We start from the raw sequence: 72089 nt of genomic DNA, 5'->3' as shown, positions 1-72089 counted from the left end.
TTGTTATAATTTCATTTCTTGCTGCTGGATTTGACTAAATATATTTCTTACCATCTTTTAATACACTATCATCTTTTGATAGAGTCAATATCTGAATTTGGTTTACACAATCTAATTGAACCCACTTTCTTGGCCCATCGACAAACAAACTTCTTTTGCATTCTAATTGAACCCCTTTAGAATAAGGCTGCGTAAACTTTTGAGGCACTTAACAAACTTTCTTGGCCCATTGACAAACAAACTTCTTTTGCATTGTATTATAATTTCATTTCTTTAGAATAAGGCTGCGTAAACTTTTGAGGCACTTAACAAACTTTCTTGGCCCCTTGACAAACAAACTTCTTTTGCATTGTATTATAATTTCATTTCTTGCTGCTGGATTACACTAAATATTCTAATGACCGGATTAGACTAAATATTCCAATGACTGGAGCTCAGTGTGGAACTTGTTAATAGAACAACACATAAATATAAGATGGCCTTAAAAAAATTTAATAAATTCAATTTGATGTAAACAAACACAGCTTTAAACATGGTATTAAACTAAGCTTTATAAACATAAATGTAGTTTTTAAGTTAATAAGTAAATAAGTCCCAGCACACATATAAAGCTTCCAACTAACTATAAATCTCTATTTAATTTAGTAAATGCTTGTATCTTTTGACATGTCACCAGCTTGATGCCAACAAAAAGAGCTTTTAGCAGAGCAATAAAATAAGTTTTGCAGACAAAACATCCTTATACAGAGATAAGAGACCAATTTCACTACTCTACAATACTGGTATCACCGACTTAAACAGTTAAAGTGAAATTTTTACTGGCATTGCTTCTGAAGCCGAAACAACACCAACACAATATCAGAATAACAGTACGATTCATCCACGCTGTTTTGTCATCAATAATCCTTTTCTTGCCCAAGATCTTTACTGCCACTCGTCTTCCACCAGACAGAATTCCCTTTAAAAGGATAAATTATCAGAGATCTTAACTGGCTTTTCCGCTATTTAAAAGTTCAACTTTCATTGCTTAGACCTTAACTGCTATTTGCTTTCTACCAAATAGAATTCATTTTTCTAATCAAATATTTATACGTAATCAGCTTTAATTGACAGTTTAAATTCAAAGGGAACTTGCACCGCAAACAAACCCGAAAGCCCCTGTTCCTAGACTTTCACTGAACCCTCTAGTTGCCCTGCACAATTCGTCGAATTATACTCAATTTGAGATGGTTGGATCTCCTTCACCAACATTTGTAATTCTAGATGGGGTAGAAATTTTGGCCGCCGTCTGAATATAGTTGGAATTACTTTTCTAACAAATTTACTCATCTGGGAAGAGCTAACTACTGGTATTTCCAGTTGTTTGTACTCATTTATCTTGTCCCTGAGAAGAAGCAGTGTCTGAGTCTGATCCATGGAGCTCTGTTTTAACATTCTGCTCTGTGTTGAAAGGATTGGTATTCTTCCATCGTTCCAAGGGAGATGTTCTCCTCGTTTCGACCTAGGTATGCCAAATCAGCAGATCAATTATTTCGCTACTTGCGATTCAATCAATTTAAAAAATTTATAAATGTCGAAAGATAAATTTCCAACAAACATCTAAACCTGAAAGATAGAATTTCCAAACCTGTAATATATTGCTCTTGGATGGAGGTAAGTGTCTTCATCATCAGAAGCTGCACGTGACCCTGAAGATCCGCTTTGAAAGAATTTACTTTTCCGCGAATATAGACAAGTTCATCTCGGATCTTTTTGGTCAAAAGGAACTTTCTTTTCATTTACTGTATGAGGCATTTTAGGAAGTCAACGCAGCAGAACAATGCTCTGTATCTTTTGAGCAGATAAATTTATCAGTGAATGTATGGAAACAAATTCCTTGTTGATGACTTACTTGGATAATTTATTTGATGAGATAAAGGAACGACAGAAAATCGCACCAGAAAGTATCATTTGAACAGGTTCATGCATATCGTCCAAAACCTCTTTGTAGAATTTAACAATGAGATCTTTCATTAGCTTCAAATATATATTCCTAGCTTAAGCATATCTTTGAGAAGGTCGATGAATTCCCTGTCATTTGAAGAAATGTTGTCTAATCTTTCTAAAACATTGGCTATCGCTAAAAGCCCCACTGCATTCCCCAATCCTTTCAACACGTCAACCGCCATTGAATGTGCTTCGGTAGAAAGCCGGGACTTGAAAATTTTCTAAATCAAATCACCCAAAAAAGGCCACCATTACAACACGAAAGAAAATTACGATTTTTAAAGTCTTGATTGTCAAAAATCAAAATACATCAAGGTCCCGAAAACATTTTTGCCCCCTCTGAAATGCCTTAAAACAATTTAGAAAAATCTGCCATTGTCCATTTTTGTGCAGTCCAAACCCTATAGGGAGCCGTATAAATCTAAAATCCATTACAAACTAAAGAGCAGAAAGTAAAAGAAGAATAAAGCATATGTGATGTACCTGGTTAGTGACAGCAGACAAACCATTCTCAATGTAACGTATAAGAAGATTCAGGGAAAACCTAGAAAGGCCAATGGTAGAAGAAGATTTGCGACTACCAGCACTCAAAATTTTGTTATTGGGAGTGAAAATGAATTGAGTGGTAAGGAGAGTTCGGCGCTGCTCAGTCATTTTCACTCTCCTCAGAAGAATTCTCTTATTCCCCCACATTTTCCCCAGAAGCTTCCTTCTCTTCTCCGACATTCTCCTCACCTTTCTCTCCATGCCTGCAACCCTGTTGCGCAAACTTTCAGACACATGCGAAGCTTCCTCTTCTCTCTCTTCCCCTCCATCCCCACAACAAGATTATTCTTGCATTACTTCCCTACCCATTTTCTCACTACCAGCCTCCTCTTCCCTATTTCCCCAAATTTCCCTAGACAACATAAACGGTCTCTTCATGTGCATTCTTTGAAAAAAAAAAAAAAAAAAACTTTATTTTTTATCTTATTGCAAGCCCCACAAAACTTGGTCTTCAACCCCTTTAACTTCTTATACGGACCATCCAAATCCTTCCTAAGTATCTCATTAAAACACCCCATATTTTTGGGTAAACTCCTCAACTTATTTTTTTTAGCAGTCCAAATTAGGCCGCGCTTAAGACATCGCATTGCAAAAGAGGCTTGTGGCGTCGTGGAAAAAAGATAAGTTTACTAAAAAATATGGGGGTTTTTTATGAGATTGTTAGAAAGGATTTGGATGGTTCGTATAGTAATGAGCAACTGTATAAGAAGTTAATGAGGGTTGAAGACCAAGTTTTTTGGGGTCTGCGATAAGATCAAGAATAAAGTTTGTTTTGTTGGTTTTAAGAATGTGTTTATGTTGTCTAAGGAAATTTGGGGAAATATGGAAGAGGGGGCTGATAGTGAGAAAATTGGTAAAGAAGGTAATGCAAAAATGGAGAAGAATAATCTTGTTGTAGGGGATGGAGGGGAAGAGAGAGAAGAGGTGCAAACGAAAAAAAATGGAGATGTGGGGAGGAAGACTTTTCAGCTCTTAGAAAGCGCTTGCTTGATTCGGACCTCTAAAGACGAGGTTGCATTGACAGAAGCTTTTAAAACTAACTTCATTTGTCTTCTGAAGTGGGCTATTACTAACTTCTCAAGTCAACGGCTTTTTAAACTAAAGGGTGATAAAATCTTTGTTATAGGAGACAATGTCAATTTCTTGACCTTCAAATCTTTTCAAACTTTAACTACGATAGACTCAACTGGACTCCACTGGCTCTCAGCCTCTCACAACCATTTCTCGTTCTTTCTCACATCTACAAACCTTGGCTCTAATACCAGATCTAGGAATGAAGGAGAGCATAAAAAATAAGACAAAGTCAAAGTTTTCATTAATCAAAATATACAGTACAACGACTTCCTGAGCTGCAGCTCATATGCTAAATACTATGTCATTCAGACTTACATTCTCGAACAGCTCTGAGGAGCTGAACTCTTTCAGGGAGAGTGTTTGGCAAAATACAAAGTCATGCATTATAGAAAACTAACTTTTGAGGCGAACAGGAACAAGCATTAAAAATGTATCTCAAACGACCCCTACCGAATCCAAGTAAATTCTACGGATGGTACAATGTACAGGTTGGAGCAATTAAGATGACAACCTCTCAAATCTTGAGCAAGATCTGTTTGAGCGCCTTGTTAGCCAATAGGCTATTATATGGAAGAAACACCCACCTGAGGCCGATTTTTTATTTCGGATCGATTTCAGGAAAGTTTTTCCAGGATTGATATCCTGTCTTGTCTGACGCATTTGTCAGCTCTTTTGTGAGATGTATATTGAAAATGTCAGGTGATGTGCTATGATTTCTGTAGATTTCGTAATTTTTGATGTGCTATGACTTAAAATCTGTATGTAGAGATAATGAAAACCGTACATGTTGATCTACCCCATGGCTCGTCTAGCAGTCCATTTAATGTGAAGAGAAATGCTCGTCACCGCCTGCAAACCCACGACCTCCACAACCTAATTAAACTTGGCGTTAAGGATGTTTAATTTTGCAGTGTTTCGCAACTACCAACATGTGCTCGACACTTGCCCTGCTTCAACTATAGGTTAGCTTCAATGTTTATTGAAATCGTTGTTAGAGCTGAATTTACCCCAAACGTCGTTTGCTTGAGCTTTGTTCAAAAAGATGAGAAAATTTGGCCGCTGTTTAATCCCTGCCATATTTTTAACAGAAAATGTTTGTTTTGGATAGGTGGATCTAAAACTATCAGAATATATTCCCTCTCTGGAGATTTTCTCTGTTGCCAAAAGAGAGAGATTTGTGATGAACGGGACATGAAAATTATAGTTTATTCGTCTACAGAGATAGAAATAGCGATTTCACAGACATATTTTTGAATTTTTTTGGTGAATATTAGCTATTTGTTGAAAACGGCGTTCACTACAACGGCTCAAATTTTTCATCCCGTCATTGTACAAATTGTTTGGAATTTTCTATATTTATAGGTAATCTGGTTTGGGTTGAAGTTCAAGTAGCATTTGTCTTCATTTCATGGTGTTTACTCCCAACTCTGCTTTAGATTAGACCTATTGTGATGATTGCTGAAATGTAACTCTCAACTTGAGCCGCATGACTTTTTCCAAAAAGGAGCCAGTCTGACCTTCCGGTTTTCCGTCCTTTAGGGTAAATCCTAAAACAGTCCTCAACAAGAGCCACTTTGTTTATGTTTAAATTTAGAGGGCTTAGACTGTGATACAAATCACTTACCACATCACCTCATCAAAATTACAGGAAACAAATCAGTGTAATAAATTTCACTAACAAAAAAATTAATGTACTCCAAATTTTACTTGAAAACCCTTTTTCAGCTTTAACCATTAGCCCTTCATATATCTTTCAACAAAACTTCACGTGTAACAGATCATAAACAGAAAATTATATTGCAGTGCCATCAGAAAACAGAAAACTCTTGCATTTCTCATAACTACACTTAAAAATGAATAGGTTTGCAGGTCATGGAGTTTCCTCTTTGTCTCAGCACATCAGTTGCATCAACCTAAATTCTCTGTGCTTAAAGATCTGCTTCAGCCAATTCCTGCTCATTTTTAGCTACTAATTTCTTCACCTGCAACCCACCATCAACATTACCAAAGAAAACAAACTGTAAATGAGACATAATTTGAAAGAAAAAAAATTGGTGATCCAAACCTGTACAAGGAAGAAAGATTTAATGTATTGTAAGGTTTCACTGATGTGGTGGTTGCATCTTACATGCCCTTCTTCAATTTACTTCCCACAGAAGTATTTCCTTTCCTGTGCTTATGTTTTACCCTTCCATCTTTTAGGCTGTCAAATATTGTTAAAATTCTGTTCGCAAATCATTGTGATACGTGTAGCCCAGATTGCCTTCCAGCATAGCACCAATTTAATGGTAACGTGTCAACGAAATATATATATTATAATTTAATAATACATCTGCAAAGCCCTCTAAATAAATTGTGATTTGTTAGCCAACTTTAAATAGCTTCCGTTTCCGTTTTCGTTTTCGAATTTATCGTTGCCTTCCAATTTCCGTTGACTCGACCATTTTAAACGATAATATTTGCGCTCATGTTTTTAATACAAGTGCCGAGTTATTATCCTATAAAGAGGGATTGTAGTGTTGTAAAGGGTATGGTGTAATGAGTTTCTTTCTCCAATCAACACGATACTTAAAATGAGGTGGGATATATTTGTTTTTAATTTTTAATTTTTATTTATTTTTTTACATTAAAGAGTTTTATTTTTAATATTATTAACAATTTAAATTTTAAAAAATAAAATTGAAAAAATTATTTTTAAAATTTTAATAATTATAAATAATATTGTTAATAGTTAATATTATGAAAAATATTATTTTAAAAAATAAAAATTTTAATAAATAATGATTTATATTTAATAAAAAATAATTTTAAAAAATAGTAAAAGGGGAAGGGTACCAGTAGTGGATATAGCTAATTTCGCGCACATAGAACTCTCAAATCGTATGTCGGATTTTAATTTTTTTGCTTTTTGGTTGTCTTTGTATATGACTTAACTACTTATAACTAAGGATCCGACTTCTAGGTAGTGACGATGCATGTTGTGGAAATCGTTATGTGTCGAAAAGTCAAAAAGTGGTCATTTCAAAGTGTCTACCCATACATGAACTCCTTTGCACCAATAGTAGATAACTCATAATTTCCAGTAGTAGTGGACAAATGCCCCAGTAGTTTTGCACAAATGTTCAGTAGTGGTGCACAAATGGGCCAGTAGTGGTGCACAAATGAGCTAATAAAGGGCAAAAAATTTGAAAAATTATCCACTATTGGTACATATGATATTCACTACTGGTGCACTATTGGTACATTTTTTGGGTTCCTTTACAATCTACTACCGGGGGTGGGTTGAGTTGACAAAAAGGTGTCCACTAATGGAACTGTGTCCAATACTGGTACCCTTCCCCAAATAAATATTTTATGCTTTGATTTATCTCTTTCAAAATATGTAGCAAAAGGGAAATTAAAAAATATCATTTTTAAATACACATGACATGAACAAAATGGATAGAAATTGTGGTAAAGATGAACAATAAAATTTTATGTATGATAAAAACTAAGGGATGTATCTTTAATGTGTGTTTATGATTTCTTTCTAAGGTTTTTGTTTTATGATTTGCCTTAGTATTTAGATTTTATTTTATTTTATTTATCTTTATTATGTTTTAATTTTATTTTATTTTACTTAAAATCAAAATTAATAAGGATTAAAATTAAGATTGGAGGTAATTAATTAGAATTAAAATTAAGATTAAAGGTAAAAATTATCAAAAATTATTTTTAATATTTTTAAAATAATTATAATCTAAATTATATTTAGGATTGAGTTTATTATTATAATTATAGAGCTTAAGTTACAATTATAATTATCAATTTTAAAATTAAATTGTGATTGTAATTATAATTACTTAGAATATATTTAATTAATTTAAGTAAGACTTAATTTTAATATAATTTATTTTAATTATATAATTATTCAATTTTAAGATTGAAACATATATAAAATATAATATATAATTTATAAATTATTATTTGAAAATTAATAATAATTATTAAATAAATATAAATATTTCAATCATATATATAGAACTCTAATTGTAATAATATTTACTTATTATATTCTATAATAGTGTGTGAGTGTGTTATTCTGATATTATGTATTATATATTTATTTGTTTATATAATTTTAATTGCATTTATATTTATGATATTATTTTAAGAGAGATAAGGAAAATAGAAAATAAGGATAGATAGATAAAAATAGAATCAAAAGAAAGAGATGGATATAAAGAGGGATAGAGGTAAAAAGGGACAAAAATTTGAACGAGGTAGGTAGAGAGATAGATAACCACGTCCACTTCAATTTGAAAAATAATCTACTTTAATTCAACCAATGATTTTCTATAAGACCTAGCTTTCTAGATCTACTTCCCTCTAAATCTACATTTACTGCAATCTAATTTTTTAAATATATATTGGATCTTTTTAATTCTAGAATTTTGCAATCTAACCTAAGCTTTCTAAAAAAACTTTGATTTTTAACCTCGATTCTTAATCCTAACATATTTTATGTTTATCTAATTTGTACAAAGTTACTAACTCATGTTAGAGCTCTCTATCTTTATTTCTCCCTTTTCCTCTCTTCTTTCATCTCTCCATATATATATATATGAAAAAGGGCAAATAGTAGGGGGGGCTAAAGTTTACTTTCATTTTTGTTCGTTTATTCGTTCCACCTCCGATCGATAAAGTGCATTGAGGCACTCGAGGGGCTCCAAACCAATCTTCTCAGGGTGGGTGGATAATCTTGGGAAGGCAGGATCCCCGTGGGAAGAGCGGAAATAAACCCTGGTTTCGACCAACCCAATCGATAAATAACTCTCCACCATCCAACTCTAAATACTAATAGAATGAAGCGTCGTTTCAATGCAGGGTGGGGAGGACTCGATAGTTTACCTAGGAATTGCCAGTGATATTATTAACGGATTATGATGTGGGTGCATAGCGGCACATAACAATGGCAATGAGAAGTCATATATATATATATATATATATATATATATATATATATATATATATATATATATATATATATATATATATATATATATATATATATATATATATATATATATATATATATCTTTCACACCTCCTCTATCTTTCCCAAATTATATCTATCGGGTAAGTGCACCAAGATGGTGAACACAAAAAGGGTATAAGTGGCCACTTTTTTTTTTGTTCTAAAAACAGGTAAACCTAAACTTCAAAGAGATATTTGAAGGTCATGCACGCAAAACTAAGAGTTGAGAAAAGAACATGAATTGTATTACTTTGAATCTAGTTTCTAAACTACTAATTTTTTTAAAAATTGGATAAGATTAAGAGGGTCAAACCTCTCACACATGAAAAAGTGTTCCTGATTTTTTTAGAAAAACATAACATAGTTGTTTTCGTGCGTTGCACAAAATATATAGTTAGATTTAGTATTTTGCAAAACCCTTTGGTAGGATGATAGGTAAGAGTGAGATCTAGAAGTTGTGTATTTTTTTGTAATTTTTTGTCAAGTATTTTTTTTTATGATTTTTTGAAGTGACCGCATCCTAAAAATTTGGTACCTACTCGTACGCTGGGCATAACTTGCATCAAAATAATAAAAAATGCAAACTTTTTTTTAAAGTGTATAGAATATAGTGTAGAACAATAATATGTAATTTATTTTGAATTTGGTCAAATATATCAAAAGTTATTAAAAAAATGGTAGACGTATGTCTGTGAGGACTGTCAAGGCATTGATAAAGAAAATTAAACTTTACTATGCTAATGTTGTCCAAAAATAGAAAAATTTATATGGTCAGAAAACTGAGAAGATGTGTGAGATTATGGTGGTAATTTTAGAGATGCCCACTTGATCATTTGTAAACCTGATGATGACAAAGTCGAGAAATCATGTTGGACGATGAAAAAATGTGTAAAGGGACAAAAATGGGGGGGGGAATGGGCTTGCAAGCCTTAGGATTGTTTTCCAACCCTCTTACCAAGCCAAAACCCGCACGGGTTTTGAAAAACAAAAATTACTATTTGTAGTTCTACATAATCTGTACGGGTTATGTAGAACTAAAACCATTATTTTGTGTTTCACAAAACCCGTACGGGTTATGAAGACATAATAATGTATGCTTGTAAACTTAGCATTTACTACACATATGTATAGACATACATATATAATATGTGTTTATGTATGTATATATGTGCATATCTATAGTTATATATATTTATATAGATATATGTATATATGTTTGTATACATGCATGTCTCTCTTCTTTTCCTCTCTCTCTTGTCTTCCTTCCCCCATCACTGTCTATGTCTATTTTGAGCCCTAATTATCCTCCTTGAGTTATATCTCATTTCTCCCCCCCTCGCACTTCTCTCTCTGTCGATTCTCTCACCCTTTTCTCCTTCTCGTTCTCTCTCTACCTCATGTCTCTCACCCTCTCCTCCTTCTCCTCCTCTCTCTCCCTATACCATTCTCTCTCTCTCACACACATTATCCTATCCTATTCTCACCCTCTCCCCCTTCTCTCTTACTCTCCCCTCCCTCTCCCTCTCCCCCCTCTCCCTCCCCCTCTCGTTATCTTATCCTATTCTCTCTCTCCCCCTCCCCCTCTCTTGACCCTACTCTCTCTCTCTCTCTCTCTCTCTCTCTCTCTCTCTCTCTCTCTCTCTCTCTCTCTCTCTCTCACACACACACACACACACACACACACACACACAATCTCCTCTCCCTCTCCCCCTCTCTCTCCCTCCCCTCTCCTTATCCTATTCTCTCCCTCTCTTCCTATCTCTTATTCTCTCTCTTACCTACTCTCTCTCTCTCTAATCTCCCTCTCTCCCTCTCCCCCTCTCCTTTACCCAATCTCCCTCCCTCCCCCTCTCCTTGTCCCCCCTTCTCTCTCTATCTCTAACTCTCTCTCCATCCCCCTCTCCTTATCCTATGCTATTCCTCTCTTCCTATCTCCTATTCTCTCTCTCTCTCTCTCTCTCTCTCTCTCTCTCTCTCTCTCTCTCTCTCTCTCTCTCTCTCTCTCTCTCTCTCTCTCTCTCTCTCTCTCTCTCTCTCTCTCTCCCCACTTCCTATTTGGTTCCTAGTTCTACATAACCCGTATGAGTTATGTAAAACTAAGGCCAAAACTTCTAGTTCTACATAACTTGTACGGGTTATGGAAAAATCTTAAATATTTTAGTCCCAACGGCTTAAAAAACAGCATTGCAAGCTATTTGAAGGCCCCACTGATTTTACAAATGATTTTCTGGGACAGTAAAAGCCAAGTTTTAATATTTTTTTGTCCCTTTTGCTTTGAAATGATTGATTTGTCTCGTATATTGGATTTTTTTTTAAGTTATTTTATCATTGTTACTTTATATTATAACAAAATGATGATCATTTGTTGTTTTTTTTCTTTGATCATGATTGATTTATCTTGTATTTTGGTTCTTTTTGAGGTTATTTTATTATTGTTACTTTAGATTATAACAAAATGATGATCATTTGTTGTTGTTTTTCTATTTGATTGTGGATTGTCATCATGATGTTCTGTGTAGAACAATGGGAAAGAACAAGAGAGGAATGAATGAACAAAGAGAGGCAGCAAAGGAAAGACATAGGGAGCATATGAGGAGATTACGTGAAGGTACATCATCTAATGCACCTAATTAAAGTGATGAACATTCAACAATTGAAATTGATATGATGAATGCACCAAATCAAAATGATCAACATACACCAATTCAAATGCATATGATGAATGTACCTAATGAATGCAATGAACATACACCATTTGAAAATGATTCGGTGAATGCACATGTTAATGGAATTGAAGAAGACATACCATTTGAATTTGATGTGATCAATGCACATAATGCACCTAATGAAAATGAAGAGCATGCACCAATCTAACACCTCTTAGAATAATTCGTAGAAAACCAAAGTTCCTAATAGATATTGATGAAAATATTGTGAAGCCAATGCATGATAAAATTTCCAAAAGAATGTAGAAGAACAGTTAGAAGAATTTGGAATAACTATTTTGAAAACTTAAATCAAAGTAGAAGATGCCAATTAGTTGTTGAAATGATTAAAAATCTGAAATTTAGAGAAACAATGAAAATTTTGATGTTAAGAACATCCGAAAATAATAGTGAAAGAACCATTGTGAGAAATGTTTTTTATGCATACCAAGCCATTGGTTTGAAATCACGCACTAAAGATGCTAATGTTACTCGTCATGTCCTCACAGCAACCATAACGGGAAAGGAAATGAAAAAAATCTCATTTAATAATCAAAACAAGCAAGTCATTAAGGATAAGTAGAACCACATTACACTATGCCTTATAGAGGTGAGAGAAAATCGAGGATCCTAACAATAATTCTCTTTGGGCGTTCTCGGGTAGACTCTCACGCAAAGACAAGGTTGTTGTTGATGCACTAAGAAAATTAATTGAGAAATACTGGCATGACAACACAAGGGTTTCACCAACCAAAGAGATGTTGTTAGAAGGCAAATTGGAATTAGTAATCGTGAGCCACATCCAAAATACTATTTAGATACAACTCAAAAATAATATTGTGAAAGGTTTCTTCAGAGCTTTCCTCAAATTAAAATTAGTCAAAGATTTTTTGAGATGACAAAACCATTTTATGTTAAGATTAATTATCATGCACATACTACATGTTGTTGTAGTGTTCATGTTGAATTTTCCATGCATTATGATATTTATCGCTATATATGTTGTACTTTGCACACTAACGATGTTTTTTTAGGAATGTGGTCTACAAGAACCTCCTAAGTCACCGAGAGAATTTATTTCAAGTGTACTATGTAGACAAGATGACGGGTGCATTTACTATAAGATGATGTGTTTGAGAGTTTTTTGTCCTACATGTGGCGGTTTGCAACAGTTGCATAGATGCCTACATCTGGATAGCACACATGAAATTGGTAAGGAACTAGTTTCTATTGGAAAATACAAGTTAGTCACATATGGTGTTAAAGATGGAAAAGAATTAAAGAGGTGTGAGTTAGTGAAAAGGGATATATGCATAGCTGATTTTATGAAGATGTTTCAAGAGAAACTAGTGTATGAGTACATAGGTCACGTACATATAGCTAGGTGGTTAGATGAGCAATTCAAGTTGTGTAAGGACACTTTCCCCCTCGACACTATTGTCTCTTTCGCTGATTTTGCTAAGAATTATACACTAAAGCCGCAAAATGAAGTACAATCTATGTATTACCACTCTACACAAGTTACAATTTTTGTACACATAGCATTCATGCATGCACGTGATAGCACCAAGGAGGACAAAAAGGCTATAAGAGAATATCACTTCTATATTAGCGATGATCGTACTCATTCCTCAGAGTTTGTGCAAGGATACTTTATAGTCTTCTATGATAGTTTAAGAGAAAGAGATATAAGATACAACCAACTCATAATATGGTCAGACAACTACACCACACAATTCAAGAATGCAAGGATGTTCTACTGGTTGACTAGGATGCATGTGACAAGTGGTGTGAAACATTTTTGGAATTTCATTGAGGCAGGGCATGGAAAGGGAGAGCATGATGGTGCGGGAGAATGTGTTGAAAGATCTCTTACCAGAGAGGAATTGAAGTACGAAGGTGGTGCAATGTTAATAGACGCAGAAACAATTGTGCAATGGTGTAACTCTACTATGGGACCAAGTAATGAAGGTAAGTCTATGGTTTCCAGATATTTTTGGTTAATACGTGAATCTAACATTGAAAACTATCTAGATTGTTGTACACTTACAGGATCAAGTGACATGCATTCATTTAGAAGTTCAAATGTAGCATCACTAGTTATTTATACTAGACAAATTGCACGATTCTGCTCTTCGTGTATGCATTTTGTGTGGGATGAATGTGAATCAAAAGAGTGGGTTGACCAATGGTCTTGTAGAGCTTTGCAAACACTAGATATATATCAACTTCCTAGAGCACTACAAATAAACTAGATTGAAGCATCGGTGGATTTTGACCATGTATCAGACATAGTTGATCTAGGTAAAGGGTTGCAATTTGTTACTTGGGTAAAATCAATTTTAAGCTCAATTTATTAGTATTAACCTATGTTGATTTTGGTATTAACTTGTATCCTTCTATTAAATGCAAATCATGTATATGCAATAATTGTGGATGAGAACAACGAAGAAGGAATAGATTATTTTTTGTATCGTCATATTGAGGCCAAAAAGAAATTGACTTCTACAGTGGTTGATGGAGAGGGTATTGAGTACCGAATATGATCCATTGTTGTGATAGGGACATGGCTTAGAAGGTATCGTTGTTATGTTGAGTTGTATTGAGACCTCTTAAACTCATTTATTTATTAGTCATTGTATTGATTTTGGCATTAACTTATCCTTCTATAAAATGCAGGTACCCTATCAAAAATTCTAATGCCTCGTTGTTTGAGGTTTTTGAGACACATAGACATATTCTTCATTACTCAAACCTTCTTGTTGCAACAAATATTCATTTGATTAAATATCATGGTAGACCTCTTAACAAGGATTTGTGGAAAGTTCATGAATCTGACCACAAGGCAATGCTTGAGACACTAAGGGTTAGAGTTGATCCAGAAGGTTCACTTGATTAATTTTGGGTCATCTAGAAGAATAATTCTATAATATGGTAGAATAATTTTGACAATTTTGTAAATATCTTTTGTGAAACGTTGTAACTTTGCTTTTTTGGATGTGCTCTACATGCATATGAGTTGTAATGTGCATATGTAGATGCCAAATTTTGTATATAAAAACATCAATGAGTTGTAATGTGCATATCTAGATGCTAAATTTTGTATAAAAAAACAACAATGAGTTGTAATGTGCATATCTAGATGCTAAATTTTGTATAAAAATACAACGAGTTGTAATTTGCACATTTAGATGCAAAATTTTATAAATATAAACAGTAATGAGCTTGATCATTTATATTAGATGCCAAATTTTATATATAAAAGTTCCCATGGGGCTGATTTGCAAATTTTGAGAGCCCAAATTTGTACCATTTGATTATAAATACATTTGTAATTAATTTGTACCATTTGATTATAAATTTGTACTATTTGATTATAAATAACTGTGTCTAATTCTGACATATGTTAAATAACTTGCAAATGGGTATCTGAATATGCAAAAAAAATTCCAAGTGTTTTGGGAAAGTTTTGAGTTATTGTTGAATTACCCTTTTTGAAGGGCTAGTAGGAATAAGCCTCCTAAGTGCAGTTTTTGTGTATTGGGAAGTGAACCAGTCAACTTGGGCATGTGAAACCTTGTTTCATGGTTTCATAGGTGTGTTAAACCCCCGAGTTATGTTTGGTTAAGCCGTTGAAGTTGAAAACCCCATTTGAGTGGTTGGGTGATGCCTTGAGAGTGCATTGAGACAAGGTGTGAAAGGGTGAGAAACCTAGTATTGGATGATTGGAGTTTGATTTTATTCAGGTCAATTGAGTGTGATTATAAGAAAGCACATGACTCTGCATCAATAAGTGCCACGGTCTCCAAATTAGGCGATGTCAAAGTTTGACCGTTTTTTCCACTTTGAGTGCTCAAGGGAAAGCGTTGCTATGAGATGGCTCGGAACGATCAAACATCTTGGGGAGCAAGAAAAGGGCACAAGTAGTGTAACCGATCATGCAGATGCACTCGCGTAGATGGTTCATTCCCACGATGAGCAGAACAAAAGATGCACTATTTTGTCACCTTTCACTGACAGTTTTTTATGGTTTTTTATGCGACAGAAAAAATATCACCACAAGAAAATGAAATCAAGTTGTCTGAAACTGAGAGAGAATTTTTTAGACAGAAACAACATGACCTCATCAATTCAAACAACACATCAATAAGTGTTACGGTCTCTGAGTTACGCGACGCCAAAGTTTGACCATTTTTTCTACTTTGAGCGCTCAAGGAAAAGCATTGCTACGAGGTGGCTTGGAACGATCAGACGTCTTGGGGATAGATACAAGGGAAGACCTAGTGTAAACCTGGCCACCTAGATGCACTCGCGCTGACAATTCATTCCCACGATGAGCAGAATGAACGATGCACTATTTTTCCACCTCTCACTGACGATTTTTTACGGTTTTTGATGTGACAAAAAAAATATCACCACAAGAAAATGGAATCAAGTTGTCCGAAACCAAGAGAGGATTTTTTAGGCAAAGAAAACATGACCCCGTAGGTTTGAATGGATCATTCATAATTGCCACGGTCTCTGAGTTACATGACATCAAAGTTTGACCATTTTTTCCACTTTGAGCGCTCAAGGGAAAGTGTCACTACAAGGTGGCTCGAAATGATCAGATGTCTTGGGGAGATAGACAATGGAACACCTAGCATAAACCCGACCACCCACATGCACTCGCGCTGATGGTTCATTCCCATGACAAGAAGAACGAAAGATACACTATTTTGCCACCTCTCACTGACAATTTTTGATGCGACAGAAAAAATCTCACCACAAGAAAACAGAATCAAGTTGTCTGAAACCGAGAGAGGATTTTTAAGGCAGAAATAATACAACCCCATAGGTTTGAATGGCTCATCCATAAGTTCCACGATATCCGAGTTACGCGACATCAAAGTTTGATTGTTTTTTCCACTTTGAGCGCTCAAGGGAAATTGTCGCTACGAGGTGACTCGGAGCGATTAGACATCTAAGGTAGTGAGACAAGGGCACAAATAATGTAAATCTGGCCACCTGAATGCGCTCGCGCTGATAGTTCTGTAAAGCGAAAAAAATCGAACCCTAGTTGTTCTTCCCTCCCCAACTCTAAGGAGAGAGAAGGGAGAGTCACTAGGGTTGATGGTTTTCACTTAGGAGGGACTTTACATTCAAAAGAGGGGTTGAAACCCACAAGATCCAATCCCACGCAATGCAAGATTGGATTCTAAATGAGTTTCAAGGGTTAAGACATCAAGGATACCCTCTTTTGTAAAGAATGTAGATAGGATGATTGAACTAAAAATGCATGTAAAGTAGGAAAGATTCGCTTATAAACAGAGATAGGGATACAGGATGAAGCTGCGGACCTGGAATTAGCAGTAAAATGTCGAGACGGTGCTGTTCTGCAAATTTGAGCGAAAGTTGATGGGACGATGGCGCCCGGCGTGCACACGGTCCTCCGAAAAATCCGCGAAACGAAGGTGGATCTGTTCGTCTCTGCACAAGGATTCCAGATCTTCAATTACAGTCACGTACCTGCAACCTTGTTGTAAGAATGTTTGTATTCTTACATGCGAAGGTGTAATGTATGTAGTATGTTGTATGTTGTATGTGATCTCCTCTTCAATGGTTGAATCCTTGTCTTGAATGCAACACCTAGCCTTGAATGGAGACTTAGAATGCTCAATTTCTTGAAGGAATACTTGAATGCTTGAATGTTTGAATATTTGAATATCGCTTCCGCGTCTTGCTCTTGCTTATTTCTCCCTTTTTTCTCTAGGAGAGGAAAAGTAGTTTATATACTTGTCAATTAGGGTTGATAGACTGATTTTCCCGACCTTAGGCCGACCTAGAAACAATATTTTCCAATTTGCAAACTTAAAGACCCAATGCCCAAAAGGAGACCGGGCCCAAAATAGGGCCAGGGACTAGGGCGCTGGGCGCCATGGTCCCACCTCCCAGGACAGCAGGGTGCAAGGAGGATCAGGCCAGGGTGTTGAAAAATGCAGTTTTTGATGTCACAAGCAGGTTTCGGGGTCTCCATTTAGGTTCAACGTTGCGCCACCATCGTGAAGACCCAAATGCAGTCGAAATTGCAAGTGTCGCAATTTTAGGATGCTACAAGTTCATTGCCACGACGAGCAGAACGAATGATGGACTATTTTGCCACCTCTCATTGACAGTTTTTGACGGTTTTTTATGCGACGAGAAAAATCTCACCACAAGAAAATGGAATCAAGTTGTCTGAAACTGAGAGAGGACTTTTTAGGAAGAAACAACATGACCCCATAGGTTCAAATAGATTGCCCATAAGTGCTATGGTCTCCGAGTTACGCGATGTCAAAGTTTGACCATTTTTTCCACTTTGAGCGCTCAAGGGAAAGCATCGCTACGAGGTGGCTTAGAATGATCGGACGTCGTGGGGAGTGAGACAAGGGCACACCTAGCGTAAACCCAACCACCCGGATGGGATCATGCTGACGGTTCATTCCCATGATGACCAGAATGAAAGATGCACTATTTTGCCACCTCTCAATGAAAGTTTTTGATGGTTTTTGATGAAAGAAGAGATAATTGGTTTGATTTGATGTTAAAATGATTGCTTCAACTCTTCTTTATAGGTGATTTGGATGAATAGGTGTGTGTCTTACCCTAAGGCCAATTTATTATGGAATAAAATTTAAATGAAAACCTTACCTAAGCCGACTCATCCTTAGATAAATTTCAAATATGTTTTGGGCGCTCAAATCTTGTCTTAATTGATTCTTGAAATGATGAACTTTGCTCCATAATATCAACTCCCAAAGTTATATTTTTTGCTCTCAACTCATGAAGTAATAAAACTTTTCTCTCCTTGTTCAATACATGAAAACTTCGCTCTGAAGTATGAGTTTATGAAATAATAACTTCACTCCAATCTCTTCATGCACAAAGTTCGCTCCTTATCTCAAACACATGAAGTAACAATTTCGTTCCTCCTTAGAAACCCTTGAAGTGAATGATTTCACTCCTCTTAGGTCAAACATGAAGTAAAGAATTTCATTTAAAGCTTGTAGCTCTTAAAGCTATCAACTTTACTCATAAACACTGATTCATGAAGCAAGAAACTTTGCTCAACTTTTTTGATACCTGAAATATGCATTTCGCTCCTAGTTGCTTGAAGCCGAAGTTCACTCCTAAACTCTCACACTTGAAGTTCACTCCAAAGGTGAAGTCATGAAGTAAAACTTTGAAATCTAGGACATACTCAGAGGTGAGGCAAATCATGAAAGAGATAAAGATTACTTCATTGCACATTCAAATGTTCAAACTCATGCAGCTTACTTTCATCAATCCTCAAAAGGACTCAAAGAAAATTCACTAAATCAAAATACACAATATCAGCATTACCGATGTCGATACTTGGGTACGTGGGTATACACAATATGAGCAATAGATAGTTTAAAAGTATAAGCCATATGAGTTGCATGTAATGAACAAATTGGATCACATTTCAAGACATATACACAATGAACAAGTTTGATCACATTTCAATAGAAAATAACTAAGTTTCAAGAATATTAAGTTTCATATATATCAATGAACAAATTGGATCAAATATCAAGTTTCATATATATCAAATTGAACAATAATCATGTACATGCCAAATCAATAATAGTTACAAAAATGTGGCATGTGCCATGTCTATCAAAGTCGATATATACATATACAAATGTCGAATATATAAAAATATTGGTCCTTCAATGACCACAACTACAACTATATGTCTCTGTCGGTATCTATGACTATGGCGGATCATCAAAATCGAGCCTCTTCAAAGTAGTACGTGGGTCTGCAGGTGGTGCACAAGGACAATTCAAATGTCGAATCAGATATATTTTCTCAATATAACATCAAAATAACTAAATACTGAACTCTAAATTGTTTGAAGTTGAAATGTTGATTACCTCATCTTTGTCTTCTGCAATTGGGTGAGGTTGAGGATCTGTGGGATGTCCTAAAGGGGTTTGTAATTGGTAAAACAACATTAATACAAGTTAATAACATATATGTCAAATAACACATAATAACTAAAAATGAATAGACTAAAAAACTAAAGCATATCGGAGCCTCAGATGGATGTGTTGTGGTCGTAGGAGGCAAGTCATAGATAAATCAGTTAAGATCATTTCCTATATCCATGGTAAGTGATCCAAAAGGAGTTAACAAGAGGGTTTCAACTTCGTTGTGCACTTAGTGAAAAGGAGTTGATCTAAGATAGACATACCTTTTCCCTTTGTCGTGTTGGATCCCATATTATATGTGTAGGACTTCTAATGAAATGGAGTGGTAGAACATGAGTAGGAATTTTGGAAGGGGGCTATAATAGGTTAAAGACAATTATACAAGTTAATAACCCAAAGTTGTTGACAAACTAGATCTAACAAATATTTTTAACATATGTAGAACAAATGCACACCGAAGCCTTGTATAGTTCTGTTGTAACCTTAGGAGGCCTAGTCAAATCTAATGCAGCTATTACCATTTCCTATATGAAAAATGATAACATATGATATAGAAATAAAAGGATTTAGTTATTTCGAACAAGCAAGAATGCAATCCAAAATGAATATGAAGATATCACCTATTCCCTCTGCTGAACCTCATCGACATCAGGTGCATTTATTAATTTTGTAAAGCCCATATGTTTTTGTATATAGAACAAATACATTAAGTACATTTATCAATATCTACATATACATGTTTAATCATAATACATTTCAACAAATGAATTTAAATTGCACTGAATTACCTTATGTCATTTGGGTGTCTGAGAGGATATCTTTTTCTGCCTCGAAGTGCTAGAGGATGGCTTTCTCACATGAGATGTCCTCGAGGCAGGTGAGGTAAACTAACAGAAAAAAATTAACATAAGGGAAAAGATCATGTATTTAATATATCACTTAAGTCAAAAATATATAAATCTAAATGGTACCGCATAGCTATCTTGGCCAAAGTCAATGTCCGAAAGCATGATATCATCAAGTTGGGACATCTCATCCCTTGATAAGCTCTATAAAACACCAAGTAATGATACATATAATTAACAAAAGATATTTTGAAACCAATGTATTATTATATTTTTAACAAATTTACAAATCTTTACCTCTGGTGGCGAAACTACTCGTGACCGCGGAGTCGACTGAAAAGTATGTGGTGTATTCCCACCACCTACTGCACCCTTCAATACATTTTATTTATGTCACTTTAAATTGTTATAAAAATAAAAATTGATTTATTTTTATGAGATTTAGTCACTTAATTAATAACATGTCATAAATAGAATTAAACGCACCTGTGTCTAATAGCGAGGGAACAACATACTGATCATGTCATTGGTGAGGGCCACATCCTCTGCAGTGGAAGCATGACATCTACTCCCGTAACATGTACATGAATGAGATGTCGAACCATCCTCATCTGCATCAATGTCTACACCAGAACATACACCATGGCAGGTGGCACACATATGCTGAATGGGCTGGCCCGTGCCAAATGATGCATGAGGTGACACTAATGAAGGAGGTGTTGTTGATGAAGGAGGTGTCACTGATGAAGGAGGTGCCGCAAGTGTTGGTACATCCTCTGCTCCAACCAATTGTGTGCCATGTTGAACAATGACAAGGGTGTGGAACTTGAGAAGTATTAGTTTCTGTAAGTGGACATAGTGGAGCCTTGGGGTTTTCCAAGGTGTTGTTTGGTGTCATTGAGCCATTGCTTGACTTGGTGTTGAGTAAGTATATTTGGAATCAGGGATTACCAGTTGAGTTTGTATGCCTTAGCGGTTGGTTGGTTCAAGGTTATCCTCCTTCTAGTTCGTTTCTTAGTCCTCATCATATTGGCATTAGAGCGGGATTTTGAAGATCACTTGGGTGGTGTGGTCTTAGTGTATGTTAGAGGAAGAGATTGAAATAGGGGCTGATAGATTGCCTCCTAAGAGTATGTCACAAGATGCGGTGAAGAAGTTGATTGAAGAGATGCTTGAGTCCAAGCTTGAATAATTGAAAAAGACTAAGGATAAGGAAGATGGAAGTGACATTGATGAAGAAGGGGATAAAGAAAATGGGGAATCCTCTAAGTGGGTAGAGGAGATACCTGCAGATCAGAGGGAATCTATAGATGCCTTGAGGTCAGTCAATAGGGACACCATTGATGGGTTGCCTATATATAATGGAAGTATGGAAGCAAAAGAGGTGATAGACTGGATTGAGGCATTGACCAGTCATTTTGAGTACAAAGAAATCCTTGAAGATAAGAGGGTTAAGTTGGAAAAAGCAAGGTTGAAAGGGTCTGCTCTTACATGGTGGAACTATGTACAAGGGGAGAGAGTTGAGGAGGGAAAAAGTATGATAACCTCCTGGGAAAGGATGCAAGCTAAAGTCAAGGCACAATTCATGCCCATTGACTATGAAGTGGAGATGTATAGAAAATTGCAGAACCTCAGATAGAGAGAACTTGATGTGAATGCATATACAAAGGAGTTTCATAAACTTAGTCTCAGATCAAAGAGACAAGAAGAGGTGTTAGAGAAAGTGGCTAGGTACTTAAACAACCTAAGGATGAACATCCAAGATGAGATTGACATCTTGGCACTAGAGACAGTGAACAAGTGTTTTCAATTGGCCCTAAGGGCATAAGAGAAACTAAAGAGAAGAAGTGAGCAGAGTAATAGAGGTAAAGAGGGAGAAGTTTCAGAGGCAGAGGCAGTTTTGGAGGAAGAAGTCCTAACCAAAGGTCTAGTGGTGAGTCTAACCAAGGAGAGAAAGTTGGGGACTCAAGTAGAAGAGGAGGCTATCGTGGGAGAAGACCTAATGGAATAGGTGGGACAAATGGATCAGGGAGAGGATCCAAGTTCTCTAGTATGATATTCTATAACTGCAATCAGATGGGGCATCTGACCTACAAGTGTCTAGAGAAGGCCTCAACTTCTCATGGTGGTGAGAGGAGAACCACTTTGACTCAAGAAGATGCAAGGAGTGTGACATCTCCTAAAGCGAATTTGACATCAAAGATGGGAGAGAACCTGATGATCAAGAGGACACTGCTAAAGGAACCAGTGAAGACTGAGCCACCCTAAAGAAAGGCTTTGTTTAGAGTCAACTACAAGATTCAAGGTAAGGTTTGTAAAGTTTTCATAGATTCAGGATCTATTGATAACATTGTATCTTTGGAAGTAGTAAACAAGTTGAACTTGGAGATAATACCCCATAGTTGTCCATATAGAGCCAGTTGGTTGAACAAAGGGCAACACATACTCATCAATGAACAAGCATGGGTAGAGTTTAGTATTGGGGGGTATAAGGATAAGATTTTGTGTGACATCCTTCCAATGGATGCTTGCCATCTTTTGCTTGGCAGACCATGGAAGTTTGACAGAAAGGCTCATCATGATGGAGAAAAGAATGCTTACTCCTTCCAAAAGGATGGTGTGACCTTTAAGATACAGTCAATGGTAGAAGGGGATTCGCAACATGTAGGATCTAGTGTGATGATGGTAGGGGAAAAACAATTCCTTGATACACTAAAGGAGGAAGGTGGTGTAGGTTTTTCTTTGATTGTGAAGCCCAACGAAGAAAGGAAGAAGGGTATGAGTGAGGTAGGACCTAAGGAGGTTAGGGAACTGCTAGATCGGTACAAAGGAGTGGTTGCAGAAGACATACCAGACTCCCTGCCACCTATCAGAGATATTAGTCATCAGATTGACCTCATACTAGGAGCAGTACTTCCCAACAAGGTAGCATATAAAATAACCCTGCAGTAGAATGAAGAGATAGCTAGGCAAATTCAAGAAAGGGTTGGAAATAAACGACTTTATCCCATGTGTAGTACCTACTATTTTAGCCCCAAAGAAGGATGGAAAATGGAGGCTTTGCACTGATTATAGGGCTATCAATAGGATAACCATCAGATATAGGTTTCCTATTCCAAGGATAGAGTACCTAATGGATTATTTAGGGGGAGCTACCTATTTCTCTAAAATTGACCTCAAGAGTGGCTACCATCAGATAAGGATAAGAGAAGGGGATTAATGGAAGATTGCATTTAAAACCACTAAAGGGTTGTATGAATGGCTTGTGATGTCTTTTGGTCTTTCAAATGCCCCTAGCACCTTTATGAGACTAATGAATGAAGTGTTGCGGGAGTTTATAGGGAAAGTTGTGGTAGTCTACCTTGATGACATATTGGTGTTCAGTAAGAGCAAGGAGGAGCACTTAAAACACTTGGAGATAGTCTTGAAGCGGTTGCAGGAGAAGAAGTTGATGAATAATTTAGAAAAGTGTGACTTCATGATGCATGAGTTGGTGTACATAGGCTTTGTCATCTCTAAGGGTGACTTGAAGATGGATTATTCCAAGGTAGAGGCTATTCTGAACTAAACTACACCTAAGACAACTAGAGAGGTAAGAAGTTTTCATGGTTTGGCAACATTTTATAGGAAATTAATAGAAATTATAGTGATATTTGTGCACCTATGTTAGAAACCATCAAGGGTGGTGGTAAGGTGAAGTTTGTGTGGACCAAAGAAGCAAATAAGAGTTTTGAGTGTTTAAAACATAAAGTTGTCAAGTACCCAGTCCTAGTATTGCCTGATTTCAGTAAGGTCTTCACCATTGAATGTGATTCCAGTGGGTTGGCTATAGGAGTAGTATTGAGCCAAGAGGGGAGACTAGTGGCCCTTTTCAGTGAAAAACTAAATGAAGCAAAGAGGAATTATTCCTCATATGATTTAGAGTTGTACGTCATGGTACAAGCTTTGAAAAAGTGGAGGCATTACTTGCTTCCTAAGGAGTTTATTGTGTATACTGACAATCATGCTCTCAGTTTTTTGAATGGATGGGAGAAACTCAGTCATAGGCATCTAAAATGGGTTGAAAGTCTTCAAGCATACACCTTCATCATCAAGCACAAGAAAGGGATAGCCAATAAGGTTGCAGTTGCTCTAAGTAGGAGGGTGTTGACAATGCAAGAAGTGCAGTTGCAGAGTATGGGTGTTGAAGCACTCAAAGGATTGTATGAAGAGGACCAAGATTTCAAGGAAATATATAAGGTATGTTGTGAGTTTTTAAATGCTTTTCATCAAGAATTTTCTGACTACACCTTGTAGGATGCTCTTTTGTTTAATGGATGTCAGTTATGTATCCCTAGATGTTCAATGAGGGATAATGTAGGAAAGGAGAAACATAGTGGTGGTTTAGAAGGTCACTTTGGGATAAATAAGATTTTGGACCTAGTTAGGAGATTTTACTTTTGGCCAAAGATGCAGACTGGTATCAGAAAGTTTGTGGAGAGTTCTACTGTGTGTCAAAGAGCAAAGGGGGTCTCAACCAATGTAGGAGTGAATCAACCTTTGCCTATACCGAGTAGACCATGGGAAAGTTTGAGTATGGATTTTGTGATGGGATTACCCAAGACAAAGACAGGTCAGGACAGTGTGTTTGTTTTGGTAGACAGGTTCAGTGAGATGACTCACCTTATTCCTTGTAAAACCAAAAATGATGTTAGATATATTGTAGGATTGTTTTTCAAAGAAATTGTTAGAATCCATTGGTTGCCTTTGAGTGTTGTATCTGACCAGGACAAAAAGTTTGTAGGGAATTTTTGGAGAACCTTATGGAAGAGGTGGTACAAATTTGTCTTTTAGCTCAGCTTATCACCCTCAGACTAATGGCCAAACAGAAGTTGTGAATAGGTCAATGGGAAATCTTCTTAGATGTTTGACAAAGGATCATGAAAGTAGTTGGGATGTGGTCATACCTTAGGTAGAGTATGCCTATAATGATTCAATAAATAGGAGTACATGTCTGAGTCCTTTTGAGATTGTGTATGGTAGTCATCCAAGAGGAGTATTTGAATTAAGATATGTCTAGGGGTTGGACAAAATGAGTGGACATGCTGATGAATTTGCACAAGCTATGAAAGATGTGCATCAATAAGTAAGAGATACCCTACAACAGAACAGTCAAAAGGTTAAAGCGAGAGTGGATCGCATATAGAGAGATGTGCAGTATCAAGTGGGTGACGTGGTCATGGTTCATCTCAGCAAGGATAGGTTGCCCAAGGGAAGCCATAGCAAGTTGATGATGAGAAGAATTGAACCTTGTAAAATTTTGGATAAATATGTTCCTAATGCTTACAAAATTGAACTCCCTGGTGATTTTTCTATTTCACCTATATTTAATGTTTCTGATCTAACATTGTATAGGTGTCCTAATGTAGGAGAATGTGCAGGTGAATCTATTCAGGAAAGTGAAGAATGGATAAAACACTTATCATCTAAGGAGCCGCCTAAGATGGAGTGCATTTTGGATAGAAGGGAAGCCAAGAAAATAAGGCACAAGACCTATTTTGAGCACTTAGTCAAATGATAGGGCCTTCCTGACTCAGAAGCTACCTGGATGTTGGAAGAAGATATCAAGAAGTAGGGTGGTGATTTGCAGCAGTTAGTGTTGGCCATTTGGATGAATTGATTATGTGTTGCATTGATGTTTTGTCATTGATGTCAACACTAGTTGTTTGGATTCTTTATCGGCACATTTCTGGTCCCGATAGGTTGAGTGGGTTCTGGTTGGTTTGGATCCAACATGATCCGGTAGGCTCCAATATGGTTTGGTTATGGAATTGGCTTAATCATGATACTAATATTCATATTCAGTAAGTTGGTTTTGGTCTGGTGATCGGATGCTATCCTGGTTGCTTCGATGCTTGGCTTGTGGTTCCGGCGAGGGTTTCACCCACGGGGCTTTGATGAAGATCTTTGGTGATGTGCATAAGTGGTGTTGGTGTGGCTTCTGGTGGAGATTCAGGATGTTGTTGGTGATCATGTTCAAGACTTGGCGGATGGAGATCATTGCTTTAGCATGTGGACCTATATTGGGTCCCGGTTGATCTAGGTTAAGGATCGACTTAATGTAACGTGTGGATTGGACCTCTCAATGTGTTTTCGAGATGTCTTATGGGTTGGATATTATTTGTTTGGTCTAAGGCCGACATGTTTTGTAATTATGTAATTGGTTTATTGTCTGGTGGTCGACCTAATTGTTTATGGTCGAGGGTTTGTATATAAGTGATGTAAGATCTCATTGTAGATCATGATAGATATAAGGTCAGTGAATGGATATGGATATGTAATGTGCTAATAATGTAATATCATTCTAGAAAAGGATTTGGTCAATCATTGGAGATCAAATTGGGTTTGTGTAAGAGGATTTAGTCCTTCGGTATTGAGCTTAACCGAAACTGTACTCAGGCATAGGATATGTTATCTTTGTAGTTCAAACACTTCTTCCAGATTGTAGTCTGGATTTCTATGTAGTAAGTGAGACTCCTTTTGTGATGAGCAGTGCACTCTAGGTTGTTGGCCTTCCTACAAGTACAGGCCCCTCAATTGTAATTCACATACTTAATGTAGAATTATTATCTGATTGTGGGTAGGCTTCCCACCATGGTTTTTCTGTTTACTGGGTTTTCCACGTATAAATCTTGGTGTCATGTGGATGGTATTTATTCTGTGATTATTGTTTATGCTTAATTGGTTTAAATGCTATTCTGGTATTTGGTTTAAGCATTTTGGTATTAATTTTTTGGGTTCTGGTATTAAAGTTTTAATTGTTAAATGTTTTGGTAGTCTGTGACAACTTATTCACCCCCCTTCTCAATTGTCTTCTGGTTATTTGAATTGTCTAACAATTGGTATCAGAGCTTTGGTCCTCTCTATAGAAAGCTTAACTACTTGAGGAAGATCCTATGGCTACTAACAGTTCAAGTTCATCTAGTTCATCTGGAGCTATCTTTTGGAGGGATATCCCTAGGCTTGATGGAACAAATGACACAGTATGGAAGATTCGGATGGAGACTCATCTGAGATGTCTTGGCAAGGAGATTTGGGAGATCACACAAAATGGTGTTACACCTCATAATCCAGCATCTAGAAATCCTCCTCCAGAAAACCTGGATAAGGAGCTTTAGAATGATTGTAGAGCAAGAGAAGCCCTCGTGTGTGCACATTCTGATCAACAAATAATGGGATTGACTAACAAATCATCTAGAAAGGCTATATGGGATAAGTTGGAGACTCTTAATGAAGGTGACCCTACAGTGAAGATTGCTAAACTTGATGGTTACTGGGTGAGATATGAAAACCCGAAGATGGAAGAGATGAAAGGATTACTGCATTCATGGAAAGGGAAAATGAGATTGTTATGAAAATTTAATGTTGTGGTGGAACTCTGAGCGAAGATGAAATTGTTTCTAAAGTTTTGAGAGCCCTACCACCGGCTTACAAGATGAAGGCTACTACTATTAATGAGTTGAGAACAATGGTTAATACATATGTCAACAGAGATACCTTGGTTGGGAAATTATCTACTTTTGAGCTTGAAGAATTTGCACCTTCTGGAGTTGTGAAGAATGAACCTACTTTTCATGCATCTACATCGGCAATCGGTAAGCAAGATTGAAAAGTTTTATATGCAAAAGAATTGGATGATATGAGGAGAGAAGATGATGAGTTTGAGCAACATGAAGCACTATTTGCTAGAAGAGCACCTAAAGGACCGATAGGGAGTAAGTATGAAGGAAAAGCGCCTTTTAAATGTTTTGCATGTAATAAGATTAGTCATTTTGCATCTAGATGTCTTGAAAGGAATTCAAGATTTGAAGAAAGAGTTAGAAGATATTTTAAGCCTAACACTGGATATCAGAACAAGTATAAGTACAGGAAAAACAGAGAAAAATCATGCTACATAGTGGATGCGGAAGGCATTACTGATTTTGATGATGAACCGACAGAAGACTTTGCTAGTGGTTCCGGCAATGGGAAGGAATGGGTGTTCCTGGCTATCAAGGAAGATGTTCCAACACTGGAAGAGAAGGCACTTGCTGCTAAAATTGAAGACAAGGATGAATGGGTAATTGGCAGTGGTTGTTCACATCATATGACTGGAGATAAAGGGAAGTTTCTATCTTTACAAGAATTTGATGGCGGTCTGGTTAGATTTGGAGACGACAAAGAATGTATGATCAAAGGAAAAGGAACTATATCATTGGATGGTAAGAAAAATACTAACAATGTTTATTATATTGAAGGTTTAATGCATAATCTTTTGAGTGTAGGTAAATTGGTAGATAAGGGATTTCAATTATAGTTCAAGGATGGAAAATGCAAAATCATTAACAGATCTGGTTTGGAGATTCCAACCGGTACATAGAAAAAAGGTAGTATATTTTATTTAAATTCTGGTGAGAAGACATGTTTGATTACACAAATTGATGAGAGTTGGCTATGGCATAAAAGACCGTGTCATGTGAATTTTTATTGCATTGTGAAGATCAGTTCAACTAAGGCAGTTAGAGATATACCTAAGTTTGTGATGCCCTATAATCCAGTATGTAAAGAATTTCAAATGGGTAAATAGGTCAAAACCTCTTTTAGGAGTATACAAGATAAATTTAATGATGTTCTTGATCTTATTCATACTAATTTGTGTGGCCCTGCTAGAGTTAAAAGTTTTCAAGGTGATAGATATTTCATGCTATCATTGATGATTATTCTAGAATGATGTGGGTTACTTCTCTAAGGGAAACATCTGAAGCATTTGAAAAGTTTAAAATCTTTAAGGCTAAAGTGGAAACTAAGATAGGATTGAAGATTAAATGTTTGAGGTCAGATCATGGTGGAGAATTCACATCCGGTGAGTTTAATAACTTTTGTGTGAAGCATGGTATAAGAAGACAATTTTCTGCTCCTCGGACACCTCAGCAAAATGGAGTTGTAGAAAGGAAGAACAAAACTATCTTGGATGATGCTAGAAAAATGATGATGGAAGCTATTCTACCTCATATCTACTGGAGAGAAGCAGTGAGCACAATGGTTTATACATTCAACGGAGTACATATCAAAGGAGAAACCGATTATGAATTATGGTTTGACAATACACCTACAGTTAAGTATTTCAGAATCTTTGGTAGTAAATGTTATATCAGGAGAGATGATATCATTGGCAAATTTGATCCTAGATATGATGAAGGCATATTTCTTGGTTATTCTAATGAAAGCAAGGCATATAGATGTTATAACAAGAGATAGTAGAGAGTTATGGAGAGTGCTAATGTCAAAGTGGATGAGTTGAATAGAGGTCAAATTAGAGTTTATGAGAAGGAACCGGCGGTGGAAATGATTATAGCTGAACCGGTAGTACCTTTACCAGAATAGAGTGTTGAACCAGTTACTCCGGCAGTATCAAAAAATTCTACAACAACCGAAGAACCGGGAAGAGGAATAGAGAGTCAGAAGACTCTAGGTATGTGAGATTAAATCATTTAGAAGATCAGATCATTGGGGATACAAACAATGAAGTAATGACAAGAAGAAGACTGACAATTAATGAGGTATGTTTAATTTCTCAAGTTGAACCGGTGTCAGTAATTGAGGCATGTAAAGATGAATATTGGTTGAAAGCTATGGAAGAATAATTAGATCAGACTGAGAAAAATAACACATGGACTTTGGTTCCTTGGCCTAAAAATAAGAATGTTATTGGAACTAAATGGGTTTTTAAGAATAAATTGAATGAGGATGGTCAAGTTGTAAGGAATAAGGTTAGATTGGTTGTAAACGATATTCTTAGAAGGAAGGAATTCATTATGGAAAGAGTTTTGCACCTATAGCTAGGATTGAAGCTATGAGATTATTTTTTGCTTATGTTGCTCATAAGAATTACAAGGTCTATCAGATGGATGTTAAGTGTACATTTTTGAATGGGGATCTTGATGAGGAAGTTTATATTGAGCAACCTAATAGTTTTTCACTATCAAATGACACAAACATGGTTTGCAGGTTAAGGAAAGCTTTATATGGATAGAAACAAGCACCTAGAGCTTGGTATGCAAGGTTGGGTAAATATATTTGAAGCTTGGATTCACTAAGGGTAATGCTGATAGTAATTTATATTATAAGATCATTGATGATGATATATTGATTATTGAAGTATTTGTTGATGACATCATTTTTGGAGGTGAAGATAAGTTATGCATGGAATTTTCTAAGAATATGGAGAAAGAATTTGAAATGTCTATGATTGGGGAAGTGAAATTTTCCTTAGGTTTGCAGATTACTTAAACTGATAAAGGTATTTTCATCTGTCAAACTAAGTATGCTAGGGAATTGTTGAAGAAATTTGGTATGGGAGATTCTAAACCGGTAAGTACTCCTATGGTTACAAGTGAGAAATTGACTATAAGAAAAGATGTTTCTACACCAATAAATCCTACAAGATACAAATCTATGATTGGAGGTCTGCTTTATTTGACTCAGACTAGGCCTGACATAATAAATGTTGTTTGTATTGTATCAATATTTCAGAGTGATCCTAGAGAAAATCATGAGAGTGTGGTGAAAAGGACTTTTAGATACTTGCAAGGTACATCAGAATATTGTTTGTGGTACCCTAAGGATGATGACTTTACTTTATGTGCATATACAGATGCTGATTGGGATGGAGATGTTGATGACCAGAAAAGTAATTTCGGTGGAGCTTTCTTTCTTTGAAAGAAGTTGGTTTCATGGATCAACAAGAAACAATCATGTACTTTTTTATCTATTGTTGAAGTTGAGTATGTTGTTGCTGCTACTAACTTGTACACAAGTTCTATGGATGAAAAAAATGATGAAAGATATAAAGGTGGATTGTAATGAACCGGTAGTTATTCACTATGATAACTCTATTACTATATTGATATATCAAAGAATATGGTATTTCATTCTAAAACAAAACACATATCTATTAAGTACAACTTTTTGAAGGAAAAGGTGGAAGTAAATGAAGTTAGACTGGTTTATATGAACACTAAAGAGCAGATTGCATATATCTTCACTAAACCTTTTCTTAAAGAATCATTTGAGTACTTCAGAGACAAATTGGGGGTTTTTGCCCCTCCGATAGAGACTTGATTGATTGGGTTTGGCATCAGTCCGCTATGCATTATCGGAGATATTATTCATTTCAACACTGATGTGGGGATGCTACTGCTCAGGGGGAGTAGTCAGCTTTGTAATTCAATGGGTTATGTTTTTGCTTTGATATTTATGTCAAAATTCTGGCATTGATGTCAAAGGGGGAGAGATATTGATGTGAAAAAGAAAAACTCAAGGAGTTGTATACATTAAGGGGAGAGATATATGTGTAATTCAGAGCTTTACTGAGATATCATTCACAGGGGAAGTTTGGTCTTTTTTTCAGAACTTCATTCCTACATCAGTATGTGGGAGATTATTGGTTGTCTTCCATTGGGGGAGACTTGTTTAGCATTTCTTGGTACTTAGATTTTTTTCACATCTAGTGTTGCCATCAATGCCAAAGGGGGAGATTGTTGGCCATTTGGATGATTGATTATGTGTTGCATTGATGTTTTGTCATTGATGTCAACACTAGCTATTTGGATGCTTTACCGACACCCTTTTGGTCCCGGTAGGTTGAGTGCTTTCTAGTTAGTTTGGATTCGACATGATCTGGTAGGCTCCGGTATGGTTTGGTTATGGAATTGGCTTAATCGTGATAATCATCTTCATATTCAGTAAGTTGGTTTTGGTTTGGTGATTGGATGCTATCCTGCTTTCTTTGAAGCTTGGCTTGTGGTTTTGGCAAGGGTTTCACCGACAGAGATTTTGATGAAGATCCTTGGTGATATGCATAAGTGGTGTTGGTGCAGCTTCTGGTGGAGATTTAGGATGTTGTTGGTGATCATGTTCGAGACTTGGTGGATGGAGATCATTTCTTTAGCATATGGACCTATATTGGGTCTCGGTTGATCTAGGTTAGGGACTGACTTAATGTAACGTGTGGATTGGACCTCTCGATGTATTTTTGAGATGTTTTATGGGTTGGATATTATTTGTTTGGTGTAAGGCTGACATGTTTTATAATTATGTAATTGGTTTATTGTTTACTATCCAAACCTGATTGTTTATGGTTGAGGGTTTGTGTATAGGTGATGTAAGATCTCATTGTAGATCATGATAGGTATAAGGTTAGTGAATGGATATGGATATGTAATGTGCGAATAATGTAATATCATTCAGGTAGAGGATTTGGTCGATCATTATGGAATTGGGTTTGTGTAAGAGGATTTAGTCCTTTGGTATTGAGCTTAATCAGAACTGTACTTAGGCACAGGAGATGCTATCTTTGCAGTTCAAACACTTCTTCTAGATTGTAGTCTAGATTTCTATGTAGTCAGTGAGACTCCTTTTGTGATGAGCGGTGCGCTCTAGGTTGTTGGCCTTCCTGCAAGTGCAAGCCCCTCAATTTTAATTCCCATACTTACTGCAGAAGTATTATCTGACTGCATGTAGGCTTCCCACTGTGGTTTTTCCCTTTACTGGGTTTTCCACGTATAAATCTTGGTGTCATGTGGATGGTATTTATTCTATGATTATTGTTTATACTTAATTGGTTTAACCGCTATTCTGAGATTTGGTTTAAGCATGTCGGTATTAATGTTTTGGGTTTCGGTATTAAAATTTTAATTGCTAAATGTTCTGGTAATCTATGACAATTGATTCACCATCCCCCTCTCAGTTGGCTTTCGGTTATTTGAACTATCTAACAATTAGTCTCTAAGAGGACTTGAGACAAATTTCACCTAGGGCGTATGGTGCAGGAGCACCTACCTATGAAGGAATGCACCAGGAACAAGATGATTTTCTATTAGTTAGAAGAAATGTAATAAGATCCTATGGGTCCTTTTTGTAATTCAATGTACTAGGAGTGTGACAAGTTTGTCAATGTTTGGGTCAAATTATCATCTAGGGTTTGGTAGAGCAAATTGAGTCAATAAGGGTCACAATAGTCTAAATTGAGGGATCAAGTGACAACAAGTCTATTTGAGTCATTTTTTATGTTTTGGAATCAAATGTAATCATTTTGGGGGACTATGATAGTCTAGAGTCTAAGTTGGTTGAATTATGCAAAAGTTGTCATGTTGTCAATTTGTTGTCATGACAATTTTGCACTTTTGTAATATGTGATTCTCCAACGGTCAGTTCGGTTTGAAAAATAGTTGGAGGAGGTTATGGTCATTTGGGGAAAACCTTTAAAGGCCCCAAACACCAAAGAATGTATGTTGGTTGTGTTGGTTGATTTGGAAAGGAATTGGAAGCATCAAGAACTGTTGGAAACTCAAAAAATCATCTAATTTTGGTTGATTGCATACTGAAGGTGGTTTGGTAAGAATGCTCATGGCATAGATCTTGTAACTAGATTGTTTTACCTTTGTTTTTCTTTCAGTGTAAGGTCTTTAAGTGATTGTTGCCCCATTCTACAAGCAGATCTTTGCCGGGTAGCCTAAAACCCTTAAACCCCTAGGGTTTGATTGCAATAATGGGTTTTGGCTTATCAATCCTTAACTAAACAATAAGCCATTATAGGAGATGATAGGCCACTGTATTATATGTCAGTGCCAAAATCCATTAAGAGGATACAACAGGGTGAAGAGGATGGAGAACTAACCCGCATCTCTATGTGACAAACTGGTTTGATGAGTGTAGTGTGTGAGGATTGAGTGGTAGAGCACTGAAAAAGGGTTTAAATGTGGCAGAAGAGTACTTTGGAGGTTTACATGAAATTTCAAGGTCAGTGATGGTCACCCATTAGGAGAACCAAACCAGTTTGTGAAAGGCGTTCAGTCAAATAGGTCTAAAAGCCTTATTAGGTCTATTAGTGCAGCACTAGTTGGGATATCTGCAAGCTGATCTGGTACCAAAAGTTGAAATATTGTTGATATCTCCCAAAAGTGTATCTGGAAATATAATTTGTTTTCCTAGATCCTCAGGGTGTCAAAAGTTATCACCCGATTCCTTCAAATGGAGGCCTAATAGCAACCAGTTCAGGTTTGTGGGTGAATGAGTCAAAATTGATGCTCCGATGGACCTAAACCATGAAATCCTATTTCATTTGTATTTAGGTGTTGTGAGAACACCCCTCCAAGGATTGTTGTATTGAAATGGTCAAGTGGGCCATTCAAACCCTTAAGCGTAGTAGTAGCCCACTCATTGTATGCAAGGGCGTGTGTAGTCACACAAGAACTTGAGAAGTGTTAGTGTCTATAAGTGGACATAGTGGAGCCTTGGAGTTTTCCAAGGTGTTGTTTGGTGTCATTGAGCCATTTCTTGACTTGGTGTTGTGTAAGGATATTTAGAATCAGGGATTACCAGTTGAGTTTGTATGCCTTAGCGGTTGGCTGGTTCAAGGTTACCCTCCTTCCGGTCTGTTGCTTACTCCTCATCAATCTCCTATTTCCTCAAAATCAAAATACTCTTCCATATCATTCAACCAATCTACCAATTCTTCTAGATTAAATTCCCACTAAATGTAGGAACATCAATCTTGGGTCTTTTTCCTATCCTTGATAAACAATATTTTTGGGTGATGCAAGATTGCTCTTATACCCTAAATTGTCTTTCATCAACAAGAAGATTTATTCAATACATTATTTTGTATCCTCTATTACTCAATACACCTAAATTGATACAATGATAAAATAAATGATGAGAATTCCATGATCAATACATTTGAGCTTCTTCCCTCTCTTCAAACACAAAAATATTTCATCATTAAAAAAAACTTTATTCAACGCATTATTTTGCATCCTCCAATAATAATAGTTTTATGATTAATGGCCTTCTTCCCTCTCTCCACAAACAAAAATTCAATAATACATATAATTCTTTGCCATATTTTTTAAAGTGCAAGCAATTCATGACTAGGAATGAATAGATTTACAATAATGATGAAGATGCCATATTTTTCTAAGTGCAAGCAATTCGTGACTAGGAATGAATAGATTTACAATAATGATGAAGAAGAAATATTTAGCTTGAAGACAAATCTGTTATTAAAATATTTGATAAAGTTACAATAATAATTATATTTTCTCTTGCAAGAATAATAATTTTAATGTTCAAGAAACCTCATAAAAGAAAGCAATCACTAGAAGAATGGAGATTAACAAATATAAGCAACTCGAGGATTTGGGATATATGAACTTTTGAGCAGGAGAATTCTCAAGCAACTGTAGCAGAAGTACAAGTTGGGAAACTTTTTTACTTAAAATTATTTGATTTGGACTTTTGAAGAGTATCAAAGTCTATTCTATCTGCTTGTGGATAACTATTTCAATGTATGTCGTTTAGTGTTTGACACAATTGGATGTAGTGTAGTGTTTGACGCTATTTCATTGTATGTAATGTGGTGTTTGACATACTTATTTGAATATGTTTGTAGGCTACTATTTCAATATATTTTCTAGTGTTTGTCACAACTGCAATGCCCATCTTTTTGCTTGTTCACCTTTTCAATGTCGAATGCACGTTTAGAAGAAGGATAAGAATTCTGGTTTGCAATCTCTTTATGTTGCAGACAGTCGTCCTTATAGTATTTGATTATACTCTTAAAGGTCACTTTTTGCTGAAAGATGGTTTTAAGCTGGATGAATCTATTAATGGTATTGATGGTGTTAGCATTGGAACTCCTAGCTTGCTGCTTCTTTGATTGTGTATCAGCCAAGGAGGTGGGCATTCATACATGCATGATGGTATATATACATTGATTATTGACAGGCACTTATGATTTTTGATAAATGGTTTAATGGGGTTGGTTGTGCATGTTGTGTTATTAGGTGTACATTGTGTATTCAGGTGACCATGTGGGATTGCAGCTAGAGGAAGTGTCTGAAATGCATCATTCTATGCTTGCTTCTATCAAAGGAAGGTTGGTTATTGCGATTCTATGACATGGATTTTGATAAATGCAGCAAAGTTATTAATGCATGATATTAGGGGATGATAATTCTCTTTTGTTTTTGATTTGGCAGTATTGAAGAAGCAAGGGAGTCATTGCTATACAGTTACAAGCATTCTTTCAATGGCTTTGTAGCCCATCTTTCTCCTGCAGAAGCCTCTGCCATATCAGGTAGATCTGCAAAAAGGACAATAAAAAGCTATACTTCGTGTGCTATTACAGCAGCGCTGCTATGTGAGCAGATTTCAAAACATGGAACTATGCTAATTAATGTTCTTTTTGGCATTTCATCTAAATCTACCAATCTAAGAATATGAAGGGCAAGAAGTTGAAAGTAAATGAAAGATTATGGGTTTTGTTTTGTGTGTTTTTGAGTATGTGAATAATTATGCATCTATCTGTAATCATAGGTAGTATTTTGAATACTTTCCAAAAGTTCAAAAAATTATACCCTCGTGGCCTGATCTTTTACAATGCTTCCTTAAAAGTCAATATGAATAATGGAAGTATGCAGCAACTACAATCAGTAATCTACTTGAGCGGTTTAGCTACTATAGTTTTCTAAAATTTGGCTGATTTTTCTTAGACACTATTTCTTAGCAACCTTAGGAGCTGCATCAAAAGAACTGAACAAAAAATAACTTTACAATGCATATGATTATTCACCCTTGTATAAATTATTCTAGATTCTATTTTTTATGCTCAAGATTAATTTTTGCATTGAAAATTCTTAGGATACCATGCTGAATCTCTATCTAAACACTCTTTAAGTATATAAAAAATTGTATCTGTTCACAATGATGCCTTTCACACTAATTTAGAGTAGTAATTATTGAGTGTAGAGATGGAAGGGGTGATATTTGTGTTTCCAAGCAAAGGAGAAAGGATGCACACCACGAGGTCATGGAGTTTTTTAGGGATAGCCGATGGAACACAGGAAGATGAGTCCACCTCTCCAAACGCCCTGTGGAAACAACCAAAGCATGGGCAAGATACAATAGTTGGGTTTCTAGACACAGGTAGATATTACATTTTAAATATAGTTATATCTAAATATATGGAGCATACTTTTTCATTTATGCATACATTTTTAATCTAAGCAAATAGAACTGTATTGCAGGTGTCTGGCCAGAGTCTGAAAGCTTCAAGGACCATGGGATGCCTCCCATTCCAAGTTCATGGAAAGACATTTGTCAAGAAGGAGAGGCTTTCAACGCTTCCCATTGCAACAAGTAAGCCAGACTTGAATTTCAACAACTACTTTCTAAAAATGCAATAAATATATTTATATATATCATGTATGTGGAAACAATTGAGGTAATTTTGACTAGAAAGTTAGCTCAATCAAAATAGACTAGTCCGCCTTCAAGTTTAATGCCTTCCTAGAAGACCATTCCTTATCAAATTTGACTCATGCGCTATCATATTCAAATACTCATTTTTATCTATCCAAACACTTTCCCATGGTAAATCTTAGTGGATGACTCTTGACATGCATGTACTTATAGTTGTATAACATGTTTCGTTATCTCATGATATAAATCTACTTTAGGAGTGTATGTTTTGTCTTAAGGATTAGAATTAGAAAGATAGGTATAACTAACAATCGCACTTTAGTGTGCAATGGGTATGCCGAAGAGGTGTGAAAGGTCAATTAGGGCAAAATTTGGTCAATTTTTTGCATAAATTTGTGTAGTACATGAGATCAATTTGTAGACCAAATTTAGAAAATAATGTTTCATGTGCAACAAAGGTCTCAATGGAGAAGTGATGGTTTCAAATCCACTTTACATCCTCTTACAAGGTTCCAATTATAACTGAAACAAAACTTTTCATTTATGAAGATAATCAAGTTCCATAACCAACAGACTCATGTTATGTTTGCAATCAAGTGAGAGGGAGAGAGAGGTAGAGGGGGGGAAGGAAGAGAGAAAGAGAGGTAAAGAGATAAATATAGAGATATAGATAGAGATCGAGATGAGATGAAGATGATGGAGAAAATGAGAGAGATATGGAGGGAAAAAGATAGAGAAGAGATAGGATTAGATATATGTGGAAGCTCAAAAAATAAGGAGAGAGAGAGAGAGAGAGAGAGAGAGAGGGGAAAATAGATATGAATATAGAGTTTTAAAAGGAGGGATATATATATATATATATATATATAGAGAGAGAGAGAGAGAGAGAGAGAGAGAGAGAGAGAGAGAGAGAGAAACATAGAGAGAGGGAGAGATGGAGAGAGATACAAGATTCATATATAGATATATAGAGAGAACTAGAGATAGACAAATAGATATGAAGGGAGAGGGAGAAAAATATGGGGAGATAGATGAAGAGATAGACATTTAATGGAAGAAGAGGGTAAGTGCACAAAGATGGTGGTCAAAAAGGGGGGTATAAGTGGACACTTTTTCAAAATTGGATAAGATTAAGGGGGTCAAATCCTTCGTGCACAAAAAAATGACCTTGATTTTTTTTGAAAAACATAACATAGTGTCTGACGTGCGCATCAAAAAAGTCATAGTTAGATTTAGTATTTTGACAAATCCTTTGGCAGAAAGATAGTTAAGAGTGAGCACTATAATATGTGTATTTTTTGTAATTTTTTGTTAAGTATTATTTTTTTTTATGATTTTTCCAATCGAGCACATCCTGAAAATTAGGTACCTGTTCATCGCGTGAAGCATAAGTTGCACTAAACAAATTGAAAATACAATTTTTTTTTTAAATTGTAAATAATCAAGTGCACTACAATAATATATAAAGTTTTTTAAATTTGGATAAGTATATCAAAATTTATTCAAAAAATGGTGCACCTATGTAAAATAAAACATGTCAAAAATGAGAGAAATGGAGGGAAATCAAACTTCCAAACCATAGCTTTGTCATCCAGGCCTATTTCCAAGCCTAAACAGTCAAAAGCGCATACGAGGTACTTATGGTTTAAAAAGCATGTACGGGGTACTTATGGTGTAAGCAACGAGTACGCGCTCTTTTTACTATAAACATGCATACGCGCTATTGTATAACATGATATTATATATATAATATGTGTATATACATATATAATATATAATATATGTATATACATATAATATATGTAATATATAATATGTGTATAATATGATATTGTATATAATATGTGTATATACATATAATATATAATATTTATATATATATATATATAATATATTAAGTATATATATACACATGTAAGTGTATTGTCTCTCCCTCTTAAACACATACAAGGTGCCTCTCTCTCTCTCTCTCTCTCTCCTTCTTCCTTCCTGCATACCCCATCCCTCTCTCTCTCTCTCTCTCTCTCTCTCTCTCTCTCTCTCTCCCTCTCTCTCCCTCTCTCTCTCCCCTTCTCCCTTCCTCCATACCCCATCCCTCCCTCTCTCCCCTTCTCCCTTCCTCCATACCCCATCCCTCCCTCTCTCCCCTTATCCCTTCCTCCATACCCCATCCCTCTCTCTCTCTCTCTCTCCCCTTCTCCCTTCCTCCATACCCCATCCCTCTTTCTCTTCTTCTCTCCCTCCCTCCCTCCATACCCCACTGCAACTGTGTCTGTTATAGAAGTAAGTGAATTTATTTCTTGTCTGCAACTTCCTCTTTGATTTTTATCATGTATTCTCTCCTAAGAAAATTGACTGATGGATTTGTGTGTGTATATTGAATAGGAGGAATAGGGTTTGAAATTGAACCATGGGTGTATTACCGTGACAAACAAGGAAACCTGTAGCAATATTCTTCTCGAATGTGTTTTTAATGAGCAGAGCAGATGTGGAAAATAGTGTCAACAAAGCAACATCATGAGTCAGAGTACCTGCAATATGTTTTTCAGAAGGAAACAACAAGTAGGAAGAGAAAGAGGGAGAGTAACATAGATGATGTCCTGGAGATGATAGTGGTGGGTATGCAAGAGTTCCCATGTTGTTACACAATGTCTGTCACCTAAAGAAATTAAAGTTTATTGTATGCATGGCAGTGGTAGTATATGATGATCATCACTTGTCAAACAACTTGGAACGGTACATACCCATGAATGAAATCAAGTGTATAATTCCTATAGTCACAATCGAGATCAGTCTTATAACCTTGCAAATTTAATAGCATCATATGTTTTAGAACTTAGGCAGTACTCTTAGGGTTAGGTCAAGCTCTTACACTTGCTTTTTAGCAAAGCCTCGTTGTTTGTTCGCTTGGAGTCTCGTCGTATGATGTTATATTCATAACTTTAAATTTAATATATCATTTTATTATCCCATCATATGACCCCTTAGACACCATATGACCCCTACAAACACCATATGACCCCTAACGACACCATAGGACCCCTTAAGACACCAAATCATGTCGTTAGGGGTCATATGGTGTCCTAAGGGGTCATAGACCACAATATGACCCCTTAGGACACAATATGACCCAAAGCGACCCAATATGGTGTCGTTAGGGGTCATATGGTGTCCTGAGAGGTCATAATGATTCATGGGACACCATATCACATAACTATCATTAGGGGTCATAGTTATGGGTCGTAAGACATAATATGACCCCTAACGACATGATTTGGTGTCTTAAGGGGTCCTATGGTGTCCCAAGACACCATATGACCCCTAACGACACCAAATTGTGTCGTTAGGGGTCATATGGTCTCTCTCTCTCTCTCTCTACCTCTCCCTCCATCCCCCTCTCTCTCTCCCTCTCTCTACCTCTCCCTCCATCCCCCTCTCTCTCTCTCCCTCTCCTCTCCCTCCTTCCCTCCTCTCTCCCTCCACCCTACTCTCCCTCTCCCTTCCTCCATACCCCTTCTTCTCTCCCACCCTCTTCTCTCCCTCTCTCCCTCCCTCTCCCTCTCTCCCTCTCTCTACCTTCCCTCCCCCCCCTCTCTCTCTCCCTCTCTCTCCCTCTCCCTCCTTCCTCTCTCTCTCCCTCTCTCCCTCTCCCTCCTTTCCTCCTCTCTCCCTCCACCCTAATCTCCCCTCTCCCTTCCTCCATACCCCTTCTTCTCTCCCACCCTCCCCCCCTCTTCTCTCCCTCTCTCCCTCCCTCTCCCTCTCTCCATCTCTCTACTTTCCCTCTACCCTCTCTCTCTCTCCCTCTCTCTCCCTCCCTCTTGCTCTCCTCCACTCCCTCCCCCCCCTCTCTCTCTCCCCCTCTCTCCCTCTCCCTCCTTCCCTCTCTCTCCCCCTCTCCCCCTCTCCCTCCTTCCCTCCTCTCTCCCTCCACCCTACTCTCCCTCTCCCTTCCTCCATACCCCTTCTTGTCTCCCACCCTCCCCCCTCTTCTCTCCCTCTCTCCCTCCCTCTACCTCTCTCCCTCTCTCTACCTTCCCTCCTCTCTCTCTCTCTCTCCTCCTCTCTCTCTCTCTCTCCTCTCTCTCTCTCTCTCCCTCTCCCCTCTCTCTCTCTCTCTCTCTCTCTCTCTCTCTCTCTCTCTTCTCTCTCTCTCTCTCTCTCTCCCCCTCCCTCCCTCTCTCCCTCCTCCCCTCTCTCTCTCCCTCTCCCCCCTCTCCCTCCTTCCCTCCTCTCTCCCTCCACCCTACTCTCCCTCTCCCTTCCTCCATACCCCTTCATCTCTCCCACCCTCCCCCCCTCTTCTCCTCCCTCTCTCTCCTCCCTCTACCTCTCTCCCTCTCTCTACCTTCCCTCCCCCCCCTCTCTCTCTCCCTCTCTCTCCCTCTCTCTCTTCCTCTCCCTCCCCCCCCTCTCTCTCTTCCTCCCCCTCCCCCTCCCTCCCCCCTCTCCTCTCCCTCCCTCCCCCTACTCTCCCTCTCCCTTCCTCTATACCCCTTCTTCTCTCCCACCCTCCCACCTCTTCTCTCCCTCTCTCCCTCCCTCCTTCCCTCCTCTCTCCCTCCACCCTACTCTCCCTCTCCCTTCCTCCATACCCCTTCTCTCCCACCCTCTTCTCTCCCCTTCCCCCTCCCTCCCCCCCTTGCCTCTCCCTCCCTCCCCCTACTCTCCCTCTCCCTTCCTCCATACCCCTTCTTCTCTCCCTCTCTCCCTCCCTCCTTCCCTCCTCTCTCCCTCCACCCTACTCTCCCTCTCTCTTCCTCCATACACCTTATTCTCTCCCACCCCCCTCTTCTCTCCCTCTCTCCCTCCCTCTACCGCTCTCCATCTCTCTACCTTCTCTCTCCCTCTCCCTCCTTCCCTCTCTCTCTCTTCCTCTCCCTCCCCTCTCTCTCTCTCTCTCTCTCTCTCTCTCTCTCTCTCTCTCTCTCTCCCCCTCCCTCTCCCCCTCCCTCCCTCCCCCTACTCTCCCTCCCCCTTCCTCCATACCCCTTCTTCTCCCCCACCCTCTTCTCTCCCTCTCTCCCTCCCTCCTTCCCTTCCACCCCCTCCTCTCTCCCTCCCCCCCTACTCTCCCTCTCTCTCTCTCTCTCTCTCTCTCTCTCTCTCTCTCTCCCTCCCTCCCTTTTCATTCACATCTTTTCTACTACCAATAGCACATACGGGGTACTGAAACTATTAGTTCACTGCCCTTCTATAACTTTTTTAAGGCAAAGGAGTGCATACACGGTACTTATTACTTGAAAGCGCATACGGGGTACTGAGCCCATTATTCACTACCCTGCGATAACATTTTTTAGGCTTAGGAGCGCGTACGTGCTACTTATTAGTCCAAAATGGGAAAAAAGAATACCGTTGGGCTTGCCAACATTTTATGGACTAACAACGCGTATGCGGTTATTAATGTAGCGCGTACACAATACATAGGCATAGTTTTAGTTGCCCAAGAGCCTCAACGACCTCAAAAGAAGTTTTTGAGGTCGTTGAAGGCCCCACTGGAACTGTGTCTGCACTTCTATCATTGTTTTATACATAGAAGTAAGTGAATTTTTTGTTTTTGCATGATTTCAAATGATTGAATTGTTGTTCTTATTAGTTTTTGTCAATAGTATTGTGATTGTGTAATAGTTTGATTCCAAAAAATAGTGATAAGATGCATATTTATGGTTATTTGTTTGTATATGAACTTTTGTTTACATATATATGTAATATGATTCTATTTAGGACAACCGATATCAACCATGGGAAAGAACAAGCGAGGAATGATGGAACAAAGAGAGGCTCAAAAGGAAAGACAAAGGCAGCGTATGAAGAAATTGTGTGACATAAGAACAATGGGAGAAGAAGGTATGTCATCCTCAACATCTCAATTAGATTTACCAAATGAATATAATTCACCTAATGTAATTGAAGAAGAGACATTTGATTTACCGTATAAACCTAATGCAATTGAAGAAGATACCACATTGAATAATCAATTAAATGATAAACATATTACACCTTCTCTACTTGATGAATTGAATGTACATAATGCACCGATGTTAACACCTCCTAGAATCATTCGTAGGAAACCAAAGTATCTAATTGACATTGATGAGAATATATTGAAGCCAATGCCCAATAAAACGAATGAACGAACTTGTAGGAGAATGGTTAAAAGAATATGGCAAAACTATTTTGAAAACTTAAATCAAACAAGAAGATGTCAATTAATTCTTCAAATGATTAAAATTTTGAATTTTAGAGAGACAATGAAAATTCTAGGCCTAAGATCATTTGAAAGTAATAGTGAAAGAACTATTGTGAGAAATCTATTTGATGCATATCAAGCTATTGGTTCAAAATCACGTACTAAAGATTCTAATGCTACTCAACGTGTCATTACATCAACCATAATGAGCAAGAAAATAAAAAAAGATCGTTTGATAAGCAAAACAAGTAAGTCATTAAACGTTAGTAGAACAACATTAAGTAAAGCATTAAAGAGGTGGGAAAAAATAGAGGAGCCTAACAATAATTCTCTTTTGGCATTCTCGGGTAGACTACCACACAAAGACAAGGTTGTTGTTGATACACTAAGAACATTAATTGAAATTTTTTGGCATGACAACACAAGAGTTTCACCCGACCAAAGAGATGTTGTTAGAAGGCAAATTGGGTCTACAAATCGTGAGCCACATGCCAAACACTATTTGGATATGACTCAAACTAAATTTTATGAAAGATTCCTTCAAAAAAATTCTGAAATAAGAATTTCTCAAAGATTTTTTGAAATGGCAAAACCTTTTTATATTAAGATTAATCATGTACGCACCACATGTTGTTGTAGGATGCATATTGAATTTTCCATGCATTATGATATTTTTTGTAATATTTGTTCTACTTTGCACACTAACGATGTTTTGCAGGAATGTAATATACAAGCACCTCCTAATTTGGTAAGAGAATTTATTTCAAGTGTGCTATGTAATAGACATGATGATTGCATTTATTATAAGATGCCTTGTTTGGAAGGTTTTTGTGCTATATGTGGTGGTTTGCAACATTTACCAAGATGCGTACATTTGGAGAGCACACATGAAATTGGTAAGAAACTAGTTTCTTTCGGAAAACACAAGATAGTCACATATGGAGTTAAAGATGGAAAAGATTTGAAGAGATGTGAGCTAGTGAAAAATGATATATGTGTAGCTCAATTTATGAAAATGTTTCAAAGAAACTAGTTTATGAGTACATAATGCATACACATAGAGCTCGATGGTTAGATGAGCAATTCAAGTTATGTAAGGACACATTTCCTCTTGGCACCATTGTCTCTATCATTGATTTCACTGAAAATTATACACTACAACCTCAAAATGAAGTGCAATCCATGTATTATCACTCTACACAAGTTTCTATTTTTGTACACATAGCATTCATGCATGCAGATGATAGCACACTGGAGGATAGAAAGGTTGTAAGAGAGTATCACTTCTACATAGGTGATGATCGTACTCATTCATCGGAGTTTGTACAAGGATGCTTTAAATTTTTCTATGATAGTTTAAGGGAAAGGAACATACGATACAACCAACACTTAATATGGTCAGATAATTGCACCCCACAATTCAAGAATGCAAGGATGTTTTATTGATTGACAAGGATGCATATGACAAGCGGTGTACAACATTTTTGGAATTTCACTGAGGTTGGACATGGTAAGGGAGAGAATGATGGTGCCGGAGCATGTGTGAAAAGAGCCCTAGCTAGGGAAAAATTGAAGTACGAAGGTGGTGCTGAGTTGATAGATGCAGAAACAATTGTGCGATGGTGTAAGTCTACGATGGGTCCAGGTAATCTAGGTACGTCAATGGTTCGTAGATATTTTTGGTTGATCACTGAATCTAACATTGAAAACTATCTAAATTGTTGTGCAGTTGCAGGATCAAGTGACATGCACTCATTTATGAGTTCAAATTCAAGTTCACTAGTAATTTATACGAGACAGATGGTATGTTTTTGCTATTCATGCATGTATTGTTTGTGGGAAGAATGTGAATCACAAGAGTGGGTTGACAAATGGTCTTGTAGACTGTTGGTTCCCATTGATTCATATCAAATTCCCAAAGCACTACAACTGAGCCAGATGGAGACATCAATGGATTTTGACCATGTATCTGACCTAGTGGATTCAGGTAATTTTTTGAGTTAATTTTTTTGCAAGTATTCTTTTTGGTTCATTTTGTTGTACATCATACTTTATTTTTTGTATTAATTAACACTTTATAAAATGCAGGTCATGTGTATGCAGTTGCTGCAGAAGAGAACAATGAAGAAGGAACAGATTACTATTTGTGTCGTTGTGTTGAGCCAAAAAGAAAATTGACAACCACAATCATTGACGGAGAGGGTATTGAGTACCCAATAGGGTCTGTTGTCGTGACAGGAACATGGCTTCGGAGATACCCTATCAAGAATTCTGATGTTTGGTTGTTTGAGGACTTTGAAACACACAGACATATTCTTCATTTCTCTAACCTTGTTGTTGCAATAAATATTCATTTGATTAAGTATCATGGTAGACCTCATAACAAGATTTTATGGAAAGTTTGTGAATCTGACCATGAGGCAATACTTGACACAATCGGGTTAGAGTTGATCCTGAAGGCTCACTGATTGATTCTACGGTTCAGAGTAGAATGATTTTGAGAATTTTGTATAAATCGTCGATGAATTGTTCTATATTCATTTTTTGTATATATAAATGCCCATGAGCTGATTTTTACATGTTTAGGGGCATAATTTTGTATATTTAAATGGCAATGAGCTGATTTGTACATATGTACATGCCAAATTTTGTATATTAAAATGGCGATGAGCTGAATTGCACATATTGTAATGCCAAATTTTGTATAAAAGCCCATGAGATGATTTGTATATTAAATGGCGATGAGTTGAATCACACATATTGTAATGCCAAATTTTGTATAAAAGCCCATGAGATGATTTGTAAGACATTTTTCTGTATAATCAAATAGCCAAGAGCTGATTTGACCATATTTAGAGATAAATTTTTGAATAATATGTGACTATTTTGTGTGTCAATGTTTTGTGACTATGTTTTGAGTATATTTGATGTGGCCCTGGTCAATCATGAGAATTCTTGATTCTTGTATAATCATGGAGAAATATTTGAGTCATTATCGGGTCATAGGGGTCATAGATTGAGACTAGATACAATTTGAGCAAAAATTGTCATTGTTGTCAAAAAAATTGTCAAAAAAGTTGTCAAGCAACTTTTACATTGTGTCAATACGGTATGACTCTCGATGTTCCGGTGCTTTGGGATGCATGACAGGGGCATGCCTAGCGTAAACTTGCCCACCTGGACGCGCTCGTGATGTCAGTTTGTGCACATGATGAACCAAATCAATTCTAGCCAATCTTGCAACTTTTCATTGCATGCAACTGATGGTTTTTACAACAGGCAAAAAAATGCTACCAATTGAAAATGGCTCCGACTTGTCAAAAACCGAGATAGGCCATTATAGAGGAGCCTCACGTAACCCCACGAGTTCAAACGGATTGACCATATGTGTCCTGGATTTGAAGAAATAGTTCGTCAAATTTTAACAATTTTTTGGACTCATGGCACTTGAGAGATCGCACCGGTATGGTATGACTCTCGACATTCCAACACTTTGGGATGCATGACAGGGGCATGCCTAGTGTAAAATTTCCCACCAGGATGTGCTCACGACGTCAATTTGTGCACACGATGAACCGATTCAATTCTAGCCAATCTTGCAACTTTTCATTGCATGCAACTGACGGTTTTTGCAGCAGGCGAAAAAATGCTACCAATTGAAAATGGCTCAGAGTCATCAAAAAATGAGATAGCCCATTATAGAGGAGCCTCACATGACCCCACGGGTTCAAACGGATCGACCATATGTGTCTTGGATTTGAAGAATAGTCCGTCAAATTTTGACAATTTTTTGGACTCAAGCAATTGAGAGATCGCACCGGTACGGTATGACTCTCGACATTCTAGCGCTTTCGGATGCATGATAGGGGCATGCCTAGCATAAACCTGTCCACCTGGATGCGCTCGTGATGTCAGTTTGTGCACATGATGAACTGAATCAATTCTAGCCAATCTGGCAACTTTGCATTGCATGCAACTGACGATTTTTGCAGCAGGCAAAAAAATGCTACCAATTGAAAATGGCTTCGACTCGTCAAAAACCAAGATAGGCAATTGTAGAGGAGCCTCACGCGACCCCACTGGTTCAAACAGATCGACCATATATATCCTGGATTTGAAGAAATAGTCCGTTAAATTTTGATAATTTTTTGGACTCAGGGCACTTGAGAGATCGCACCAATATGGTATGACTCTTGACATTTCGATGCTTTGGGATGCACGACAGGAGCATGCCTAGCATAAACTTGCCTACCCGGACGTGCTTGTGACGTCGGTTTGTGCACATGATGAACAAAATTTGACCATTGTGAGCGTGAGGGTGCTCTCGCACCAAACACATATTATTGTTTATATTTATATTGTCGATTTTTGTTGTTTATATTCATATTGTTGATTACATATGCAAATATTCATTTAAATTTATAAAAGGGAAACCACCAAATACAACGAATACACAATAATGAACTGAATACAAGAAGTTTTGTAGGGTTAATTCAATATTTTAGAAATTTTATCAAATCATATTCCACGATTGCAATATTTTATATCATATATTTTTGTTGTTTATCTTCATATTGTTGATTACATATGCAAATATTCATTTAAATTTATAAAAGGACAACCACAAAATACAACGAATACAAAATAATGAACTCAATACACATTTATTGGATCGAATATCAATATTTATATATATATAAAAAGGCATGTCTACCAAGTCAATACAAGTATTACAAAAATGTGGCATATGCCATGTCCAAATCGATATACAATAAAAATGTAGAATATATCTATATGTATTGGTCATTCTATGACCAAAAATAACACTATATGATCCTAAACTTGTGGTGGATCATCAAAATCAAGCCTCTTCGATGCAGTACGTGGCTCTGTAGATGGCTACAAAACCACAATTCAAAAGCCAAGTTAGAATTCTTTTGTAGAAAATAGTTCACAATTAACAACATAACTATGCATTTAACTTTAATTCCTTTGCAATTGAAATGTAGATTACCTCATCGACTGATCTAGGAGCTAATGTCTTCGCTCTCCTCTCATTGTCACTCTTAGGAGTTTTCTTGAAGACATACTTAAATGGATCCACATTATGGTCATACCGCGAAGGGGTCTATTGTAGATTAAATATACAATTAATACAATGTACTAACATAAATATATCAAAAACACTTAAAAGCTATAATATAGAGAACAATGACATACCTGTGCCTGAGATGCTTCTCCAATGGACCGAGGATGGCTCACCATCAATGTAGAAACTGTCGCTATTACCTATACAAAAAATGTTCAAAGATTAAATACAATTAATATAATGATAAGTATTGAAGGTTAAAAACAATTAATTTAATGTATCAAACAAAAGTGTACTGGATCTTGAGATGCTTCTTTAGTGCATGGAGGAGGGCTCGCCATTGATGAAATAAGTATGGATATTTCCTATATGAAAAACTTATAAGATTATAATATATCACAAGTTCACATGTACGCATGCATATAATCATGAAATCAAGAAAATAAAGTAGAGATACATACCTCCGCCCTCTCTTTATCCACAGGTGAATCAGGTGCATTCAACAAATCCACATAGCTCAATGGCTGCTGTACATGTAAAATAGACAAAAAACACTAATCAATCTACAAACCCCAACTAATACTTGATTTCAACATTTTCCAACAATTGTACAACTAAAAATGTGTTCAATTACCTTCTTCCCATGTTTTGGCATCTTCGAGGAATTCTTTTTCTTAGGACGAGCCATAGACATGGAGGGGGTACCCTAAAAAAACAAAATTAACATGAGATATTAGTACAGATAATAAATTAAACATAATTTTAAAAATCTAAAATGAAATTACTTGCATATTCCATCAAAACAATATAAAAAGGGTTGTACAAAATATGATACCGTATAGACTTGTAGGCCAAAATCGATCGATGAGAGCATGATGTCATCAATCTGGGACATTTGGTCCCCTGTCAACACCTACAAACCAAAAATTGGACCAAGAATTAAAGATAGTTAGTATATCTTGTAGTTTTTTGAATTCAAAGAGTACTATTCTATTTTAACATTTTACAAAATTTATACCTCAGGCATCGAAGTTGCAGCTATAGTAACTGGGGGAGGAGTATGGGATACCCCTGTTGCATCCTGAAATGCATATTATTTGTCTCAATTTAAATTGATGTATAAATGAAAATTCATTTATGTAATTACAAATTTAAAGTGACTGATAAATAAAATGCTATGAATTCAAATCAACACACCTGTGTCTCTCGCTCATGGGTAAACACCATGTCCATCAACTTATCTGTCAGCGTGGAATCCTCAATCGTGCGAGCCTGACATCTGCTCCCGCAAATCATGCACAGATAAGATGAGGATCCATCTGCACCGACTGCATCATCTATCCTCAAGCATATCCCCGAGCAACTGACAAACATATGTTGGATGGGCTCTCTGTTGCCACCTAATAGCTCATCATCCAATACAATAGGGTGTGTTAATGACGTCCCATGTTGGATGATGGCACTAATCAACGTTGTGGTCGCTTGAAGAGTCTATAGCTCCATCTACTCTTTCAGCTCTACTGGGACAGCCTGATGCACCTTGGGTTTGGGTGCTAGGGGGCGACGACTCTCTGTGGGTAATTGCCTATGGGCTCCAGGTCTATCTTGGGCAGAGCCACCACCTCTACCATGAAACTCTCTCATGTCAAAATAGTTTGGGCGCACATTGAGCACAAACTCACAATATACTTTTCTCAAAAAATATAATTGCACCTCATAATTATTACAAGGTGGATTATAGACCATCCACCACCTTTGCCAAAAAAGATTCTTCATCTGTACATTGGTACACCAATGTATGGGAAACCTCTTTGCATTAAGAGGTAATGACTGACCAATTTTGGGATCAACGAAAAGGGCACATATTTGTTGTTTAGAAATATTTTTGTTTTTTACTCCATCATATGATAGCCCATCGGCATAGAATTGATGACACCTATCCCTAAAGCTTCCCCATTTGGTAATTTGTGTGGAAACAACTATGACACCACTAGCTAATGTTTCTAGGCTAGTGGTGAGTGATTGATGATGCTCAAGTTCAAAAGTTTTCAATTTAACAATCAGTCTATTGATTTTAGATGTACTTTGTCCTAACTGATTAATTAATTGCTCCTGTGTTTCTGGTGTGCGGTCAAAAGGAGGAATTGGGGGTTGTTCTTGTGTGTTTTGAGGAGGTGCATTTGGTTGTTCTTGTGGGTTTTCAGGAGGTGCATTTGGTTGTTCTTGTTGTGGATTAGAAGAATCTGGTTTTTGAAATAAAAAATGAAAAAACTTAATCAAAATTAATGAAATTAAATTCAAAATGTAAAACAAATTGAACAAACGGGAAAGAAAGACAAAAATAAACAAAAACTAACCTTGATCCATAGCTTGGAGAACAAATCTAGCACCTCGTTCGCGGTTTAGGAGACAAAATGGAAAAAAAATGAAGTAAAAACGCGCTATTCACAGGTAAATGAGACCTAGTTTTTTTTTTTAAATTTAACAAGCACCGCATACGCGGTTATATTTGGATTATTAGCGCGTACGCGCTCATTTTCCTATGAGTAGTGCGTATGCGCTCATTTTCCTGGGCGTAGCACACACGCGCTCATTTTCCTGAGCGTAGCGCGTACACGCTCATTTTCCTAAAAGCAGCGCGTACGTGCTACCTTTTCTAGGCTCGGGAATAAGAAACCTAAGTGCGTATGCGGGAATTTTAAATTTTAAAACCGTGTATGCGCTGCTTCTTTTTTCATGTTTTTTTTGGGTGGTGTCCACTTTTTTGACCAGCATCTTTGTGCACATACCCAAGAGCAAGAGATAGATATATACAAGAAGAGAAAGGGAGAGAGAAGTAGTGATAAAAAAATAAATAGTGGGATACAGATGGAATGAGGGAGGGAGAGATAGGGAGAAATAGAGAGAGAGAGAGATATAGATAGAGGGAAATATAAAGAAATGAAGAGGGATAGGGAGAGAGATAGAGATAGAGAGGGGGGAGAAACAAGGAGTGTGTGTTTGAGTCAGAGAGAGAATAAGAAGAGAGAGATTTAAAAATAAAAATCTAAAGATAATTATTCTACAATAAGTTAAAAATTAATAAGACAAATGTATTAAATAAATTAATTCTATTATCTTTTAAAATTATTATTTGTAACTTCATAAGACAAAAATAATTAAAATTAAATTTTACCTTAATGTAAATTAAACCTTAAAAGAAGAAAATGATGATTAGAATAATTAAATTAAAAAAAAAGATAGAATATCTTAATAAAAATAAATTAAATTAAAATATATTTTTATAAAAAAAATAGAAATAAAAAATATTTCTAATTCAAAAAATAAGTATTCTACAATAATTAAAATTTTATTAAAATAAATAACTATAAATTAAATGAATTCTAATAATTTGTAATTATTATTTGTAATTCATTAAAAAACATAGAAATTAAAGTAAAATTTTCACTTAATGAAAAATTAATCATTTAAAAAAGTAGAAAAAGTAACTAATTTTTTTTTTTTTTAATAATCATATTAGCCTCAATAGCAGGACGAGAGGTAAGTGATGTGTCAGCATTAGGTGGGTATGCTTCTGGAAAAGCTACAGGTGGGGCCCCCAAGGCTAGGCTGGCAACCTACAAGGTATGTTGGCCCCTTCCTGGTGGCAACGAAGCATGTACAAGCGCCGACATACTAGCAGCCCTTCATGATGCACTGGGCAATGGTGTTCATGTGCTCAACATTTCAATCGGTGGCACTGTGACAAACTATTTACAGGATGCAATTGCATTAGGGAGCTTGTATGTGCTAAAGCAAGGGGTCGTCGTGGTTTGCAGCGCAGGCAATAATGGACCGGAGCTTGCCACAACATCGAATCTTGCTCCATGGATTATAACCGTGGCTGCTAGTAGTGTGGATCGTGATTTTCCCTCACCAATACTATTCTCCGATGGCTCACAAGCGAAGGTGCATGAGTTTTATGAAAGGTGACTTAATTTTTTTCATTTTAGAGGAGAGGATTTTAGGTACTTTAATTTCGCATTTCTTAAAATCTTGGATGACAATTTCAAATCATTCTTAATTTTTCATAGTAGTTTATTTGACAAGTCCCTGTTCATAACTAAAATTTCATGTTCACATCATCAGTATGATTCTTATAATAATTATGGATTTGATTGTGTGCAAGATTTTTATCATCAATGTTTCAAACCACACTCCGTGATTCATCATCAGGATTAGAGATATAAAGCATTATAAAAATTATAGCATGGATTGTAGAAATCTGATAGCATCATCAATATGCTTTTGTTGAGGTGTACAAAATTACCCAAACAAAAGTTAGACCAAGAGTTGTACATTAAGTCATGTTTTATTGGTGGATGGATATAAAATCACATGATTTGTTGCTTTTGAGATCTAAAGAATACATTTATTCAATTGTCAACACTAACAACTTTAAAGTCAAAACTATTAATACTATAATATTAAAAAATATTATAAGCAACTTTAAACTTTTACTTTCCTTACAATTTTCTTACGGTTTTAAGATTTTATGATCAGTTCAAAGCAAAAACACTAAAGCCCATTCATTTGTGCAGAGCCAAACTGTGACTCCATACAAACTAGAGGAAAAATTTTATCCACTGGTCTTTGTTGTTGATGTTGTTCTCCCCCTTGTCAATAAATCAGATAGCTCTGCTGGGTATGTCTCTTAATCGTCTACCCATTCTTCAAGTCAAGTATATTAATTCCAAAATTTCCAAATTTGTTTGTCTGTGATGTCTATAGCCTGCCTGCACCCATGCTTTATCCAATCATTATTACTAAAAATGATAGGATACTTCTCTTCTTTTGAATGGTAAGCAATGCCTTCCAGGGTCTCTTGACCCAGAGAAGGTAAAGGACAAAATTGTGTTCTGCCTGAGAGGAAAAAATCTCTGTGTTGAAAAAGCTTTAGAGGTAAACAGGGCAGGTGGAGCTGCAGTTATTCTTGGCAACCTTCCAGCAGATGGAGCATAAATCGTAGTGGATGCTCAAGTTTTTTCAGGGACTGCTGTGGCTTCTAATGATACAACAATCATACTTGCATACATCAATTCTACTTCAAAGCCTCTTGCACAGATTGTTCCAGCAAAGACTGTACTGGGAACCAAACCTAATCCTTTCATGGCTACCTTCTCTTCCAGGGGGCCTAATCTGCTCGACCCAAACGTCCTCAAGGTAAAACACACACCAAAAAAATACTGAAAAACAATTGTATTTAATTTAATATTTTAATTTTTATAAAATTTAATAAACATACATGTTTCCAGATTTTGGGACTACAATGTTTAGATAATTTTTTGTGTTGCTTTTTATGAATAGAATTAGGCGCTGGATAGTTAAAATGGAAGTTATGAGGGGATGGAGAAATATTCTCATCTTTATTGAGTTTGTTGGAGATTGGATATATTGCTTTTGAGAAACAGTTTGTTTTTTTTAAATTTGGATAATTCAGGTTTTTAGTCTAGTTTGAGCTCAAAGAAATCTTACGCGAATCTCTTCCCAAAGGCTTTATCGTATAGATCATTATTCAGGACTTCAATCCCAAAGACATTATCACCTTCCTTGAGTGACACTTTCCATAAGAATAGTTGTATCTCCTTTGAAACCACCTTGTAGTGCATGAAAAGGCTTGTAAAACCACCTTGACTAGCACATATATCATCAAGTAGAGGCAGATTTGGAGTGTAGCTTTCTAGATTTCAAGTATCATATTCACTATGCCTTGTCTTAAAATACATTTTAAGCCCAGTAAATGTATTTTTCCAACAGTAGTTGATGGTCTGTTCCATAGATACAGAAACTCCACCAAGAAAATTAGTGTGAGCTATGCCTAATATCCAAATTTTAATCGAGTTATAATACTAAGCATCCTCAGTGAATAATTCGTTGTGTTTTCTGCATTTGAGAACCTTTTCCATTATAATCAAGAAAGAACCCAATTAACCCAAGATTATTATATCATACAGTCTACTTCCCAAACATTTTATCGAAGTTCCCTGTTCACAATAAGTTCCATGTATATGGTGAAAATGAATCAATACCAGTGTCTAAAAGCAGTGCCTAAGGTCCTGTCAACCTATGAGCTTCTTTTTCATTTTCATTTCCCAGATATTACACTTTTGAAAATAGAATATTAATAACAAGTCGTATCGTTTGTTGCAGCCAGATATTACAGCACCCGGTCTGAACATACTAGTAGCTTGGAGCCATGCAGCCTCTCCTACACACCTTTTAGCAGATCTTACAACATTATCTCTGGGACATCTATGTCATGCCCACATGTAGCAGGAATAACAGCTCTGTTAAAAGCTATTCACCCAGATTGGAACCCTGCTGCTACCAGATCTGCTATCATGACTACAGGTAGACCAAATTTTCTTCTTAAACTACTAAATTTTGAAAGGACTATTGCAGCAACTAACAATGGAGCATTCTCTCCTTTCTTTCTTACAGCTGTTGTTACTAAAAACAAGGGCAGTCCAATGACAGATGCATTTGGAATTCCAGCTACACCCTTCAACTATGGATCAGGCCAATTAAATCCGAACCAGGCCTCGGACCCAGGCCTGCTTTATGATGCCAAAATAGGTGACTATCTCATCTTTCTCTGCAGCAGCGGAATCAATGCCAGCAATACACTAAACACCACTTTCAAATGCCCAGAAAATCCTCCAAAATCTTATGATCTGAATTACCCATCCATTGCCATTGCAAACCTCACTGACACGGAAAACATCACTAGGACTATGACTAATGTGGGTGGAAAGAGTGAATACACTGTCTCTGTCGATGAACCACCAGGTGTGTCAGTAAACATCCATCCTAACAAACTTTCTTTCCAAATTTCAGGTGAGAAACAAACATTTACAGTTCAATTGACTCTTAGGAAACCCCTTGACCAAGAATACGTTTTTGGGTCCTACACTTGGAATGATGGGATTCACAAGGTGAGGAGTCCCATTGCTGTGTCAGCCACATGAATTATCAAAATGGGATGTTGATCTCATGAGTTTGCCAATGCTAGTAAGATGTGAAATCATACCACTGGTAAATACCAGTGGATCTGATCAATGCATTCGTGTATTCTAATCCCTTTTGTTGTAAGATATGAAATCATAATCCCTTTTATTTGTTTTCAAATTTTTCTTTAAATTTTACCTATAAAAATTATTTTAATAATTTTATTTAAAAATATATTTTAAGATGACTGCTTAAAAATAAGTAGTAAAATTAAATATTTATGGGTCATAGCTTCACGAATGTCGTTTAAAAAGTTGAGCAGTGGCTAGTAGCCAAAATAAGTTAAGCAAAAGAATGAGGACTTGCCCTAAAACTGAAATTGAACATCATATCGGCCAATGTTGGAGCCTTATATTTTTCAAAAGATCTTTTTTCTTTATAAATATGTGTGATGTTAGATCAAAATGACATTTTTTAAAAGTGTAAAATCATTGTATCAAAATAATCGACTTGCATTATTAGCTATACCAGATTGAAGAAAAAAAATATTTTCTACATCATTCTCATATGCAATTACAATATAGATCCTACATTATGATGTAGACATTGAGGCTACAATTAGTGTGATTGCCACAAAATGCTTACAATTCATGTGGGATGATAAAAAAAAATCATACATCATACCACAATCACTAGGAAAGGGTCGAACTTAGTGAGCACAAACCGAGTTCTTACTTTCTATGTCGATCAAAGTCTTGTTTCCTATTTCATTTTTCATTGTCTCATGTCCTATTGTTCACCTCTAGCATGCAAAACATTATATCATACATCATTTAATTTGATAAGCTGAAACATTTGAAAGTACATAGGATATAAGTAACTCATGTGACCTTTATATTATAAGTGGTAACATGTATGTTATTGGAAACAAATGAGACAAGAAATCCCAAAATGTTTTGATTAGACAAAGCGGGAAGGGCTTGAACCCATAACAATAATAGTATAGAGGTCAGAGGGATGGGTCTCATCGATAGTGAGACTAGGCAAACCAAAGAAAAACAAGTAAAGCTTTTTGTCGAAGCATAGATCCGATGGGAAACAAGGGTCTCAACCCTAAACTAATGTCTTCTCTTTCACAACATGAGAAACAAAGTGAAAAGAGGTAGAAGGACCTTTCCTCCTTCTATGAAAAACACTCCAAGCTATGTTATCATCCAAGATCCCACCAAAAGGGGAAACAAGAGGAGACTGTTAGAGTATTCGGGTATTTACTTGATTAATTAAAACATTATTTGTTTATTTATTTAAGTTCTCTTTATCTCTTTTACACTTAAGCTAACTTTAGATGCATACAATTAATTATTTTAATTAGTTATTATGTGCAAACCTAGGTTTTCCCTTTTAGGGTTTCTTGACCTATTAAAAGTTGAGTTCTTTCTTTTCATTGTAAGAATCACATTATATATTTTTATAAATATTGAGCTCTCTCTTTTTGAGCATATTCTCTGTGTATTTGTTTTTCTGTATTTGCTTCCTTGCTTCTCCTTGTAACAGGTTTTTCAGCTTGCAGAGATTATTTGGGCTCCTGTGGTGTTGTATTTTCTCAACTCCTATATGGTATCAGAACTTCAGATCTACAGCTACATGTTCTTGTTTTGAGAATTTTTGCTTTGGAAGTAGATCTGGGGTTTCAAGAATTTTTTTATGTACCTAGGGTTTGAACTTTTTTTCTTTGCACTTTGGGCCTAAACGGACCTCACTATCGTGCTCAGAAGGCCCGAAAACCCCTATGGTCATATAAAATTTGACCTATTTTGGTTCCTGAGCCTCTGGGAGTATTTTTTTCTTCGATCCAGGTCGTATGACCCTGGCACACAGTTTGAGAAAAAAATATTTTTTCAAAAAATATATATTTTGCCTTTTTACGGCATACAGGCCAAAATTTTGCTTTTTTGTTAAAAAAAATTCGAAAAATCAAAAAAGCAAAATAGGGTTTCAAAAAAAAAAAAATTTTTTTTTTGGGGGGTGGGGGTTCCCACGGTATGCAAGGTATCGTGGGGCCCTTGCCATGTTGCAGGCCCCATACAGCGCCGCCGACAGTTTTTCGGGCCCCGTTGGCCCCCATGGCTCCCTGCCGGCACCGGCCTCCGGCTGCCCCGCCTCCCTATGGCCGCCACTGCAGCTCCCGGCCCTCGGCCCGCCTCCCCGCCACCACTCCCTGCAGCGCTCCCTAGCCACCACAGTGCTCCACTCCCCGGCCACCGCTCAACTCCCTGACCATCGTTTCTGGCCCCACCACCGCTGGCAGCCTCCGCTGCACCGCCGCCGCCGTCGACCATGCGGCCTCCTCCCTGGCCCTCGCCGCCGGTTTTGGCCCCGCCACCGCCGGAAGCCTCTGCTGCACCACCCTCCACCACTGGAGCTCTGCCCGGCCTCCACTGGTGTGCCACCCGTCCGCCATCGGAGCGTCGCTCCCTGGCCTCCTCCGCCCGAACAGCCACCAAACCTCCCTTTTTGGCTCTTTCAGGGGGGGTTTGGTTTTTTGGCCTTATCTTGGGCATACAGAGTCATTTTTTCGAAAACAAATAGGCGTCAAAAAGTTGGTTCCGAGACGAACCTTGTGGTGTTAGTAATTTTTTCTAATTTTTTTGTTTGACTATATTTTTTTCCAGTCAAAGTGAGGTCTTATTTTTGCACTCCAGGAGATGTACAATAAGCATCCGAACTCCATTTTTTGAAAACTTATATTTTCGGAAAGCATGTGCTATGTACTTTCCAGACATATGATTTTTATTTCTAGATTCTACTCCATGCATATTTTATTCAGTTTTTTGCTTTTTAGCACTCTGGTGGATATCTTGGTTGTTTCAGGTTCTTGGGATCTCTTCTCTAGGTAGGATGTCTCTATTTTGGTTCTTGTTTCTATTTCCAGTCTTCTTATCATTGTAGAATTGTATTTATGCAAACGCACTGAGATAAAGTGCCATCATGCATTGTTTACTTGGGATCATGCACATCTTGTGCCTTGTTGTACATGCACTATTGATAAAGTGCCATGAGGGGGTTGATGTTTGCTTTGTTTTCCATCTGTCTTTGTCCAGTGAGTGTTCCTTCCATGACATTCACCTCATGATGTGTGTCAAGTGAGTGTTCCTTCCACGACACCATGTACTTTTCTCAGCACCTTTGATGTTCCTGGTTCTTCGTCATGCAGTTCTTCTTGGCTGTTATTTTCAGTGTTCTTGTCCCTCTCCCTCTTCAACATTATGGGGAGGTTTGTCCTGTTGGTTCTAATACATCCGTGGTTCGATTGATCAGCTCTTCAGGCTTTAGTGTTTTCATGCCATTTGTATCTTCGATTTCAATTGTTTGCCTTGTTTGCCTTCTAATTCGAGTAGTGTCATTTGAGGGAACTCATACAGATTACAGTCTTCTCTACCTGGTCATGTTCTATTTCAGTGGAGGTTCTTCAGATCAGTAGTTATTCTTCGATAGAGTTTGCAGGTTCTTCATGCTTCAGTGGTGTTCTTTTCCATCTCTTTTTGGAGTAGAGTTTTGTTCCCACGTGGTTTTCTCTATTTCTCTAGTTCATAGAGATTTCATTGTATTTGGGTACTTGATCAGGCCTTGTTGCCCGGACCCATCTTTATTGCTTTTAGTAGCTGTTCCAGGTTTTAGCTTCTCCCTAAGTCTAGCTTAAGGGGGGGTGTTAGAGTATTTGGGTATTTACTTGATTAATTAAACATTATTTGTTTAATTATTTAAGTTCCCTTTATCTCTTTTACACTTAAGCTAACTTTAGGTGCATATAATTAATTATTTTAATTAATTATTATGTGCAAACCTAGGTTTTCCCTTTTAGGGTTTCTTGACCTATTAAAGGTTGAGTTCTTTCTTTTCATTGTAAGAATTACATTACATATTTTTATGAATATTGAGCTCTCTCTTTTTGAGCATATTCTTTGTGTATTTGTTTTTCTGTATTTACTTCCGTGCTTCTCCTTGTAACAGGTTTTTCAGCTTGCAGAGATTATTTGGGCTCCTATGGTGTTGTATTTTCTCATCTCCTATAAAGACCTCCAGATAGGACTAACAAAAAATGAAAGGGGAATAATAGGATGACTAGGTGAGAGACAATCATCATCCACATGAGAAGTCTAAAACTGAGCAAAAGAAATCAATGAAACAGAAGGACACGTAGTAGGAGTAACCCCAATAGAAACCTCAGAAGATGACAAGGCCACACTAGAAGTGGCACTCATCAGAACCTTGTGAGGAGTCATCCACCACAAGATCAACAATTAAGCAATCATCATTAGTATACTTTCATAGAGTTGCAGAGCCTTTCTGAGCCAACAAAGGCAAATTCGAAGCTAGGTAACCAATAGCAAAGCAATGGCGACAACAAAAAGTGAGGCCATTATAATCCAATGGTTGATTCCAAGGCCTATCCCCAACCATCAAAAGCACACCTCCATGCAGAGGCTTGGAGATGTCAACATCTACCAAGAAATGGGAAAGGGTAGAATGCTCAATGAAGGAAGTGGAGTCGTCAACCTTCAAAAAACAACCAATAGACTTTTATGTAGCCTCATAGGAAGATTAGGAAAGTCTAATCTACACTAGACACACATTTAGTGAGAAATCCCAAAATGTTTTTGATTAAGAAAGCAACAAAACAAGGGTGTTGACACTTAATACAACAACTCGTAGGCGGCAAGAGATACAACAAAATAAGGGTGCAAACCCCAAACAAAACAAGGTCAGATGGGCCAAGAGAAAAAACCTATCAAACCAACAACAACCCAAAACCCAAATCAAGGATGGGAAGAAACACCCAAGCCTTGACAAGGAGGAGTTTGGGGGAGGGGGGGACACTTACCCTTCCTCTTGTGACAAACCATAGTCTAAATAATACTATCATTAAGACCATCAAAAGAAGGATCAAGCGGGGAAGACATTGTAGGGTTTCTATCAGCAATAGCAGTAGGCTGCTACTGCAGCAGAATAGGAGCAATAGTAGTTGGATCCTTCGGAATGGAAGAGGCCACAATAGTAGCAGCAAGAGGGTTGACAACGACTTCAACAATAGTAAGAGGCACAACTTCATCACAAGAGGAGACATCATCCTCTTGGGACGATCCAATAGAATTAGAATTAGAAGCATTGACAGTCAAGTAATCAGTTGTAGAATCCTTCCACCAAGTAGTGACACCTTTGTGATGAGGAAGAGAGTAATCCAAAGTTAAATGACCCATTGAGAAGCAATTCTAGCGATGAAAGGGGAGGCCCTCATAATCCAACGGTTGAGTCCAAAGCCTATCGCCAACCATAAGAACCACATCCTCAGGGAGAGGCGAAGAGATGTCCATATCAATTAAGATGTGGGCAAAGGTAGAGTGACCCATGGAAGACATGGCAACATAAACCTTCAAGAAACAACCAATACAGTTACTAATAACCTTGTAGAAAGAATGCTCCTAGAAATAAAGGGGAATATTAGGAAGGCGAACCCAAATCGGATGCACATGAAGTGGTTCAATATGACGGTTAAAAGAAGTTGTCTAGGGCTTAACTAAGAGAGAGTGAACTCCCCAAGCCCATAACTTTCCCATAACCAAATCATGATCAAAAGAAGAAGCAAAGGAAGCAATGAGAATCCTTTAGCACAAGGAAAAATCCCAATGCTATGAGTGACCAAAGGCTTCTAGAAATCCTTCACCCACCAATGGAGGTCTAAGAGAGAAGGCCAAAACCCAGAAAATCTACATACCAACACACATCATTGGTAGAAACCAATTTTATCCACCACATCCTATCCACAAACCTCCATAAGGGAGGACTTGGCACAAGGAAGAGGACAAGTCCCCTTGGGGGAATGAGTAGTAGATCTAGCCACATGAGCAAAGCTTCGCTTACTAGAAAAAGAAGAAGGTATGGGCTTAGCACCCACAACAATGTCCCCATTAGTAGCAACAGAGACAAAGTCAACATCACCAATTGGAGCATCTACAACATGAGCAACATCACCAGCCTGAACATCCACAACATGAACACCCACAAGTAGGGCACCCACAGGGGAGGCACCCAACCCACGCTTAGTAGAAACAGTAGCACTGATGGCAATGACAACAGTACCCATGTGAGGGGGGGGGGGGAGGGGTGATCCACTCAACATAGAGGGCATGGCCCTAGGAGTAGTGGACAAAGAGTGCAAGTAGGAAGCGATGTTCAAATTCTTCCAAGCGGGAGAGTTGTTAGCCTTAGTAGGTGAAATTATGAAATCCCAAAATGTTTTTGATTAAAAAGAAACATTGACTAGGGCACCAACCCTTTAACATAAAGACTACCAACAACACATTTACAACAACAAAAACCTTACAAATCATGAATAACCCAGACCCAACTCAAGGAGGGGTAGGGATACCCAAGCCTTGACAAGGAGGGGTTTGGGGGGTGGGGAAAACTTCCCCTTCCGCTTGCAAAAAAAATAGTCCAGGCGATACTACCATGGGGATCGCCAAGAGAGTGATCAAGTGGTAAGGTCCTCGGTTGAGTATCTTCAGTAGATTCAAGAGAGTGTAGTTGCAAGGTAGTAGTTGATTGTTGCAGAGGAGTGGCATCAGGAGCAAGAGCAGTAGATGTAGAGAGAAGATGTAAGCCAGGGGTGACAGGAGTTGAATCCAAACCACACTAGTACATTTGGCCTCAAATTCCAATGGCAGTTTATCGGTATTCCGACTACAATTCGTCGAACTGTCAACAAGAAATATCATCAAAAACTTGTAGGCAGACATTCCAACGATGCTCAACACCGTCAAAATTTTGACGGAGTCGAAGACTCTTCCGACGACGGTCATGACTGCGCTTAGGCATCAGTAAAACTCCATACGTCGTCGAAATTCCAATGCCTTGCAGGTAATGTTCTGATGGCTAGGGTGTCAGAATAAATTAGAATTATGATGGCCCCTTCACTGCTTAGCCGTCGGTAAAAATCTATGTCTTTGGAATTCCAACGGAAACTAGAGCATCCACATCGATGAGGATGTTGTATATGGAATGACTCGGATGTCTGATTTCAGATGACCCCATCACTGTGTAGCATTCAAAATATAAACAACAACGAGGGCATCCGCACCAACGAGGATGATGTATGTGTGATAGTTCAGGCGTCTAAATTTAGAATGCCCCATCACTTAATACAACAACTCGCAGGTGGCAAGAGATACAACAAAATAAGGGTGTGAATGCCAAACAAAACAAGATCAGACAGGCCAAGAGAAAAAACCTATCAAACCAGGAACAACCCAAAACCCAAATCAAGGATGGGGAGAAACACCCAAGCCTTGACAAGGAGGGGTTTGGGGGAGGAGGGAAGACTTACCCTTCCTCTTGTGACAAACCACAGTCCAGGCAATACTATCATTAAGACCATCAAAAGAAGGATCAAGCGGGAAGGACATTGTAGGGTTTCTATCAGCAATAGTAGTAGGCTACTATTGCAGCAGGAAAGCATCAATAGAAGATTTGGTAGGAGTAGATTGGAGCTACTGAATAGGAGAAATAGTAGTTGGATCCTTCAAAATGGAAGAGGCCACAACAGTAGCAGCAAGAGGGTTGACAAAAGCTTCAGCAATAGTAAGAGGCACAACTTCATCACAAGAGGAGACATCGTCCTCCTGGGAGGATCCAATAGAATCAGAATCAGAAGCATTGATAGTTAAGTAATCAGTTGTAGAATCCTTCCACCAAGTAGTGGCACCTTTGTGATGAGGAAGAGAGTAATCCAAAGCTAAATGACCCATTGAGAAGCAATTCCAGCAATGAAAGGGGAGGCCCTCATAATCTGACGGTTGAGTCCAATGCCTGTCGCCAACCATAAGAACCACATCCTCAGGGAGAGGTGAAGAGATGTCCATATCAATTAAGATGTGGGCAAAGGTAGAGTGACCCATGGAAGACATGGCAACATAAACCTTCAAGAAACAACCAATATAGTTACTAATAGCCTTGTAGAAATAATGCTCCTAGAAATGAAGGGGAAGATTAGGAAGGCGAACCCAAATCAAACACACATGAAGTGGTTTGGTATGACGGTTAAAAGAAGTTGTCTAGGGCTTAACTGAGAGAGAGTGAACTCCCCAAGCTCATAACTTGCCCATAACCAAATCATGATCAGAAGAAGAAGCAAAGGAAGCAATGAGAATCCTTTAGCACAAGGAAAAATCCCAATTCTATGAGTGACCAAAGGCTTCTAGGAATCCTTCACCCACCAATGGAGGTCTAAGAGAGAAGGCCAAAACCCAGAAAATCTACATACCAATATATAACATTGGTAGAAACCAATGTTGTCCACCACATCCTATCCACAAACCACCACAAGGGAGGACTTGGCACAAGGAAGAGGACAAGTCCCCTTGGGGGAATGAGTAGCAGATCTAGCCACATGAGCAAAGCTTTGCTTACTAGAAAAAGAAGGAGGTATGGGCTTAACACCCACAACAAGGTACCCATTAGCAGCAACAAAGATAAAGTCAGCATCGCCAATTGGAGCGTGAGTAGCATCACCATCCTGAACATCCACATCATGAACACCCACAAGTAGGGCACCCACATGGGAGGCACCCAACCCACCCTTAGTAGAAACAATAGCAATGATGGAATCCACAATAGTACCCACGTGAGGGGGGGGAAGGGCCGATCCACTCAACACGGAGGGCATGGCCCTAGGAGTAGCAAACAAAGCATGCATGTAGGAAGAAATGTTCAAATTCTTCCAGGTGGGAGAGCTATTAGCCATAGTAGGTGCAATTATGAAATTCCAAAATGTTTTTGATTAAAAAGCAGCATTGACTAGGGCGTTGATCCTTTAACATAAAGCCTATCAACAACACATTTACAACAAAAAAAATATTACAAATCATTAATAACCTAGACCCAACTCAAGCAAGGGTAGGGACACCCAATCCTTGACAAGGAGGGGTTTGGGGGGATGGGGAAAACTTCCCCTTTCGCCTGCGAAAAACAATAGTCTAGGCAATACTGTCATGGAGCGCCAAGAGAGTGATCGAGCGGTAAGGTCCTTGCTTGAGTACCATCAGTAGATTCAAGAGAGTGCAGTTGTAAGGTAGCAGTCGACTGTTGTTGCAAAACAATAGCAGGTTGTTGTAGAGGAGTGGCATCAGGAGCAGGAGTAGTAGATGTAGAGAGAAGATGTAAGCCAGAGGTGACAGGAGTTGAATCCAAACCACACTAGGACATTTGGCCTCAAATTCCAATGGCAGTTTGTTGGTATTCTGACTACAATTTGTCAGACTGTCCATAAGAAATGTCATCAAAAACTTGTAGTCAGACATTCCAACGATGCTCAACACCGTCAAAATTTTGACGGTGTCGAAGACTCTTCCTACGACGATCATGACTGCGCTTAGCTGTCAATAAAACTCCATACATCATCGGAATTCCAACGCCTTGCAGGTAATGTTCTAATGTCTAAGGTGTCTGAATAAATTCGAATTCTAATGGCTCCCTCATTGCCTAGCCATCAGTAAAACTCTATAAGTCATTGGAATTCCAATGGCAACCAAGGCATCCACACTGACAAGGATGTTGTATGTATGACGACTTGGGCATCTGAATTCAGACGACCCCGTCACTGTGTAGCTATTGGAATTTTAACGACAACAAGGGCATCCACAATGAGGAGGATGATGTATGTGTGACGGTTCGGGCATCTGAATTCAAACCGCCCCGTCACGGTTTAGCTGTCGGACGTCCGATGGCTACAAGGGCATCCGCACCAACGAGGATGTTGTATGTGCGATGGTTCGGGCATCAGAAAAACTCAATAAGTCATCAGAATAAATTGGGTGCGCGTCGGAATTTTGACGCCCCCTCACTACTTAGCCGTCGACAAAACTCGATAGTTGTTAAAATAAATTGGATGGGCATCGTAATTCCGACGCCCTCTCACTGCTTATCTGACGAGGATGTTGTTGGATATACAACATCCTTGTCGGATGCTTGGTGGATGGAAAGGTTTGCACTTATTGACCAATACAATAATACTAAATATTGATTATTCTGTATCAGCCAACCAAATGACAATAAAAATAATTTGACAATCTAATCTTTCCACTCGAAGATCAAACTCAAAAAATCATGTATGATTGAAGAATTGTGTGCCACGTTAAGTTATTCAATCCCATCATTAGCCACCCATAGGTGGCATACCATAAGCTGGCATGGGAGACATTCCCATTCCACTCATACCTAGTTGAAAGCAACTTCCCATGCCCACTCCCATGCCAGGCATTGGAGGTGCTAACAAAGCAAAGGGGAAGAAGCTGCGCATACATATTCTATAAACAAAATAGGCACATATTTATTTCTGCAGAAGATTTAAAATGTTTATTAAATATAAACTTAAAATATTCATAGAATCATCAGAGTATATCAAGAACCTGAAGTAGGTATGGAAACACAAAGTCAATCATATTATTCATCCAGGCAAGTTCCAAAGCCACATCTTGTCTAATCAAGTCATAGCATATGAACAAGCATGAAGCAAAGCATTCTTTCTTGCCCTGCAGTTCCAAATGCAAAAGTAAGCCCCATTTCAATGCCCCAATCCAAAATGAAAATTGAAAATATACTTTAGCCTATGAGAGAAAACAACCAACTATATATTTTACCAATTGTATACCTGTTCCAGAAAATACACCAGCAATTCCTTTGCAAGTTCATGATCACCCGATTAAGAACTATTTTCCATTGCATCCTTGTAAAGATAATCCTTTTTAGACAGTGCAATATGTTAGCACATAGTTTTTCTCTAATCTCCTGAAAAATGTTATTTTTTTATAATTTCCTTAATTATGCTCTTGAAAATGTGCATACTATTTTCTATAATTTCCTTAATTATGCTTGTAAAATGCTATATTCTGTAAATAAAATAGGCACATATTTATTTGAATTTTTAAAAACCGTCAGTGTAGTAGAACAAGTTCTCCTTGAGGCTTAATTAAGCAAAATGCATACCTGTTGAGCAACAAGATCTTTCTCTTCTTTCTCCTTGGAATTATCTTCTTGGACAACCTCTAACTTGTTCCACAAAATATCTCTTCCACAAAATACACCAACAATTCCTCTGCAAGTTCACAATCACCCAATTGAGAACTAGTTTCCATTGCATCCTTGTAAAGATTATCCTTTTTAGACAGTGCAATATGCTAGCACATAATTTTTCTATAATTTCTTTAAAAATGTTATTTGTCTATAATTTCCTTAATTATGCTCTTAAAAATGTGCATGCTATTTTCTATAATTTCCTTAATTATGCTCTTAAAATGCTATATTCTGTAAACAAAATAGGCACATATTTATTCGAATTTTTAAAAACTGTTAGTAGAGTAGAATAAGTGTTCCTTGAGGCTCAATTAAGCAAAATGCATACCTGTTGAGCAACACGATTTTTCTCTTCTTTCTCCTTGGATTTCTCTTCTTGGACAACCTCTAAGTTGTCCTTAACAAGCTCATCAACTTTTGTCATGTATTCTCGAAGGAACTTTGAAAAAGAAATTCTTTGATTATTAGCTATTTAATTGTGTAGAAGATTTAAAATGTTTATTAAAGATAAACTTAAAATATTCATAGAATCATCAGAGTATATCAATAACCTAAAAGGTATGGAAATGCAAAGTCAATCATATTATTCATCCAAGCAAGTTCCAAAGCCACATCTGGTCTGATCAAGTCATAGCATATGAACAAGCATGAAGCAAAGCATTCTTTCTTGCCCTGCAGTTCCAAATTGCAAAAGTAAGCCCCATTTCAATTCCCCAATCCAAAATGAAAATTCAAAATATAGTTTACCTTGTGAGAGAGAACAACAAACTATATGTTTTACCAATTATATCTCTGTTCCACAAAATACACCACCAATTCCTCTGCAAGTTCACGATCACTTAATTGAGATGAGGAGGCATCGAGTACCATATATTGATGAGAGAGCGTAGCAAGCTAGAGTTGTACTCATCAGTAGAAGTTATACCAATCAAGCAGCAAAGTTGAGAAGTGATGCATCGGCAAAAACTATACCGATATGACCCATCGGCATAGTAAACACTAGCAGCGGAAGTGGAGAATTGTCTTCCCGATAGTCGATGAGGGTATCCGTAAGACTTATACTGATAAGAGTGGCGAAAAGAAGAGTCTATCGGTATAGCCAAAGTGATCGGTATGTGTTACTTTGATCCACCCCGACACCCAAATAAATCATTGATGAAACATATACCGATGGAATATACTCTATCTTGAAGACTTTGCTTATCGGTATGTTTCATTTAGGATTACCTTGATAACCGATGAAGGAGCGGAGTGAAGACACTATCGGGAAGACTCATGGTGATGAAGCTAGTTGCATCGGTATAGCCAAAGCGATCGGTATGTGTTACTTTGAGCCACCCCAACGCCCAAAGAAATCATGGGTGAAACATATACCGATGGAACATACTCTATCGGGAAGAGTTTGCTTATCGATATGTTTCATTTTGGATTACCCTGATACCCGATGAAGGAGCAGACTGATTGAGCGGAGCGAAGACACTATCAGGAAGACTCATGGTGATGAAGTTAGTTGCATCAGTATAGCCAAAGCGATCGGTATGTGTTACTTTGAGCCACCCCGACGCCCAAAGAAATCATCAGTGAAACATATACCGATGGAACATACTCCATTGGGAAGACTTTGCTTATCGATATGTTTAATTTCAAATTGCCCCAATACCCGATGAAGGAGTAGATTGATTGAACGGAGCGAAGAAACTATCAGGAAGACTCATGGTGATAAAGTCAGTTGCATCGGTATAGCCAAAGCGATCGGTATGTGTTACTTTGAGCCACCCTGACGCCTGAAGAAATCATCGATGAAACATATACCGATGGAACATACTCTATCGGGAAAAATTTTCTTTTCGATATGTTTCATTTCGGATTACTCCGATACCTGATGAAGGAGTAGACTGATTGAGAGGAGCGAAGACACTATTAGCAAGACTCATGGTGATGAAGTCAGGTGCATCAGTATAGCCAAAGTGATCGGTATGTGTTACTTTGAGACACCCCAACGCCCGAAGAAATCATCGGTGAAACGTATACTGATGTAACATACTCTATTAGGAAGACTTTGCTTATCGGTATGTTTCATTTTGGATTACCCTGATACCCTATGAAGGTAGACTAATTGAGCGGAGCGAAGACACTATCGGGAAGATCTATGCCGATGGTGAAGCCCATTAGGGAAACAATGCTTATCGTGATAATGCTAAATGAGCTCACCCGATGCCTAATGAGAATATCAGTTTGAGATATACTGATGAGGAGGAAAAGGAGTCACCGGCTTAGGGTATCCTGATAAGAGAAAGTAAGATGTCAAAGCAGATAAAGGGTTATTCAGAAAGTGCCAAAAGGGAAATATTCATCGAGAAGACATGCCGATGAGTTGTTGTCATATTAGAATTCAAAACCAATTTTTTTAAAAAGTCTTCTATTTAATACTTGCAGTAGATATGCATCTATGTGATGAGGAGGTAGACTCAAAGAGAGTTAATTCCTTGTCTAAGGGCAGTCAAGTGTTGTCCTAGTGGGCTCCCTTCATTGTCCATCTAGTCTACTAGTCAATTTAGACATTTCAACTCTCTAGGAGTGCTCCCAATCAAGATGTGCTCACTGGTTGCTGAGGCATGGTCTGGATTCACAAGGGTAAATCCAACATCACACTCTCAATCTCCTAAAAAATTCTTGCAGAGGTTGTAGTAGGTGTTTATGATGTTTTCCAAGGGTAATCAACTAGTTTTGAGTATGGGTTTGACTCATTTCCCCATCACTCCTTCCTTTCCCTATTTTCTAGGCCTAGTAGCCCTAGAGCCCCAATTAGCCCTACCTAACCGGGTTTTGTGAATTTTCTCACAATTTCCCCAAAGACCCACACAAACTCTTTGATGATCAGGATACCCTTTTTGGAGTAATTTCCAATTTATGACATGAGAAATCTCAGTATGACCGTACAGGTACAGAACCCAAGAAATGCTTGTTTTAGGTGGTTTTTGGCTTGATTTGGTCTTTTTCTAAGGGTTTGGTGTCTTCCTTGATCTACCACACCTCCAAAATTACACATTTTCTCTACCATACCTCACTTGCTCATGCCAAACACTCTACACTTCCAACCCTACTCATCCTTGCAAGCACTTGCATAATTTCATTCATTTCCTAACCGAGCTATGACTGAGCTCACCTAGGAAATGATGCTCATTGGCCTTTCAATAACCTCCAAAGGAAAATAAATAATATTTACATTGTACAAAGGTTCCATGGCTCAAGTCCCAAGGGTTATTGAGAAGAACTCAAAGGACTTCAAGCTGGAACCATGTTTGGGCCTCTCAAACCCTTACTCAGGCCGAGAGCTTACAAATTTGAAAACTCAATTCAAACCTGCAATAAAACTAACCAAAATGATTCTTGGGAACTATAATAACCTGTACAAAACAAAAATCAAAGAACACCAATGCAATCAATCCATTAAGTACGGATTGCTGCTCTAATTCTTGAAAAATGCAAGGTAAAACTCAAAAATGGTCTCCAATTTGTATTCCAATCTACTCCAGGTGTTCAAAAACCTCATTAAATTCATTCTCATGGCATTTATATGCCATTTTTGGCCTAACTAACTCTCCATCGGTTTCCTCACCAACCCTTTGCTGAAAAATGCAAAAAGTTGCTCAACGTTGCAAAAAGTTGTCAAGCAACTTTGACAACTTTTGCCAAAAAGTGCATTTTTGCCTTACATGCTTTGTTTTCTCCTCCAAACCATCTAGGATGACTAAATACCATTACATTAACATTTCTCAATTCCAAACAAGGCTATTCAAGGCATTTTTCATCAAAATGTAAGATTATGCCATTTTAGGCTTACAAGGGCTTACAAGCCAAAATTGAGCAAATGCATTGTCCCAAGGACATTCAACCTACCAAAACTTTTCAAAAACATATGAGGACCTAAGAGAAGAATATTATTCACCATCTCAAACCAAACTATGAATAAAAACACCAAAATGAAGAAGTTGAACTCAAAACTAGAACTCAAAACTAGGTGCTCCTGCACCATACTCCCCCAAAGAAAAGAAGTCAAGTGAGTCCTTGAGGCAATAAAAAAAGTGGAAATCTATGATTAGAGAAGTCTACCTTGGGTATCCAAGTAGCCTCTGATGCTGGAAGGTGCTGCCACTTGACCAAGTGCTCCATGTAGGTGATATGCCTTGTTTTCTTCAAAGTTCTAGAATCTAACACCTTCTCGGCTTGGGGAATGGGTGCAACTGGTAAGGGTAGGTCAGAAAGTGCTTGAGAGACTTCTAAAACTTTGATATCTTCTTCTAGAAGTGTGTCATTATACTGCACCAAATCTGCTAAATTGAAAATGGGTGACAAAGCCATATCACCGGGTAAGTCTACCTTGTATGCATTATTGCCATACTTGGCCAAAACTTTGCAAGGACCTATCCTCTTCATCTGAAGCTTGCTAAGGAAACCTTTCTGAAGTCTTGCATTGTTCAAATGTACCATCACCATGTCACCAACAACAAATTGGATCTCTTTTCTTTTCTCATCCATTTTGTCCTTGATCTTTTGAGTAAGGTCCAATAGGGCTGTCCTAACCTGCTCATGAACCTCTTGCATTGATTGGGCCATGTCCAAGGCATGTCCACTCTTCTGCCCCATCTTTCCCACATCTCTGAGCTCCAAAACTCCTCTAGGATGAATGCCATACACCACCTCAAAAGGACTTTTACTGATTGACCTATTCACACTATCATCGTAGGCAAACAACTTGATGGATGATCTGATCCCAAGTTTGACCATACTCTTTTGTTAGGCATCTAAGTAGATTCGCAAGTGTTCTATTGACCACCTTAGTTTGGCCATCTATTTGGGGATGATAGGTTGAACTAAAAGACAAATTAGTACATAATCTTTGCCACAAAGTTTTCCAAAAATGACTAATAAACTTTGCATCCCTATCTGACACAATGCTGATAGGTAAACCATGAATCCTAATAACCTCTTTGAAAAACAAGTTAGCAATGTGACTAGCATCATGAGTGACCTTGCATGGAATAAAATGAGCAATCTTACTATACCTATCTACCACAATATAGATGCTATCAAAACCTGATTTGGTTTTAGGCAAACCAACTACAAAATCCATATGTACACACTCCCATGGCCATTTGGGAATAGGCAAAGGCTAGTAAAGACCAGCATTGGAAGATGTACCCTTAGCTCTTTGGAAAACCACACATTGATCCACATATCTTCTGATATCTCTTTGTATTTTAGGC

The 72089-nt window shown here is 37.5% G+C and overlaps 1 protein-coding gene, 1 long non-coding RNA gene and 1 pseudogene across 4 annotated transcripts; 1 reads left to right on the top strand and 2 right to left on the bottom strand.

Annotated features, from left to right (window-relative positions):
* Positions 1–617: 617 nt before the first annotated feature.
* Positions 618–5829, bottom strand: LOC131057522 (uncharacterized). 3 transcript variants are annotated; one of them, XR_009358558.1, is made up of 4 exons: positions 5672–5829; positions 1892–5588; positions 1628–1781; positions 618–1501 (listed from the first exon to the last, which is right to left on the bottom strand). It is a non-coding gene; the product is annotated as an uncharacterized LOC131057522 (long non-coding RNA). The 3 variants fall into 3 exon arrangements; XR_009358559.1 differs by having other exon boundaries at positions 1628–1830; positions 1938–5588; XR_009358557.1 differs by having other exon boundaries at positions 1628–5588.
* Positions 5830–22927: 17098 nt separating this feature from the next.
* Positions 22928–55764, top strand: LOC131056880 (subtilisin-like protease SBT5.6; annotated as a pseudogene).
* A 1853-nt stretch (positions 55765–57617) lies between these two features.
* LOC131056883 (uncharacterized) lies at positions 57618–61837 on the bottom strand. The gene is made up of 4 exons (XM_057991157.2): positions 61523–61837; positions 61026–61124; positions 57763–58205; positions 57618–57642 (listed from the first exon to the last, which is right to left on the bottom strand). The coding sequence occupies exons 1-4, from the start codon at positions 61835–61837 to the stop codon at positions 57618–57620; spliced, it is 882 nt and encodes a 293-aa protein (XP_057847140.2).
* Between the last annotated feature and the right edge of the window lie 10252 nt (positions 61838–72089).

The sequence above is a fragment of the Cryptomeria japonica genome, chromosome 7 (assembly GCF_030272615.1).
Source record: "Cryptomeria japonica chromosome 7, Sugi_1.0, whole genome shotgun sequence".
NCBI classification, from domain to species: domain Eukaryota; kingdom Viridiplantae; phylum Streptophyta; class Pinopsida; order Cupressales; family Cupressaceae; genus Cryptomeria; species Cryptomeria japonica.
The sequence above is the reverse complement of the archived record's forward strand: the minus strand, read 5'-3'. Positions and strand labels throughout refer to the sequence as shown.

Coding starts and splice junctions, on each gene's coding strand:
- LOC131056883 (XM_057991157.2), bottom strand. CDS start 61,837: ATGGGTACTGTTGTCATTGCCATCAGTGCTACTGTTTCTACTAAGCGT. Junction 61,125..61,522: donor CCAAGTCCTCCCTTATGGAG/GTTTGTGGATAG, acceptor TGTTTCTTGAAG/GTTTATGTTGCCATGTCTTC. Junction 58,206..61,025: donor CTGAGGATGTGGTTCTTATG/GTTGGCGATAGG, acceptor AGAGCCAAAAAG/GGAGGTTTGGTGGCTGTTCG.